At 45.9% G+C, this 70,501-nt stretch overlaps 2 protein-coding genes and 3 long non-coding RNA genes across 12 annotated transcripts in view; 3 read left to right on the forward strand and 2 right to left on the reverse strand.

The window, feature by feature from the left end:
• Window positions 1-6,767: 6,767 nt before the first annotated feature.
• LOC118935929 (arylsulfatase D-like) lies at window positions 6,768-24,873 on the reverse strand. 5 transcript variants are annotated; one of them, XM_036932578.2, is made up of 10 exons: window positions 24,737-24,873; window positions 23,285-23,434; window positions 18,583-18,704; window positions 16,394-16,516; window positions 13,414-13,837; window positions 13,056-13,192; window positions 11,941-12,075; window positions 11,130-11,292; window positions 9,502-9,623; window positions 6,768-7,448 (listed from the first exon to the last, which is right to left on the reverse strand). In XM_036932578.2, the coding sequence occupies exons 1-10, from the start codon at window positions 24,778-24,780 to the stop codon at window positions 7,084-7,086; spliced, it is 1,785 nt and encodes a 594-aa protein (XP_036788473.2). In that variant the 5' UTR covers window positions 24,781-24,873; the 3' UTR covers window positions 6,768-7,083. The 5 variants fall into 5 exon arrangements, with proteins under 5 accessions (XP_036788473.2, XP_057351176.1, XP_036788475.2 ...); XM_057495191.1 differs by having other exon boundaries at window positions 7,068-7,448; window positions 9,516-9,623; window positions 16,274-16,516; XM_057495193.1 differs by lacking the exons at window positions 18,583-18,704; window positions 24,737-24,873 and having other exon boundaries at window positions 16,274-16,516; window positions 23,285-23,418.
• On the forward strand, window positions 23,441-48,636 carry LOC118935931 (uncharacterized). 3 transcript variants are annotated; one of them, XR_008994989.1, is made up of 4 exons: window positions 23,441-23,935; window positions 46,504-46,608; window positions 46,788-46,903; window positions 47,036-48,636. It is a non-coding gene; the product is annotated as an uncharacterized LOC118935931 (long non-coding RNA). The 3 variants fall into 3 exon arrangements; XR_005034049.2 differs by lacking the exon at window positions 46,504-46,608 and having other exon boundaries at window positions 46,742-46,903; window positions 47,036-48,635; XR_005034048.2 differs by lacking the exon at window positions 46,504-46,608 and having other exon boundaries at window positions 47,036-48,634.
• LOC130681727 (uncharacterized) lies at window positions 24,948-32,651 on the forward strand. The gene is made up of 6 exons (XR_008994990.1): window positions 24,948-25,074; window positions 25,381-25,494; window positions 25,745-25,792; window positions 29,800-30,221; window positions 30,870-30,927; window positions 32,364-32,651. It is a non-coding gene; the product is annotated as an uncharacterized LOC130681727 (long non-coding RNA).
• LOC130678804 (arylsulfatase L-like) lies at window positions 25,750-45,746 on the reverse strand. The gene is made up of 11 exons (XM_057495194.1): window positions 45,021-45,746; window positions 42,850-42,892; window positions 41,658-41,807; window positions 40,715-40,836; window positions 38,723-38,845; window positions 37,276-37,699; window positions 35,869-36,005; window positions 34,240-34,374; window positions 32,610-32,772; window positions 30,310-30,431; window positions 25,750-26,804 (listed from the first exon to the last, which is right to left on the reverse strand). Exons 2-11 carry the CDS (start codon window positions 42,870-42,872, stop codon window positions 26,446-26,448), a joined length of 1,758 nt encoding a protein of 585 aa, XP_057351177.1. The 5' UTR covers window positions 42,873-42,892; window positions 45,021-45,746; the 3' UTR covers window positions 25,750-26,445.
• Window positions 48,637-62,517: 13,881 nt separating the features above from the next.
• Window positions 62,518-70,501, forward strand: part of LOC130681728 (uncharacterized) — an 11,108-nt gene continuing 3,124 nt past the window's right edge. Inside the window, exons 1-2 of one of the 2 annotated variants that reach the window (XR_008994992.1) lie at window positions 62,518-62,932; window positions 70,474-70,501. The exon at window positions 70,474-70,501 is cut by the window's right edge and continues 48 nt beyond it. This is a non-coding gene — a long non-coding RNA (uncharacterized LOC130681728). The remainder of the gene's footprint in view (window positions 62,933-70,473) is intronic. The other variant, XR_008994991.1, reaches the window with a different exon arrangement.

The following is a 70,501-nucleotide window of genomic DNA, read 5'->3' on the forward strand; positions in this document are numbered from 1 at the left end:
CCCCAACAGATGTGATTTGACTTAGATGATCAGTAATACACAGAAAAGAAGGATATATATTTTTTTTATTGTTCTAGAAATAATTATTTGGAGCAAGAAGAAATGGCATTTCCGATATATATATACTTGGCGGGATGGATAAAGGTGTGCAGGTCCAGAGACACAAAGTGTAGGATATTTGTTCCCCAAAGTCCACTGGTCAAGTCCTCCTGAGCACATTGTCTGGCACTCGAATGCATATGAACAGTCCCAGTGCTAATGTGTCTCCGTGACAAACAGCAAACCTGTGGACACAAAATGGGCTTCTTTCTGGCAAACCCTCCTGGATGAGGAAAAGCAGAGGAATTATATGATTATCTGTTCTGATTTCACAGACTGTAGAGTACAACACCGTTGGTGCGGACGAGCACACGGCCTTAGGGTTCGAACAAGTGTCTCCTATAACAGCCCCTTTTCATCTTCCTAAGAAAACAAAATTGGAGCATTTTCTCTTGGCACCAATGCCACCTGCTGAAACAGTGGGTGTAACTCCGATTTTACATAATATGTGAAATGTACATTGCAGATAAAACGTGTTTTAAGTTTGGTAGCAAAAAATTGTCGTAGGGGGCACTTTGCACATAGCATCCATGGCTAGCCGAGAAAATGAGCAGAGGGAATCGGGATGTTCAGAATAGCGACCAAATCCTCCAGGAAATAAATTCTAAGGAGAGTACCGGTCAGTGGGTCAGCCTGGTTGTAAGCCCCTCGTGTGGCTTTCAGAGATGTTTGGCCTTAAGACCTTGAGAATGTCCACTTTAGGACACTTAAGGTCACCCAGCACAGAACCTAAAATATTGGAGGACTTCCCAGTTTTGTAAGGGTGCATGACAGCTCATGTCTCCAGGGAACTTCAGAACCATCTTATCAGCAATGAGACATGATCTGACTGCCTGGTGGTTTCCCTTGATCTCTTTGTTGAAATCTTTCCTTCTTTGCTGCCTCCTGGCGTGATTCAACCCGTGTGACCTTGAATGTGCGTCCAAGGATGCGCACATGGAGTCTGCTTGGGAATTTTGCATTCAGTGGGTTTCCTCCCACTGAAATGGGTCAGTCGGGAATGAAAAGATGGAATCGTCCCCCAGATTTTATAGGAGAGCGTCTGCCAACCGTCTGAGGGAGCGAATCCTTTGGGCATGTGTGTTTTTTTTGGAAGCTGATGATTGGCAGCGGGTGAAGAGGCTGGCCTGGCAGGCATGGTGCCGTCAAGGAGGGCCATGTGGGATATGACAGAAGACAGCGTCCACTGTGAAAGGGATACTCTAGCAGTTGTGTGCTCACACACATCGCAGGTTGTGTGAGCAATAGCTATGCCCCTCTGTTGGCCCCACACTCACGTGGCCCTCAAATGCACGTGAAGAGACCCAGTGCTAATGTGTCTCCATCCTTCCCTGTGGCTGTCACCTGCAAGCCACCCCCACATCCATTCGGGTTCCCTCTTTGGGGGAAGTGTGTTTATCTGGAAATGTCCCGCGTGCACTGCCCTTTATCTGCATTTTTTGGGGGGTAAGCTTGCCTTGCATATATACGTAAATACTGGAACATTCATGATTGCATTGCTGTGAGAACCAGTTGCAGTGTGGAAGCAAGAGGTGCATGGGCTGAGCCCAGCTGGGTCTGCTCTGCAACTTCCCGTGGCTGTGGAGGCCGGAATCAATTGATCCGACATTTCCCAGGTCCTCTGTGGGGAAGACAGAGACCCAGCCCTCAGCTGCGCCGTTTGCAGAAGGATGGAGGACACCGCCCAGCATTTCTGCAGTGGACCTTCGGCAGTGGAGCAAGACTGTCCGTGAGAAGGCAGAGGCCATTCACGCCAAGTGCCCTGACCTCGTCCCCTGGGTTAGGGGTCAGCCAGGTACCCAGCTCTGCTGAGGACACAGGGCAGGTGACAGATGTGCACCGATGGGCTCTGCCAGGCTGCCAGAGGCGGGCACCCCCATGTGGCTTGCTGGGGAGCATTTCAGCTCTCTGGGTGACCCTATGTGTGGGTGGGTGTTTCTAGCACATGCATGTGGGAACCAGACACAGGGAGGCTGCAAGCATGGCCTCCCCGTGGTGCCAGGAGGCGGAGTGAAGGACTCGGAGCACCAAGCAGCTGACCACTGAGGGAAGGGAGGGTTCCCAGCCAGGCTGCAGGCGTGGCCTTCTAGGGGTCCCCAGGGAGCGAGTTCCCCTGGCAGGGGCACAGACCCTCCTGGGCATGGCGGTCCATGATCCTGTCTGGGACCACGTGGGCATCTGGAAATATGTCTTCAGAGCCCACCACCCTGGAGAGGAACCAGCCCAGGCGTCCCTGCGGGTCTGGCAGGATGCAGGTTTTCATGCCATGGGGCCTGGGGCTCTGCACTTCAGAGCAGCTCCCTGGGCGCAAACCACTGTTAGAGGTAACGCAGGACTAGCTGTGGTCTCCGCAACCGAGGGGGCCAGTGCCTGCACGGTGCCCTCTCCTGTCCCACCCCGGGGTCCCGCGGCCTCTTGTGAGCAGCTCCGGTGTGACATCGAGTAGCAGGCACAGAATCCCGACACCCGTGGACCACGCACAGTGTGTTTCCCCTCTCATTTCTGACAAGTCAGCTACTTTCTGGTGTCCCTTGAAACCAGATCATTTTGAAAGGGTGAGTGACGTTCCCAAACACGCACATGTGTCTTGCGAGCCCGTCTCTGGGTCCACGTGACCCCTGTGTCCTGTGAGGACGGGCTCTCTTCTGGGAGGGCTGATTCTCTGCCTCCGGGAGCCCTTCTTTCCCTGCACGCAGCCAGTGTGCACAGCCACGACCCTGTCTGGGGCAGCCCCCGTTGGGGCCTGGTTCTAACAGCCATCCCCACGCCACGGCCACAGCGGGCGGTGGCTCAGGTTTGCTGATTAAGTTCTGGTTAAATGTAACCTCTCCGTGGTCTGCAATCCAGCTCCCAGGACCCCAATTTATCCAATATATTCCAAGACGTACTAAAAGAAATCGGATCTCCGTGCGTAGCCGGTGGGAAGCGTGCACTAGAAATGAGAGTGAACCGTGGGGTGTTGTGAGAACAAACCACTAACAGAGACAAAGGTCTGGTGTCATCTGGATGTGCGAACAGCCCTGGGGGTGCGGACAGGTATCCGAAACCAGGCCAAGGTTTGGAAACTTATGAAAAGGTTGATTTGCCTGAAATACAAAACAAAAGCCAATCTATGTAAAGGCAAATAGCCGGCGCATGCACACGAGCACAAAATTAAAAAGCACCCTCAACCAGTTGTAAGAATGAGTCAGTTATGAATTCATACAAGAACCATTTTTGATCACTTAGTATTCCAGGAACCTCGGGCCTCTCCATAAGAGATCTGAAAAAATATATTGATGCCAACTTGAGATACGATGGTGGAAAAACATGTTAGGAAGAAACCTTGTACAGTTCTTTTCTAGAGCAATCCACTCTGACAGGGGTCCATGTGAGAGATAGAAGAGGAGACACATGGATGCAGAGGAGAAGCCACGTGGAGACAGAGGCAGAGGTGGGAGAGATGTGGCCACAGGCCTGGGCCTGCCTGGAGCCCTCAGAAGCTGGAAGAGGCAGGAAGGAGCCTCCCCTGGAGCCTGGGGAGGGAGCACAGCCCTGCCGTGCCCCTCCTGGACCTCAGAGCTCCTCGTGGGTCTCAGAGGTCTGGTCTTAGAGCTGGGGGAGGGGGGGGTGATTCCTGTGGTTTTAAGCTTATCCAAGGTGTGGTGACGCAGGACATGACCTGGGGCCCCATGGAGGCTGCAGCTGGAAGCAGACTGAACCAGCATGTGGCAGGGGAGGCAGGCTTTGTACCCACAAAAGCGTGGGGTGGCCCCCCGGTTTCCGTGGGAGGTTGTGGTCGGGTGTTGGAGTAATTCCACGGGCTGGCAGGTAACAAACGGAAGCCAGCGATGCAGGGTGAGCGGGCACTGTGCCAGGCCCGTGTAAAAAAGGCTGTTTCACTCGGGGCACCTTACCCACAGGAGTGGGGTGGGGAGGGACCGGCAGCCTCTCTGGGGCCAAGGCCTGTCTTACCCCTTCCTTTTCCTAAGGGGGGCTGTTTGGAGCAAAAGCTTTCAAATTTGATCAACTAATCAATCACATTTTCTTTCATACATCAGGCTTGGTGACTTATCTAAAAAAATCTCTCCCCAACCCAGGATGACAAAGATTTTCTCCTAAGTTTTTTTTATTTTCCTAAAGGTTTCATAGATTTATGGCCTCTGAACAGGTTTCTGTGTTGGATCTTGAGTTCGTTTTTGTGTGTGGTGTTCCTTTTGCAAGGGGGACCCTTCTGGTGTGCCGGCGCCATGTGTCCTGCACAGCTGTGTCCAGAGAAAGCTCCCTATTTGGATATTCGAGCGGATTCACAGACCCCACAGAGCATGTGCACACTCACGTGTGGAGCTCTTGTGAAAAGGCGAGGAGGGCAGGCCGGCTGCAGAGGGTCACAAACAGACGTGCAGAGCTCCCCATCTGGTCTGCACCAAGGGCTGTTGGAGAGACCTCGGTGCCCCAGGCGGGCTGCCTGCACACACACGGCAGGAGAGCGGACACCATGTCATGCTTCTGCGGTCACTTAGCAAAGCCAGCCTGCCTCACCGGGGAGGCAGAGCCTCGGCAAAGGAACAGAGCTGGGGGTCACTGCCTGGCCCCCCTGCCCTTATCTTGGCCAAGAGTCAAGGGCCAGATTTGCACGCATCCAGGAGATAAAGAGAGAGGCAGGCGCGCGGGACACAAAGGGACCCTGTCAGTCAGCCCAGCTGTGGATCAATCCTTTCTTGACCCCTGGCTGGCCCCAGGTCCTTAAAAGGTAGGGGAAGGGTGGGAGGGGGTGGGTGGGGATGCAGAGCGTGCATGCACACGCACACCACACATACACACACACCCCAAACTATTGGGAAGTCCACCATGTCAGATTTAGTCACTGCTCCTCCCAGAGCTTAGACACTCACAGCTTTTGAAAACTTCCACAGCAAACCGCATCTGCAGCAGTCGGAGGGCCAGGCGGGGCTCCCGCGGACGCTCACTTACTGGCACCGAGCAGCGGCTTGCATTCCGGTTGATTCACACTTTTTTTACGTCCCCTTGTAAGATCCATAACTGAGAGGAAAATGTCAAAGGCAGCAAAGCTTTATGCCGGCGCTAAGGGACCCGGTGAGCGGTACCTGAATCCTGCTTTTCAAATGGAGCTTTGGGAAACCCATGCTGATCTTGGTTTTCATGGACTGTCAGGGCTGCGGTCCTGTGGGATGATTCACAGGTTGCGTGGTCGGGTCCCCCTCCCCAGATTCCTGCACGGTAGCCCTCACCCCTGGGACCTCAGGCTGTGGCTGCATTTGGAGATGGGGTTCCCTTCAGGAGCAAGAGAATGGACACCGGCTGCCTGCTTGGCAGGCCTGTGTGTCTTCTCCCCAAGATCCCCACCCCTGAGATTTCCCTTCCACATTTCGAAAGGCTCTGAGCCTCACAGTGGCGGTGGGGTCCTGCGTCCCTTCTGGTCTGTGGAACACAACCCATGTCTGGTTCCTGGTGGCACTGCAGTGTGTCTTTGAGCATCCTGTTGACTTCCAGCTGGGACCTCAGTGGATGTAGGAGGACAGAGCAAGGTCCCCCCATTGTGGGACGTGTGGGTGGGCAGCCTCACTGCAGGCACCCCAGTGTGTGAGTTACTGCCACACCACCTTCGTCATGTATACGAAGGGGGCCAAGCTGCCTTCCGTACATTTCTCTGCCCCGTGTGGGGTCAAAACTTCCCTCCAGACATCTCGGTGGTCATTTGCTAAATAAATTTGTTTAATCTGGCAGGGAAATGATGCATTAAAAACCTTGATCAGCGCTGTAAAGGTTCTCCCACCTTCATGCTGAGGACAGTAACCCTGAATGTATTTGGGGCCGGTATGTGCCCACCAGATAGAGTGCATTTCTCGACTTCCAGGAATTTCTAAGGATGGCGGTTGGAAGCAGGTGTCCTGGGTTGGGACTTGTGGATAATCTCCTTCATGGGGACTCACTCAGCCCTTGTGCTCTTCTTATTTTGCTGCCTGGAATGTCGGAATGTCAGCGTGCTGCCTGGAGCTCCAGCAGATATCTTGAGACCATGAGGCAAAGTCCACGTGCTGAGGATGGAAGAGCAGGAAGGTGGAGCTCTGAGCTGCTCCCCTCTGGGCCTCACATTAGCTGAGAGGACACACCCCCTCTCCTGTGTATGGCATTTTTATCACCAGTGTCTGTTACTAGAACCCTTAAAGCAATTTCTAACTCATAAAATGAGGACCCACGGGCAGTGATGGTCACGTGTGGGGTGGAATCAACCATTTCAGATCAGCAGTTCCTCAAGAGTTGACATGGAGCTGTTTTACCTTCCCCCTTTTGCCCACAAAAGTAGGCATGACTACTTCTGTCTGCTATTCTGTGAAGCCATTCACAGGGGCAATGAGTTCCCAAATATGCTTTCAGATGGATAGGTAAAAAAAAAAAAAAAAAAAAAAAATCAGATATCAGCACTACCATAACCCCAAGGAAGAGCAGGATGGGGTACCCACTGTTCCTGTCCGACCTCACAGTGAGCAATCAGAGACCCGCTCCCTCCCTACACCATGCTTCTCACAAACAGGACACCTAGGCTGCAGCCACACCAAACATTTTACATCCCGGCCAGTCTCTCCTGGGTCATATCTCACAGCCCAGGCCTTTGGGCGAAGCTGCCCATGTCCTTCTAAAAAAATGATTCTCCAGCTTCATTGAGGTATAATTGACAAATAAAACTGCATTTATTTCAGGTGTGCGACATGAGGATTGGATAGACGTACACATCAAGAAAGAATGGTCACAATCAAGTGAATGGACACGTGCATCCATCCCAAGTGCTGAGAACTTGCGATCCACTCTCTTGGCCACTGTCCAACCTGTTCACCACCACCACCACCATGCTGTACACGAGACCCAGAACTTATTGGTCCTGTAAGGGAATTTACAGTCCCACCAAACAGTGCGTGAGGGGTCCCTTTGCTTCACAGTCTCGTGAACACCTGCTTGAGGACCCCCATCCTGGAATGAGTGAGGTCACGTCGCGCTGTGGTGTCCATCCTGGCTGCACGAGCAAAAGGGGAAAGTCCCACAGCACGGCTGCAGCCACGGTTTCCACACGATGTTGCTCAGGGAAAACTGGGGGGGCACAGCAGTCAGGGTCCTCCTGTGCTCCTCCACAGCCTCGCCCACCCTCACCACCACTGCGTAGAACAGGGGCTCGGAGCCGGGGGACAGGGGCTGTGCCTCGGAGGGGTCCCTGGAGAGGTCAAACAGCAAGGGCGGGTGGTGCTGGATCACGCCGTCCCCAGAGCAGGGGCACACGCCTCGGCCGTGGCAGGCCCCTGCTCCCTCGGGCTGGAAGCGCGGTGTCACATAATGGACCTTCCACAGTCTTCCGCCTGAATGAATACAGGGAGGGTGTCAGGACAGGAGAAACCTACTCAACTGCAAACAATGAACCTAGGTACTAAAAGAATCCTGGATCTTTTAGAAGAATACTGGGGAGTGGCCATCACTATCCCATTGCAATAAAAAGAAGAGAGAACAGCAGAAGGGAGCTTGCACACCTAGCTTGGACACGTGTTTATCAAATCTGCATCTGGGCGGGGTAGTGGCGTGAGCACCTACGTGTCTTTATGGTGCGCTTGGGGCAGAGAGGCACAGGGCTTATCCCAAAGGGCTCAGGGAGTCAGCCGCAGGGCTTAGGGCCAACCATGCTGTGGCTAATTCCTTCTCCTTTGTTCCCCTATATTTTAATTGTTCAACGTCTCCGCATTACCTCTAGAAACAGAAGCACCCGATGTATCAAGAGCATCGTTGGCGAAGCGTTTGCTACATCTTCAGGGGATTCATTTGGATACTTGGCCGGTAATAAAGCCAATCAGAGGAAACATTCAGGAGTGCCGGCCAGTCACCTCTCCAGAAATGTGTCCAAGCACTGGCCGCTGCCCTCTTTGAGACACACTGACTGATGCTTCTTAGCTTGTAAGAAAGAGATTCGTTCTCTGATGGTGAATTTCATGTGTCCACGTGGCCAGATATATGGTCAAATGCTGGTCTAGGTGTCGTCGTGAAGGTGTTTTTAAAAATGGGATTCACATTTAAGTTAGTAGACTTGGAGTAAAGGAGGTGCCTTGCCGTGCTGTGGGAGGGCCTCATCCAATCAGCGGAAAGACTTAAGGGACAAAGGGTGGGGTCCCCCAAAGAGGAAGGAGGTCTGTCTGCAGACCGCAGCACAGAAATCCTGCCTGGGTTTTCTGACTTTGGACTCAAGATGATAGACTCAGTTCCTTCCAGGCTGTCAGCCTGCCCTGCTGAGCCCCACAACCAGGTGAGCCACTTCTTTAAAATCTCAGATCTTTCTGTCTCCATCCATCTATACATCTATATCCATCTTCATCTTTGACTTGTCTGTCTCTCTAATCCATTTGTCTGTCATCTGTATCTATCATCTATTTATCCATCCATCCAACCATATCTGTGAATTAGCTAGCCATCTATATCTATGAATTATCTATCTATATCTATCTGTTTATCATCTATCCATTCATCCATCTATACCTATGAATTATCTATGTCTATGAATTATCCATCCATTTATATCTGTGAATTATCTATCTATATCTGTTTATCATTTATCCATCTGTACCTATGAATTATCCATGTCTCTGAATTATCTATCCATCTATATCTATGAGTTACCCATCCATCTATATCTGTGAATTATCTATCCATCTGTGTCTATGATTTATCTACCCATCCATATCTATGAATTATCTATCCATCTATATCTATGAATTATCTATGTCTGTTTATCATTTATCTATTCACCCATCTATACCTATGAATTATCCATGTCTATGAATTATCTATCCATCTATATCTATGAGTTATCCATCCACCTATATCTGTGAATTATCTATCCATCTGTGTCTATGAATTATATACCCATCTATGTCTATGATTTATCTACCCATCCATATCTATGAATTATCTACCCATCTATATCTATGAATTATCTATCTATATCTATCTGTTTATCATCTATCCATTCACCCATTTATACCTATGAATTACCTATGTCTATCAATTAGCCATCCATCCATATCTATGAATTATCTATCTATATCTGTTTATCATTTATCTATTCACCCATCTATACCTATGAATTATCCAGGTTTCTGAATTATCTATCCATCTATATCTATGAGTTACCCAGCCACCTATACCTGTGGATTATCTATCCATCTGTGTCTATGAATTATCTACCCATCTATGTCTATGATTTACCTACCCATCCATATCTATGAATTATCTACCCATCTATATCTATGCATTATCTACCTGCACCTCTCTGTCTATTGTCCATCTGTCCATCCATCCACCCACACCCCCTCTTGGCTCCGCTTCTCTGAAGAGCCCCCACCTCACTGGGGGGTGGCATGTACTCACTGTCCTTGTCATACCAGCGTGCTGCGTGGAGATGCTTCCCACAGTAATGAAATAGGAACTCGTGTGCCGAGGGCTCAGCAGCTCCCTGCAGCAGGGGCACCAGGCTGCGGCCGTCGATCACCCTGATTCAGTGAGGACACCACAAGAAGCAATCAGACCAAGGCCACACGGGCTGTGTTCTGCACCCGGGGTATAAAACTCCAAGTCTGCAAGGACCCAAGCGGGTGGTGCATGGTGTACCCCAGTGGGTGGTGCATGGAGAATGGTGCAGCTGCAGGCTGCTGAGCAACATACCTACTGCTTTTTCAATACACAGAATTACCATGTTTTGGGGGTTGTTACACAGCACACAACATGCGCGCATACACACACACACACACAACCCATTCTGACCTTGGATATCAACACAAAGTCTTTTTAAATTCCAGTTGGACTGCCCATGACCCTAGCTGAGTGTTAGGGCCACGAACGTCTTTTTAAATCCGAAGAGATTCCAAGACATATATTGTGTATACAGGAGCTGGACCAGAGAAGCCAGAGATGGGTATATGGGATCCTGGATCCCCTTCCGTAGGAAAAAAAATGAGTATTTTTTAAGTGTTTAATCTGAATTTAATGTAGGAGTGTATAGCTTACTTATAATGGTGAAGCAGTTTCAGCAGTTTATTTTTAAAGGTAAATTTTTTATTTTGAACACCCTAATTGTGATGGTACAATTGCCATGTGTTTAGACCCAGCCAGGCTTGGGTGAAACATCACTCTAGGTATTGCTGTGAAGGCATTTCTGAGATGTCCTTAACCCGACAGTCAGTAGACATTATGTAAAGCAGGTGACCCTTGATAACGACAGTGGGCCTTGTCTTATCAGTCGAAGCGAGTCACTAGCACAGTCTGAGGTTTCCCAGAAAAGGTGGAATTTTGCCTCAAGACTATAACAAAAATTCTGTCTGAGCCTACAGCCTGCTGACCTGATGTGTAAGGATTGCAATTTGTCAGCCTCCACAATTGCATGGGCCAATTTCTTAAAATGTCTTGTTTTCTACACACACATACACATATCCACATATATATATAACCTGATGATACACAAATTAATAAATGAATAAAATGCTTTTTTGCAATGAGAAGTTGGGGATAATGGACCTCACATTATTATCCATTACACAGGAGTTTTTATTTGTTCACTGAAATGCAGTGACATCAAATCAAAGTATTTACTTTTACTTTTTCTGTCTTGTATTAGGGTGACTCTTTGGCAATGTCCTCATACGAAGGTGACAATCATGCTGAAACCATATGGTCACGGCGTCATGAATATACAGGTGAGGTTGTGCTTCAGGAGATAGCAAGGAGATATTGCCGAATGCATCAATTTCTAATGCTTTGATTCCCCATTGTTATGCCAAGTATGAAGTTTTACCAAAACTGCAAAAAGCGTCACTTGCCCCAGTATTTTACGTCAGCCTATGTTTTACTGAGAATGGTTATTTTCTCTTGGGCTGTCCCGTCCACTCGAGGCTGTGAGGATTGCTAAATATTCTCCTATAGTCGATTTTTCCTGCTAAATCTGAGGGGGTGGCAGCTCTCAGGGAACAAGAAGTGGGCAAGGTCATCGCACATGCGTGTACCTGTCCTGGGGCACCTCGCCGCCCCCCAGCTGGACCACGGTGGGGAACACGTCCATCAGGCTGGTGGGCTCCTGGATCACTCGGCCAGCCTGCAGCACCCCGGACCAGCGGACTATCCCCGGGACCCGGATGCCGCCTTCCCAGCCACCCATGCCTTTACCACCTGTGAGTAAATGACATCATCAGAATTCTCTGGGTGGAAGTCCCACCTGCACACAGCTGGGGGCACCTGTCTCCATATCTGTATGTACATTTTTATTCACAGATACGGACTCCATGAATCATGCAGATGGATGATTCAAGAATGAGACTTTAAAAACTGCAATGTAAAGGGTATGATTCCCTTAGTCTGACGTGATATCCTGGGACACAGTGGGGCATATATACCTGGGGGTATGGTCACTACGCTACCTTTTATTGAGAATGATATTTGCACTCATTTTATCTTGATCATTTATTTGTATATTTCTCTTTCTAACTAGGATGTAAACCCTTTAAAGGAGGGGTGTGTGTCCTTCCCTCCATCTTGCTATCTAGATAGTAGGTGGTCTATAGCAGATGCTCAAGAAACCCCCTTAGAAAGAGCATACTTGTTCACCTCTGCATGTCCTACAAACTTCCTGAGTGGGAGTCACTGGCTACTGACATTGCCTTTCAATGCCAGTGTCTACCGGCTCACTGTATCTGTATTTACCTGACTTTTGACCCTTATGTTTTTGCACCCATCTTTGAACCCGTATGTCCATGGTCCTGTCTTTGGACCCCTGTGCCCATGGACCCAGCATGTGAGCCCCAGGTCCACTGATCTTACCTCTGTATATTCCATTCCATCCCCCAAGTTGGCCATGCTCATCTCTTGCCTCCAAATGTCCTCCATGATCAGAGGTAAAATAGGTGAATGTCGTGTTTTTCAAATTGTTTTCTTCGATGGCCTTCAGAATTTCACCTTTACGAAAAAAAAGGGACACATCAGGCCAAAGTAAATAAAACAGCATCTGCTCACTGAACACAATGCCTCCTCTCTGTGTACATCACCGCTCGCTAGAATGTCATAAAAGGACAGTGGCCACCAGGAGACCACGGGTATGGACGTCATAGCGAAGGATGAACGTGAGTCTAATTTTTCTGGTACTGCAGGATTCAGAATCTTGCTTATAAAGATATCGCCCACAGGGGAAACAGGATAAATACCAAAAGCCAGGATGTCCCCAGTGGAGTGTTTTAAGCATCCTATGTTTGCATGTGTGCATATGTCCATAATCAGTGCATGGAGGTGAGAAACGGTGATTTGGAGGTTCCAGCTCATATAAGAGGAAGGCAGGGTGGTGAGCAACACCGGGGGGCAACTGGGATGTGGGGGCCAAGACTCAGGAATGCAAAGCCATCTGCAAACCGAGCCATCACCAGGGAGACCACATGGACACCCAAAACCATGAATATAAATATCTGAATCCACAAGGGCTCACGGAGTACAGAAAACACAGGTTTCTAAAACACCTCCCATTTTGGGGGTTCTTCACCCCTTTTCCCTGACCCACCACATCATTCGATTTGCCTCAAGACACGCAACCATACACTGCAAGGATTTCAAGGTCTACCTTCTTTCAAGAGTCTACAAGTCATTGGTCCTCAAGGCCACAGAAGGAAAGTGATTTTGGTCCAACATCCTGAATGACAGCTATTAGCGCTTCACTTTCTGTAATGTCTCCTGATGTCTTTACATAATAGACTTGGTGATTTTGTGCAAAACTGGGCTAAGAATTCAGAAATGCTGCAAGAGCCCATGACTATGTGGGACATGCGAAGGTTTTTCCCTGTTGTTTGGCGTGTATTCCTTATAGCGACCCGGGTCATGCGGAAATGCCCCATCTGTTACTATATGTTAACGGGGAGCAGAGAGTCAGGCTCGGGGGTGCTTCGACTTACCTACGAGCCAATCCATCTCCTCCACGTTGTCTCCGTATAAGCCATGTCGGCTTTTCCCAAGAAACTGTTTTGTGGTGACAAGGGGGATGTGCACGTGTAGCAAGGAGATGAAGAGCAGGAAAGGGCCGTGCTTATTTCTGAAAGAAGAAAAACACCCCTCCGGTAGAATGACATCCGTTTCCACACACTTGAATCCAACCCATTCCTTCAAAGTAAAGGCGTGAGTTTTTGGACACTAAACCACAGGAAAAGGTTGAGTTCTTCAAGCCCGTGTGCTCATAGGGTCTGTGTACGACATCCCACAGAGGACACGTGCTTTGAGAAGTCATCTCCTTTTTAACACAGGACGTTCTATTACCTTTCGATGTAGGAAACGGCTTCCTGTAACATAAGACTCGCTGTTCTTTCCAAAACCATGGGCTGCTCGGCGACGCGATGGTTTCTCATTAGGATGCAATTCCAGCGACGGACGAAACCGAAGCTGGCGTACCAGGAGGCGAAGAACAGGAAGACGAAGCTGGCCGCGCCGATGACCGCCTTCCAGGGAATGGAGATTAACCGGCAGGCTTTGCCAACAGCAAAGGTCAGTAGCCCCAGGGCCATCATCTGGGTGTAATGCCAGAGCTGGGCTCTCGTGTGGGCATCCACTTCTGGGGGTCTGCCGGGTTGACAGTCATTCACGAGCGTGAAAGGCATGCCGTAAAAATAGTCGAATCCGTGGCTCAGTGGGTGATGGCAGTGGTCTGTGCGGGATTCACAGTTCACGCCCTGGTGCCATTTTCCTGAAATTAGCAGCAAAAATGTTTACAAAAACATACACCTGTAAAGTACTCTGCCTGAGACGAATCTCCTTCCCAGAATAATCTGAATGTTCTGCTGAGAAGGAATTTCTACAAATACCAACATTTGAAGGAGAAAAGGAATATAGCAGAAAGGACTATCATAAAAATTTTAAATGGAAAAGAGTAAAATGGGTTTCTTTGATACTGATGTTTAAATGAATGCATTATGCTCCATGGATACTAACAAATGGCTAAATGTGATGATGGTTATCAAGGGATTCAAGGTTTAAGATTTCCTGGGGGCATTTGGCATTAGAAGCTTGCACCTAGACCGTTCTGTTATTAAATAACTCCCAAAATAGCATTTACTTAAGGATATTTTTTACTTAAGATAATGGGAGCTGGCTGTTGAATAATCTCATGACACAGTAGAATTGGCTTCATCCACTGACCAGAATCAAGAAACACTTATGGATTATTCCCCCCAAGACAATGTCATTATAAGATGGAAAATGAGAAACCCCCATTTCAATTTCCTGGAGGGTGTCTGAAAATTGGGTTGTCTGTGTGTACTTTCTGTCTCTTTCATGGTCCCCAGACCCTCAGCCAGTCTAGATTTAGGTTCAAAACAGGATAAAAAAGGGTGCAATGTACCAGTGGCCATAACTTCCAAGTTACGAAGTTAAAACAGGTTCCTCTCCCACTTCTGCCTCCTGCCAATCGCAAACTGTCTCCAGAACCCTGCAGAAATCTGTCCTAGATCCAGACCCAGGGAACCTACCTTTATTTCCCTGGTTCCATTTAAGGAAACAAAAATACTGGAACAGGGTGGGGACTGTGGAGGAGAAACCTTACAGGGTGGTCTCCACCTCAAAATCTGTCTATCATTTGGGGCAGGAAGAAGAGCCTTCCCCCAGTACAGATTGAGGGTGTGGACCAGAAAATACAGATTCACAGAAGGAACAGGTACACAGGTCTGCCATTCTGAACAACACGAATATAAATGCACTTAGCCACGTCTAAAAGAAATCCTACCCACGGAGCAGGAGACACGCACAAGGCAAGGGATCGGGTACACTGTCCCAATGATGGTATTGCTAATGGAACGCTCTGGTTGATTCAGGCAGCTAAGAAGCCTTGTTCTTGTTCTTAGAAGTTGAAGACAGAGTGTGTAGATGTGGAAAAAGTTCCCAAACATGCCCTCGGGCATGAGATATGCTGTAGAGGCAATGTTTGCATCCCCCTAAAATTCATGTATTGAAATCGGACCCCACAAGGTGATGGCCTTTGCAGGTGCATCTTTGGGAGGTGCTCAGGTCATGAGGGTGGGGCCTCATGAATAGGATTAGTGCCCTTAGAAAGACCCCAGAGAGTGCCCAGGCCCCTCCTCCACGTGAGGACACAGGGAGGAGATGCCACCCGTGAACCCAGAAGAGGTTTCTCATCTGACGCTCAACTGGCCAGCCCCTGGATTTGGTTAAATGACTAGCCCGCCCTTGGCCAGGGGGCTGGAGCAGACCATCTCCTCCTCTGGTCTGATCACACCCATTTCCTGAAGTGTCAGATAAGGATGCTAGTTCTAGACCCACAAAGCTGAGCAAGGAATGAAAGCAGTGCTAAGCACCTGGTCCACGGAAAGTGGGCAGGAAACGCCCCCAACATTCCTTTCTCTGGGGAGGACCAGAAACCTAGCAGGTCTGAGACCACCATCCCTAGATGGGGCATCTTGGGAGGTTGGCGCCTAGCTCATGCCTGGGCACTGGGTTTGCAGAGGGCTCATGCCATTCCCTAAATGATACACGTGGTTGTCTGGATCTGGAACCCATCTGCACAGTGTGGCTTGCTGGACACTTGCTTCTCTTGTGGGAGGATGGTCTGGCTGGGTGCTAGGCAGTGGTGCCTATGTGACCAGCCCCCAGTAAAAGCCCTGGGTGCTGAGTCTCTAAAGGAGCCTCCCTGGTGACACCATTTGGCACATGTGGTCACAACTCCTCGCTGGAGGAATTAGGAGCACCCTGGGTGACTACAGAAGCTTGTGCCTGGCAGCCCCCAGACTCTACCCCAGGCTCCTTTCCTGTTTCCTGATTTTGCTCTGCTTCCTTCTGGTGTATAAAATCGTGGCTACGAGCACAACCCTATGCCCGGTCCCGTGGGTCATCCTAGTGAATGCCGAGCCTACCGGTGGTCTTGGGGCCCCCTCACGCCCTCCTTTATAACCAGGGAGCTTCTAACCCTCCCTGCATTTGCTAGGAAGTCACCAATGATCAACTCTGAGGGTTTCAGCATGGACATTTATGGAGAAACAATCTCCAGAGATGTTTCTTGATAAATCAGGAGAGGAAACTGATATGTCCAGGGAGGGAAAGAGGCCAATACCCAAAGATTTTGAACTAAAATTTTTGGTTGACAAAATTTAAACACTGTGACCACTGAGACCTCGGATGGATGGGGCACCAAACTGTGGTTCTGACATGTGACTGTCTCCCCCCTGTAGGAAAACAGATTCTTCAGATCCTTGATCTTCCTGATGGCCGAAGAGTCTATGAGTATGAGCACCTATGAGGCCGGTTGCATAGCCTTGCTGCTGCAGGATGCTGGCAAACGTGGTTTCATTCTTGGGGAGTCCGCCTGAGCCCCCGTTCCACTGCAGGGCCCGGTATCCATCGCTGGCGTCCATGCCTGTGGAGCAGAGAGGAGGCATTTACTGACCCCTGGGGGTTCTCGCCGGGAGATGGCTGGCCCCACCAGGGGGCACTGTGCAATGCTGGGAATTGTTTTCGGGTGTCACAATGGGAGAAGGGGTGCCACTAGCATCTGGTGAGTGGAAACACCCTAGAATGACCAGGACAGCCCCCACCCTGCAGAACCATACAGCCTTAGGTGCCAATGGTGCTGAGGCTGAGAAGCCCGGGGCCTTTGCATGACAGGCCCTGTCTGTCTGTGTCTATCTACCTACCTACCTATTCATCACCTATCTGTATCAATCTATTTATGTATCTATCTACCTCTCATCTATATCTATCTAGATATCTATTTATTATCTATCTATCTATCTATCTATCTATCTATCTATCTATCTATCATCTATCTATCTATCTATCTATCATCTTTCTCTATATCTATATCACCTATCTACCTACCTACCTACCTACCTATCTAGGATAGTGGTTCTCATCCAAAGGTGATTCTGACCCCCAGGGGTGCCTGGCAATACCTGGAGGCATTTTTGGTCATCAAAACTTCGAAGGAAAAGTGGTTGCTACTAGCATCTAGCAGGTGGAGACCTCAGAATGGGGCTGTGTTTGGAATCAGGGTCCTTAAAGAGGGGATTAAGGTAAAATGAGGCCGTAGGTGGACCCCGATCCCATAGGACTGGTGTTCTTGTAAGAAGAGATGAGGACACACACACACGCACAGAGGGACGACCCCGTGAGGACACAGGGAGAAGATGCATCTATACACCCAGGAGGAGCAGCCCTGCCTACACCTGGACCTCGGGGTCCAGCCTCCAGGGGCAGGGACATAATGTGTGTTGTTGAACCCTGTGGGATTCTCTTATGGCGGCCCAAAGAGACTAACATAATAATATTCCAATATGTAAATAATCCATTTTTCTGTTGATGGATTGTTTCTGTACCTGGGTCTCTCCCGGTGCTGCTGTGAATATTTGCATGCCTGTATTTTGTACAACATACATGTGTGCACATGTTGGGCACGTCCTTAGGCATTGCTGGCTCATGGGTAAGCATGCACTGGGCTTCAGCAGACACCGACAGAGCGATGCGCACAGAGGTTATACAGGAGTGCACCTCCGCCTGCAGCGTCCGAGGCATCCCTCTCCCCCTTCCTGGCCACACTTTGGACGACTACTCCTTTCCAAGCCAGCCACTCGGCTGGGTGTGTGTTGGTATAATTTTGTTTTTTCTTTAAATTCTATTTGGAACATTGTCTCACTATCTTGGCCACTCCACATCTGGCGCATGTGGAACAGGACCATTTTCCATACACCCAAAGGTTTAGCACGGCTCTTGGTATGAGTTTTCTTATTCCTGCTGTGACAAACCGCTGTAAGTTTGGTGTCCTAAAACAGCACAAAGCTGCTTGGTGGCATTCCTGGAGCCCGGCAGCGTCAGGTCAAGTTGGCAGGGCTGCATCCTTGGAGAGGAGGACCACATTCCCTGGCTGGCTGCCCCTTCAAGGCACAAAACGCGGAGGTCTTACCCCAGCCCCACATCTCCTTCTGTTCCTATGACACCCCTGCCTCCCTCTTAAAAGGACCTTTTGATTATATTGGGAGCAGTTGGACCACCCAGAATAATGTCCCCATTTAAAGACCTGTAACTGAATCACATCTGCAAAATCCTCTTTACCATATAAGGGAATATTCACCGGGTCTGGGAATTAGGATGTGGGACCTTTGGGGACTGTGAGCCAGCACCCCCCACAGTCACCTGACACCTGTCTGAAATCATGACTTTGCATCCTTTAAACGAATAAACACGATGTCAAACATAATCTGCTACCATTCAAGAGTTTTGGCCTCTGAATTTCCAGTTATCACCGATTCATTTTTTTTCTGCACGCCCCCATGGCATACAGTATCGTTTAGGTAATGCCAAGAGGTTGCAAGGGAAGACTACATTTTCACCATTTTCCCTGCCTCTCAACCATGGCTGGCGATTGGTAGTGGCGATCAGTGAGTGGCCCGGACCTGCCCCTTTCTTAGCTGTGCCCACAACACCCACCTGACCTGATGGAGTGCCTCCCAGTGAGGAATGCGGCTCTGCTCGGGGTGCAAAGAGGGGCGGCCGCCAGGTGCTGCGTGAACCTCACACCTTCCTCTGCCAGCCGGTCGATATTTGGCGTCCTGCACAAACCACACAGATGTCATTGGGAGGAAGGGGATGCGCATGGACCTTAAGCAGGTCCCCACATTGAAAGGCTCAGGGATGGATCCGTATTCCTGCAGGGACTTCACGGGGTTTTAGAATTATTCAAGGGTAGGGAACCTCCTGGCATCCAGTGGCCAGGCTGCTGCTGAATGCCCTACAATACACGGGATCCCCTACAATACAGTGCACCGGACAGTCCTGAGGACAAAGAACCCCAAAGGCAGCTGTGCTGGGGTGGAGAAGCCCTTCACCAGAGTGACATGGAAGGAACGGTCCTGGTGGAAAGAATCTGGCGTGGTGTCACTGAGCTCATGGAACAAAATGAGGCTCTGAGCCTGGGCTGCCCCCTTGTAGCCAGGCACGTAGGCGGTTCAGTGGGTTGAGGTGACCACGGTGTGGCTCACACACATGTGCTCAGCCCCCAGGGCCATGAATACCTCGAGTCCCACCTGCTACAATAGGCATCGGGGTCCTCAGGCACAGCCCAACCCGGCCATGCATGGCCACCATCTGTGCCCACCACATCCCCTGTAGGACGTGGGGGCCACAATGAGCCTTCCAGCCGGTCTAGCCTGAGGCTCTCACTGTGTGATGGAGCTGACAGCTGTAGGCTGTGTCGCTCTGACCTAGGGAGTCTCCCCACCTGCTTCCATTCCCTGGGAAGCGGTGGCCATGCCAAGCTGTTTGCTTGCATAGCTGCGTCCCTTAGTCTTGCTATTCTTTGCTCCTCTGCGAGCAAGTCCTATTTCACACACTGGCGAATGGTCTTCAAGTGGGATGGACAAAGAGCTCACCCTTTCCTGCCCGCGCTGCTAAGGTTCCCTGCGGACGGGTTGCACAGCAGAGGTACTGGAGTGAAGACAGACAGAAAGATGTGGAGGCGGAGGCCACTGGCCAGAATACTTAAATTGTCTGGAGTAGAATGTGCAAGACAGCTATGGCCCAAAACTTCTGTAGAGGGCAGGGGGAACAAAGGCACATGGTCCCAGGATAAAAGGGGTGCCTGCAGGGCAGTTAGGGGTGTGGATGGGGGAAATTTCTGGCTGGGATCCTGGGTGTTGTTAAAGGGTTTCAGGAAGTTAATGGTGGTTCATGACCCTTATCTACTGAGAAGAGGCCCTTAGTGTCTGTGTCCTCCTGACACTGTAGGGAGAGGATGGACACTTGACCTGGGGCTTTGCTGAGCAGGTGGGCAACCTCAGGCTAAGGGTCACCATGCCGGCGATACTATTTTCTTTTACGTGAGCCACTTTCTAAGTCCTGTGGTCAAGGCCGAAGTCCAAGGTTGGGTTTTAGCATCAAGACCTTGGGAGGCATAAATGCTACAAATTCAGCCCGACCATCTTCCGAACGCATCAAGGTGTACCTTTCTTTCTAACTCCGACGGTTTTGCAAATGTCAAAGAATACATCTCTCATTTTGTTTTTCTTAAGATGGCAAATGTTGCCTTAAAAAGAAAAATAACTCAGTGTTTTCTTCAAAATCCTCAAAGCTAGTGAAGTTCAGCTAGAAATGTTCAAGACGGAACTTGAAAGAGATGGTCGTTATCCATGCATAGGATTCACTCTTCTGAGATTATTAAAGAGAAAAGCTGCATGAAAGACTTTTGGGCCCCCTCGTGTTATGCTTACAACAATAGAGCCCCAAAGATTCTTAGCCAGGGGAGGATCCCAATTTGTAAGCAAAGTTTGAAGGTTCAGCTATAGCGAGAAAGTGCCAACTCGGGATAATGCCAAGTCTGTGCAACTGGAAATGCACTGATGGTGACCTTCGGGGGCTTCTGGCTGCTGCGTGTCAGACATCAGGGTTACAGTGGCATTCATGACAGACTTCCCGCTGGTTGCCGTGCATCAGCCCCGTTTCTGCCCGCTGCACGTTGCTCTTGTCATATTGAAAGACAGGCAGAGAGTCCTCATGGACGGGTTTCCAAAGCTGTTATCAACGCTGTTTGCCTGTGGCTTGCAGACCCTTGGAAAACACAGCAGAGGTTGCCCGCATTTCAGACACCTGCTTCTCAGGGCAGGTGAGGACCCCTGGCGAGCCGTTGTTTTCAAAGAATAGTTGTGCTGGTTCGTATTATTCTGGCAGTTTTTCTTATCTGTGGCTCCTGTTTGAAGTGTGACCAACCGAAACATAAAGGCTGTTATTATGAATCACCAGTTCTTTTTGGCTTGTTTTAGTAACCCAAAGGTAGGAATTAACATTTTGCTTGTCCTAGTACATGATATACACAGGCTTATAGGATTATATGAAGTATAGTTATGATATTAGTTCTGACCCATCTTTGCCAGTTTTTAAAAAGTTGTATCTCTAGTCTGATATCCAAGAGTCTGTCTACCCATCTATTTATCATCTATCCATCCACCCAACCATCCATCCATCCATCTACCCACCCTCTACCTATCATCTATCCATCTATTTATCTAACTATCAAGTTTTTATCTCTTATAGCTGTCTTCATGATTATCTACAGAGTAGAATGTGATGAAAAACAACTGAGTTTTCAACCTCCATGTAGGACTTGTTCCCCGCAGAATCTTTTTCTCCCACTTTCTACAAGGTATCTTAAAACAAGAAAAAAAGAAGCTCCTTTAATACATATGAATGTAATTTTAAGTTCTGTGCTTCTCAGTTTATGCCATTCCATTTTTTCCCCTTGCCAAGTAGATTTGCAAATCCAGTCCTTTAAAAATATTACTCTCAAGTGCCTCTCATTTCTTTATGCATTTTTAAAAAAATAGCATTCTGGGCTATGGAATCATAGTCATGTTTATTTAAAAAAAACAAAGTATCAAAGTTTTTGAGGGTGGTAGAAATATCTTCTGGTCTCTCAGGAAGGAGGTGTGTGGTGCGCCCTAAGTGAGGCTTTTCTGAGATGGGAGATCTCTTCTTCCTCTTCTGTTAATAAAATGAACAGGGTGCACGTTTATTTAGACTCACTGCTCCGTCTTTTACCACATGGCTGGTGTGACTTTGCTGTTAGAACACTGGGGTGTCACATTCCTTATTTTGCATCATGGAGCAGAAAGAAATGTGGAGATGATGCAAGGCTTCATATTACCAAGGGGATTTTATTCAGTCAGTTCTGTGTTTCGGAAGACATTTATCTTTTAAAAACATTTATGCTTCATTATTCTGTGTATAGGAAAGATACTGTGTCTCACAAAGCCCTAGATTGCTACGTAAACCATTCTTATACGGACTTCCAGAAAGGAAATACTGCTGTCAGTTACACCAGGAATGCTATGAACTGCAAAAAGCAACTTAAATTTGGTGATAGGAAGATGAGAAAATTGAGCAAAAACTTGAAACATGAAAAGAAATCACCGGTAGCTGGCAGAATTCTTAAGCAGGGTGTGCCCTGCTTAAACAGCAGACATTCTTGTCCCCAGTCCTGGAGGATGGACTCCACGGTCCAGGTGTGGGCAGGGCTGCTCGTCCTGGGTGTATAGATGCATCTTCTCCCTATGTCCTCACAGGGTCGTCCCGCTGTGCGTGTCTGTGTTCTCATGTCCTCTTCCTATAAGGACACCTGTCCTATGGGCTCAGGGTCCACCTCATGACCTCATTTTACCTTAATCCTCTATAGACTCATCTCCAAATACTGTCCTATCTGAGGTCCTGGGGTGAGGGCTGCAACATAGGGATTTTGGGGGCCACAATTAAGCCCCTTGCAAGGAGGTGAGGCTCAGAGCATGCAAGGGGTTCTTTTGGGGTCTGACAATATTCTAAAATGCTTCGTGGCAGCAGATGCACAGCTCTGTCAAGATACGAGAGGCCAATGACCTGCACACTCTAAGTGGGTGGGGGTGGTCTGTGCTATGAATTGCAACCGGGTCTGCCCACCAGGGAGGAGAGAAGCAAGCATCATTCAGTTTCTTATTTGGCAGGGGATAGCCTGGAGGGCTGTAAAGTGTGCACCAAGCTTACAGCAGGCAGCTGGTTGACTAGCAGCCCCAGAATGGATCTGCTCATGTGCTGGCCCCCAGAACCTGGGAATAGGACCCCACTTGGAAATGGTCTTTGCAGATGTACCTAGTGCAGGATCGGAGGTGAGGTTGTCTTGGATTGGGGCAGCCTTAAATGTAGCTACAGGTATCCTCAAAAGAGACAGAGGAGGAGACACAAGCACAGAGGAGAAGCCATGTGGAGATGGAGACAGAGACAGGAGGGACGTGCCAACATGCCCAGGGCTTCCTGGAGCCCCCAGAAGCTGGCAGAGGCAGGAAGGAACCTCCCCTGGGGCCGGTGGAGGGAGCTCAGCCCCGTCCCACTTGGGACCTCAGATTCTGGTCTCCAGAGCTGGGAGGAGATGGTTCCTGTTGTCCTTTGTGGTCATTTGTTAAGGCAGCCCTAGGAAGTGCATACACCCACCCACCAAAGTTCCACATTGTTCGAAAGGTTACGACCTCCTTTTCCAGAGCCAACATTTTTTTTTTTTTGGTGTTGAGATACCATGCACTAAGCAATTCCCCACTTCTTACAGGTATATTTTAAATGCATCTTTCAGCCAAATACACATGTGCACATCCACACCGCACCAGCGCACTTGTACCTCAGTGTATTGTTCCCATAGCAACCGAGGTCCCCGATGCCAAGGTCATCTGCCATTATCAGCAGAATGTTAGGTTTAAAGGCGTTTGATGCCTTTACTTCCCAAGTCGTCAGTAGCGAGCATACTGCGAGTAGAACCGGCAAACAGTTCCTGGAGGGAGAAACATGGCCAGGGGTGAACGTCTGCAGGCTGGAAGGAGAAGTCGTCATTTGGAAGCCGCTGGCTGGTAAGGTACGTGCATTTCCACTCAATTAGGATTTAAGGAGGGGTTGCATCTAGATGTGGGTTCCTTTTGTCCCAATTTGCTTGCCTCGTAACACGCACGGCACAAAACTTGGGCAGGAAAAGGCTGTTTTTGTTTTGAAAGTGTAGGTCTGCCCAAGTTGGGTTCTTTCAAAAATCCTCCTTCCCGCTGCCTTGCAAAGCGGCCCTTTGGGCTCCTGCCTCGGGAAGGACAGGCCGCAGGGTGAGCGTGGCCTGCAGGCCGGCACCTCCCCTTCCGGGCGCCTGGCCGCGTCCCCGCCCCCGCCCAGTGTCCCCGGAGCGTCGTGCACCGCGAGGGAGGCGGGTCTGAGCCCGGAGCCTTGAATTACACGGGACGGAGGCGGGATTCCAAGCCCTCCGACCCCGCGCAGCTGCTGTAACCCGGAGGTGAGGCACGGCCCCCCGTGCGTCCGGAGAGCCGGGGCTCTGCCCGCCCTTCCACCGGACCCGTCCCGGGCTGGAGGGGCTGCTCTGTCCCGCGTCCCCGCCAGGCCGTACGCCCCCCCGCATTGCGCCCCGGTGCACCGGACGCTGGGGGCCGCCCCCGCCGCGCTCCGGGGGCGCCGGGACTGGGGAGGCGCGCGGAGGGGGCACGGGGAGGAGCCGGCGAGCCGAGGCGGGGCCGGCGGGGGTCGCTCAGCCGCGCTTCGGGGCGGGGCTCCGAGTCGGGGTGCGGGAACGCGCCGCGCTCCTTGGGGCCGGAGGCGGGGCCCCGGGGGCGGGACTGGGCGCGTCGTGCGCTGGGGGCGCGGCCACGCCGGGGGAGGCGACAGGGGGCGACAGGGCGTCCCCGAGCAATTCTGATTTGGGGTGCCGGCCGCGCTCCAAGGGAGAGGCCACGGGGGAAAGGGGCGTGTCTTAGGGAGCTGGCGGGGGGGGAGGCGCCGGGCCGGGGGCGTGTCCTAGGCGGGAGGGGCGTGGCCTGCGAGGACCCCGGGGGCCATCCTTCCCTTGGGGGCCCCTCGCTTCGCTCCCCCCACCCCCGACCCCTGCTCCTTGTCCCGCGTCGCTGCTGGGCCGAGCGCTGGCCTCCAGCTGGGCTTTGCGGACTCCCAGGCGCCCGCACGCGCGCCCTCCCCGGAGGCCCCTCTCGCCCGGGGGGCGCCCCTCCCCCTCCCCGCCCCCCCATCTTCCCGTCTCGCCTTCCGCCCCAGGCCCGCGTGGGGGCGCGTCCGGGATCCCGCGCACCTGGCGGCCGGCGCGGCGCGTCCGCTCTCCGCCGCGGGTCCCATGGCCGACAGGACCTTGCCCGCTGCGCCCCGCGCCGGGACCCGCCCACGGACCTGCGCCCTGTGGGGTGTGGGGCCGCCTCCCGCCCTAATCCGCTTAATCTCCCGGCGGAGCGTTGATTCTACAAACCGGTTTAACGGGGTCCCCGCCGCCTCGGGGCCCGGAGGAGCTGGGATCCCGGCTGGCGCGCCCCCTTTCTGCAGGTGTCTAAGGTCTCAGCCGTCAGGCCGCCAGGATGCCTTCGAATTCACCTTCCCGAGGGTCCAGGAAGCCAGACTTTTCTATCTGCGGCCAAGGTTGGCGGGCGTGGTTGCAGTGTGAGCTCTGCTGGTTGGACCCCCACCCAGCGGGCTTTTATACGGGGGTCTGCCTGGCGCTCATGACCAGGGCCTGGACCCCATTAGCTGCCCCGGACCACCTGTGTGTCTGTCTGCCTTTCCCAATCAAGTCTGCAGTGGTGCCGAATGGCAATTGGGAGTCTGTTAACCCCAGAGCCTGCCCCGAGTCCTGTGGGGGTGGACACTCGGTTGAATCTCCAGAAATGGACCTGGAGCCTGTGTTTGAGAAAAACTGGCAAATTGAGCACCTTTGTGTTTCCCCAGGCAGAGTCTGTGTTAGGGGCTGAGTTGCATCCTCCTAAAATTCATGAAGCCCTTACCCCAGGACCTCAGAATGAGGCTGTATTTGGAGATGGGGTGTTTAAAGAAGGGTTCACGGTAAGTGAGGTCGTAGGGCAGACCCTGATCCCTTATAGGACTGGTGTCCTTATAAGAGGAGATGAGGACACAGACATGCACAGAGGGACGACCCCGTGAGGACGCAGGGAGAGGACGGTGTCCACATGCCCAGGAGGGAGGCTCAGGAGGCCCAGCCCTGCCCACACCTGGACCTTGGGGTCCAGCCTGTGGGACGGGGGACATAAATAGGTGTTGTGTGACACCCCCCGTTCTGTGGTCCTTTTTACAGCAGCTGAGCTGACTCACTCCGTCTGGGACTGGGCATGTGCGTGCACACGTGAGTGTATGAATGGGCAGACAAGATGGGGTAGGGAGGGGTCTGGAGGAAAATGCCCTTCATGCTGGTGTCCTGTCTGGGGCAGGTCCCGTCCCGCAGTGACGTCCAGACGCAGCCCAGGGAATCCGCCTCTGAGCCGCCACATCCTGGCTTTTCCCAGGATCACAGGGACTTTGCTTGACCAGGAGTAAATCCCCTGGAAATAGGTCCCGTTTGAACACAACTGGTCCTCAAGGATGTTGAAAACGGCAGAGCCGTGCTCGCGTGTGCTGACATGCGCCCAGGCTCACGTCTGGCATCAGCCAGTAAGGATCACCCAGCTCTCATTCCTTTGCACAGCTGCTTGCTTGACACAGACGCCCCTCTGTTGGGACTTCAGCTCCCCGGGGCTGGGGTCTTCGACAGGAAGCCCCCTCGGTGGGGGGAAGTCAGCCTTCACCCCCTCTGTGTGGCCTGAGCAGCCGAGCAATCGTGCGTACTTGTCCGGCTGGGATGGTGGGTCATTTTATTTAGTGGTGCTTGGACAAGACACGATGCACTGTCTTCCTCGACCCGTTCCCCTTTGGATTCGACGCCCCAGGAGCGGATGAGAGACCCTCCCACGGGCGTTGTTCTCGGCGCCCCCCCACCCCTCCCGGGCTGCACTGCTGGGCTCAGGGCTGGCCGTTTTCCCGGTCACACCAGCACAGAGGGAAGGGGCCACAGCACGGCTGCAGCCACGGCCTCCAGACGTTGTCCGCCGTGGCCAGTGGCCGTGGAACTGGGCCGAGCATCTGGCGGTGCTGGTGCACGGCCTGTGCCACCCTCTCCATCACCTGGTAGAACAAGGGCTCCGTGTCCGGCGTGAGGGCGTGGATCTCGGAAGGATCTCTGGAGAGGTTGAAGAGCAGAGGCGGGTTGTGGTGGGCCACCTGCTCCCCGGAGCATGGGCAGACCGCTCTCCCGTAGCAGGCACCGGCGCTGTCGGGCTGGAACACGGGGGTCTCATAGTGCACTTTCCACACTGTTCCTCCTGTGATTGGATGAGAGTGGCAGAGGGTGAAGGAAGAATGGGGGCCTCGTGGGGAGCAGCCTCATTTATTCCCAATGGCCGGGAGAGGGAGTAGCCCAGTGTCCAGGGAAGAGTGGGTAGGTAGGCAGAGGGTGCTTCATGCACGGGAAGGAATACTACTCAGCCCTGAAGAGGAGAGGAGCCCACAGTGTGGATGGACCTGAACCCACAGTGCTCAGGGAGAGACGCAGACACCCAGGGACACACGGGGTGGGGATCCATTCACAGGGAATGCCCAGAGCAGGCAGGGGCACACACACAATGTGGATTCATGGCTGTCAGGGGCTGGGAGGGCTGGGGAGGCCTGCTCACGGGGATGGGTCCTCTGGGGGAATGTTCTGGAACCAGAGTGGGGTGGTGCATGTGCTTAATGCCACAGGGTTGCACACTTTAAAATGGTGACTTTTACGCTATGTGGATGTTACAGGGGGCATGTGTGTGCCCCGTCCCCCAAGCCCGTGTGTGGCAGCCCTGGCTCCCAAGGGGATGGTATTAAGGGGGGGGGCCTTTGGGAGGGGATAGGATTGAGATGAGGTTGTGAGGGAGCCCCCGCGACAGGATCAGGGTCCTTCCAAGTGTCAGGAGGGCTTGCTTTCCCTGTACTCCGTGCCCCACGTGAGGACACAGGGCGAGAAGGGGCCGTCTGCCAGCAGAGGAGGTTCCCTGCTAGAACCCAGCCCTACAGCTAGCTTGGCCTCGGACTTCCAGTCCCCGGAACTGTGTGACACCGTGTCTGCTGTCCATACGCCCCCCCCCCCCCCCAGTCTGTGGTATTTCCTTCTGGCAGCTTAAGACGGGGGGGGGGGGGATCCCTTCGTTAGTAGGTTTCATAACAGATGCTCAGAGGTTTAAAGCCACAATAGCTGTTCTCAGGCTGTGCCAGGCTGCTCCCTAGCTGGGAGGGACCCAAGAAGATAGCAGGGAGGCGGGAGGGGGCAGCCCGCAGTCAGGGACCACGTCCAGGGTCGGAAGGCTGGCGCCAGACCCCCGCTGAGGATCAGGAAGGGACTCAGACTGAAGGGGAGGGGCTGCATCCGCCTCCTGGGGCATCCAGAGGGCTAACCTCGGCTCTTGGGGGAGGCCCCAAGCCCCGTCCCCATCCTTTGCACCCCTGCAGGGCAGCGGGTCTGGAGAAGCCCCCTGTGCCACCAGAGAGCAGGGCGTGGTGGCCGTGCTTCCTGCAGGGGCAGGTGTGAGGGTGCCCGGGAGCCGCGAGGGAGATGAAGCAGGGTCTGGCTGCCCCTGGGATCTGGGGAGGAGGTCCCCAGGCGCCTGGCAAGTGTGTGCAGCCCAGAGGGGGGGGGGGGCTCAGCGGGCATGCCTCCTGTCTGTGCAACAGCCACCTGTGTCCTGCTTCCGGGGCTGGCACCACTGGGGGTTGGTGTTTATAGACCTGCACCCTGTGATAAAAAAACTCTGGCCTCTCTCTGCCTCTGAACACTGTGGTGACATGTCCAACAGCTTGGCTTTCCCGCCTGCCCAGTCGGGACAATCACGTCCACCTGCCCTTGTTTCCAGGGAAAAATGAGCTGCAAGCTCACCTGGCTTGTGGTCAGTTTCTCTGCCCTAATGCAGCAAACAGACTGAGTTGCAGAGAGGGCAGAAAAGGTCTTGGTGGGAGGAGGCTGGCCTGACGGTGCTTAACACACAGAAGTAAGAACATTGCAGAGGGCTAATGCCTGGACCAACTCAAAGCTGGTCAGGTGGTGGAACGTGGCATGGAGGGCTGTGTGTGTGTGTGTGTGTGTGTGTGTGTGTGTACGTGGGGGCTTGTTTCTGAGATCCAGTGCCCGAAGCGTGTTCCGGGTGGCGTTACAGCTCGTGCTGTGGCCCTGAGGCAGGACTGCCTGCTCTGGAACGACAGGGCACACAGCTCAGCTGGAGACTGGTGCTTGCGGGGAGGCGGGGAGGAGCTGGCTCATGTCTCAGCAGGGCTCCGGGCTTGTTCTGGCCCGTGTGCATGCGTGCGGTGGGGGGTCTTGGGCAGGGGGCTCCGTGTCCTCAGGACTGTGGGATGAAGGGTGGCCCCTGGGATGCCGTGGAAGAGGCAGAGCTCCAGAATATTCCACATAGACCTACCTCGAAATACAATGGAAACATCCTCTCAGTGACTAAGACATGGGGGGCCGTCATGGGGTAGCCAGGATGCAGGAGAAGAGAGGGTGAATGTGGACTCCGTTATCCACGCGGCCAGGCACCCATGGTGGCAGAAAGGGCCATGCGACTGGATGGCTGTTTTTTTTTAAAAAAAAAACCTTCAAAGGGGGAATCCTTAACATGGAATCTGTGCACCCCAAAGATGTGCCAATAAAAATCAACCCAGGTGATGATAATCCTGAAAAGGATGGTGGTAAAGGAGGGAGATTTAAACAAACAGAATGTGCAATAACTGCCTCAAATAAGGGGGATTCCAAGTGTGGTGGATTCAGACAGCTGGAGAATGTTTTTGTGGAATGGCGAAATGAGAGTGAGTGAGACCGCAGGGACTAGATAGGGCTTCCCAGACCCTGGAGGAAGAAAAGAAGATAAAAAAAAAACGGAGTAATAGGTAAATGGAAATGAAGAAAGGTGGAGCTTTGGAATCAAAGACACAAAACAGAGACCCGTATCATCTATAACATTTACAAATAGAGTTCTTGGGAGAATCCAAGAGTGGGACTTTTGCAAGTGATTCCTAAAAACGGAAAACCTCTGCTAACTCCAGTCAGATGGAGTCATACATAGGGAGACAGTTAAAATAGTTAAATTATTTGCCAAGGGATGAAAGCCTTGGATGAAAGGCATACTTTCTACATGAGAATACGTGTAGAAATACCCGATACCTAATGTGTTTGACGCTTACATTTGATTTTGTAAAGACACCAACTTTCCCCCACGTTAGTTTGTACACTGAATGCAATGCTAAGGCATACTCCACTGGGCTTTCAAGAAAATATACTTGTGCTTGATTTTGCAGTTTTCTTTTGGAAAGACAGTTGGGCCAAAATAGCCCCAGACATTTTTGAAACGTGAGTTATTCAGTACGCATATAGCTGCTGCTATGACAGAGCGAGGCCTGCTACGGGGGAGGAATCGTGTCAAGCTGGTCGAGACACATGGAAGCCGATGGATATTAAGAAAACCTACGTGAAAGGTTAGCGACAGACTGGATCATGGGTATGTGTGCACGTGAGAGTGTGAGTCGGGATGTGAGCATGAACGAGTTGCACTTGCGGGATGACAAACGCCTCACTTCACGTCATGGACAGAAGCAGGGAAGCCAGGGAAAATCCCGTGGACAACGCCTAGGATGCAGGGAACCTTCCCTCCCGGATGATGCTGTGATGGACAGCTGGGACGAGGTAGCAGGTTGCTGAGTGATGGGACGACACTGCCAAGGTAAGAAGAGTGCAAAAATAAAAGCCACAGGCAAGCAGAGGAATGAATGGCAGCAGAGCCATGCCGGGTGCCTCGCCCAGCTACTCACTGTCGCGCTGGTACCACCGGGCTGCGTGCAGGAAATTCTCACAGTAGTGGAACAGGAACTCGTGGTCCGAGTGCTGCACCGTCCCCAGGAGCAGGGGCAGCAGGTCCCGGCCGTCCACCACCCTGCAGGAGGGGCACAGGGTGTCAGGGATGGTGCCAGGACAGCCTCAGCAAGCTTCCATGGGTGGGCGCCAGGGAGGCCACCCGCTGCATTCGTGGACACACATCAGTTTGGCCGCAAGACCGTGGAGGACCCGGCTTGCTCTGCTGAGGTTACTGTCCCCAGCCTTGTCAGGGATGCAAAAATAAGAGGTGATGAGACGTCTCCCTGGTTTTCTGTCGGGCCTTCCGCCGGTACAGATTACCTCGTATTGGTCAAGACCTGAAACCATTCCTGTCTTGCACCGGGGTCCCTCCCGGCTTACGAGAAAAGCCAGATCTGCTTTTGATTTGCAGGGATGGCTGGGTGCATTCATCGCATTTATGGGGCTGCCGGGTGCATTATTCCGGGAGGGGAAACATGCCTGTGTTTCTTTGTTATTTGCCCACTACTTCCTACAGGGTGAACTTGTGCTGAGAAATACATGTTCATGGACATGGACCGTAACTGCACAGAGAGGTCAGTGCAGCTTTGTGGGGAACTCAGGGGCTCCCGTGTATTTTTCTTCTATCTTTAGAAAAGGTTCTCAGGATCTAGTGTCTCTGATTTTAATCATAAATATCGATGGCAGATTTTTGCAGATGCCTTGGACTTAGAGTGGCTGTAAAGTGCAGATCTTAACTCTCTGACTTGACGAATGTTGTCCATCGAAGTAGCAAATTGAGACCTCCAAGGTTTTACTTGGTCAGTTACCATGAAAAAATAACATGTATATATATATATATGTGCTGTGTGTACACGCGTATTATTTCACTTCCAAATATGTGTACTCATACAGACATAAGAACATGCTATGGGTTTCTGTGTATATACATTTGGAAGTGAAATATGTATGTGAGTTGTATATACATATATATTATTTCACCTTTATATACATAGGCACATGAACACATATTTATATGTTTATGTGTATATATATGTATACACACATATTAATACATATATATATACACACATGTATTTGTATTAATAAAATGAACTAACTAGCAATACATGGCTGAATTTATTTTGCCTTCTAGTAACACACATCTGCAAAGATGCACATGACATGCAAAATTTTACTCTTTAAAACAAATGATATAGTCTAAATTAATTTGAAAAATTAGCCACCAATTAAGAAAAAAATATGAACCAGAGAGATGATAGTCAATGTAAGCAAAGAGAAAACAGATTATAAAATAAAGATATGAAATATCTAACTTTTAGTGATGAAACAATGAAATTTAAAACATGTATGTATATGTGTGTGCACATATGTAATTTATATATATGGATAATATATAAATTACATAAATATAATTTAAACTTATTTTCATTTTATTTTTCAAATCGCTGATAGCAATTCCTAGGGAACAATTTGACAAAATTTATTAAGAGATCCCCTATAAACAGCCGTGCTCTTTGACCCGCAATTCAATTTCTAAGGGGTCTTTACTAAGGAGGTAATTGTGACAGGAGGTAGGCTGACACGACAGTATTTGTTTTAAATGTGAAGTGAGTGCCTACCTAGAAGGAATGGTTGAAAGAAATACTGTAAAACCATTAAAATTTTTGTCTATGTACAAAGATTTCTAAATATATATATGTGCATAAATATACATAACATATTTAAAATATGTCCTGATGAGATAGCTCTCTCTATATCACCTATATAGATATGATTTATATGTAAAATATATGTAGAAGCTATAGATCTATAGCTGTACACCTAGATCATATAGATGAATACGTCATGCAATTTATGATTATATAATCATACATATATGATTTTATGATCATATAATAATTATGATTATATACATCATTATGTCTTCATGTCTAGACTGACAAAATTATGAAATAATTTTTATTCTCTTTCTATTTTCCCCCAAATTATCTATAATTTTTAACTCAAGAAAAATCAGAATCATGTGATACATCACCACACTGCATGGAAAGGAATTTCTTGTTAGAATTTTTTTCAATGCCAATCATTGTAAAATGGGTTTTACTTAAGAATCAGAAGGGAGATAGTCCTCTGTGTGTGAAACAAAGCAGGCCATCTAGGCATTTTCCCAGATTTTGTGGACGCAAAGTGACAGTGGCCTTTCACAGAGCCGTCTCCGTGCAGAGCTGAGTTGTTCTCCCTGGCTGTTCTGTACCTGTCCTGGGGCACCTCGCCGCCCCCCAGCTGGACCACGGTGGGGAACACGTCCATCAGGCTGGTGGGCTCGCGGATCACTCGTCCAGCCTGCAGCACCCCGGGCCAGCGGACTATCCCTGGGACCCGGATGCCGCCTTCCCAGCCGCCCATGCCTTTACCACCTGCATTTAAACGTGAACAGAAAAGAACATGGTTAAAAATCATAAATGGTGGCTTGCCCTGATGATTCCACCTACCTCCTTGTTTTAAAATTCTCTCTCTCCTGTCTGTCTGTTTTAACCATGTGCCAATATTTAGTTCCTCCCTGGCTTGGATTTTATAGCTTTGATTGACCTGGCTGTAGGTCTTCCAGTCGCTGAGGGACCGACCCCAGGGCATTGCAATTTCCCCCAATGGTCTGAATCATCAGACAGATTTCCTAGGGAGAAGAAATTGTGCTGATCGTAGTGTCTTCTCTCACTCCTGTTCTCGCCATGGCATTGGTGTGTTCCAGAGCATAACCTTACATGGGATGCACCTGTGCATCTTGGGTTCTGTGCTACTAAGCTCGTCATCCCCCCATTACCACAAGCCTCCACTTAGTTCACTCTCCCTCCCCATGTCACTGAAATGCCTTCCTTCGGAGCCCATCCTGTATTGCTCTTGACGCTTCTCCTTTAAGGGTTGTTTGAACTGGGGTTGAATTGTTCCCCACCCCCCAAAAACTGACGGGGTTGTAACCTCTAGGACCTCAAATTTGGAAAGAGGATCATTTCCTTTGGAAATAGGAAATTATAGAGTCAGACCCTTCCCCTGCCAATGTGGAGAAGCTTAGGAAGGCTTTCATGTATTTAATTTACACATGTATATTCTCTTTTATGTATGTAACAGACTGATGCATGTTAATCATTATACCAATGTCAGTCTAAATGAATTTTTCACTCAATAAAAAAACTAAGCTTTAAGTGAAAAAAAAGGTGTGCCACATATATTTTTTCTTGGCAGCATGTTTTAGAAACTTTGTGGTCCACGCATAATGATGTGTCTGTGATCAATAGATCCTAGTGTGAATATAATGTGGATAGTGTGGGTGCTCAGTCCCCTTGAATCCATTGTCTGGATGTAAGATTCAAACTTGAGTCTATCAGCAGATGAATGGATACATGGAATATTATGTGGTCCTAAAAAAGGAACAAAGGGCAGATACATGCTACAGCATGGATGAACCTGGAAAACATTATGCTGAGTCAAAAAATCCAGGTGCAAAGGACCAGATATTGCACGATCCCATTTGAAATGTTTGGAATTAGGGAAATACAGACAGATAGAACTACGTTAGCGGTTGCCAGAGGATGGGAGTAAGGGGGGAATGGAAAATGATAGCAAATAGGTACTGAGTTTCTTGTTGAGGTGATGAAAATGTTCTAGAATTAATAGTGGTGATCGTTATGCCAGAAACCACTGAACTGTGCAGAAAAATTCAAATCTGAGCATGACAAATTGTAATTCCTGAATAGAAGAGCAAAACCCTTGTTCAGAAGTGTTTGCAGTTTCCCTTGAGGTGAATGGTCCCATTCCAGGGTTGGGGCTGGGAATTATAGGGAAGAGAGAAAACCTGTAGATAAGGATCTGGAATCTGTCAGCCTTACCTTTATAGATCCCATTCCAGCCCCCATACTGGTTGTTTCCCATTTGAGCCTCTAAAGATCCCCCGTGATCTGACGTGAAATAAACGAGGGTGCTGTTGGTCAAACCTTCCATGTCCAGCGTATCAAGGATCTGACCTGCAAAGAAGAGATGCGTTTGAGCCGCTCAAAAGAGAACATTATGTTAAAGCAACGTATTCAGGCTGTGCTGTAGCATCTTGGAACTCTCCATGAGAATGAATTCTTTAGCGTGAATGCATCACGGACTGAATAACAGTGTCATTGTGCTGGCCTGAGCAACATGGACCTCAGGTTGACATGGGTCTTTATATAGGTCCTCATTCTGCTTCCAAAAAGTTAAAGGCAAGCTACCAGGGTGCATACTGCATTGGACAAAATTGCAAAAATGTACAAGCAAGGCAAAAGAAGGTTATTGAGAAAACAGGATAGGGACCAAGAGGGTCCAGGGGGAAGGCTGAAAATGTACATGGGTGGACAACAGTTTCCAGGGGTGCGTCCAAGCTATTAACGAAAGGAAAGTCCTATTGTTGCAATTCCCAATGTCTGTGATTTTCTTTTAATTGGTTAAGAAGAATGATATTGTTCTATTTCTCACAATAGACAAGAGTTTCTCCCGACCTGCTTCTGGATGAGACCTGTGTGTGCCATGAATGCAACTATGACCCTAGATACATCCTTTTATTGAATGCCTTTTACTTTTAATCCAACTATGTCTGTATATTTAAAGTGTATTCTTGCAGGTTGGGTCTCCTGTTTTTATTTAGTCTGACAGTCTCTGCACTTTAATTGCTATTGCAGAGTATTTACATTTAAGGCAACAGTGCACACCGTTAGCTCTACGTCAACCATATTGCTCTCTGATTTTCCTCTTTGTTCTGTCTGTTCATTGCCATTTTTTTCTTTATACTTTCTTCTAGATAAGGATTTTTAAATGTGTGGTCCTATTGCCTTTTCTGTTTTACTAAAAATAAATAAATAAATGACCAGTTACATTGTATTTATTCTTATTTCCCCCAAAACTTCTTCATTCGCATCATGCATTTTACTCCAAGATGATGTTTTCAAAAGATTTTTTTAAAAGTGCATTTCCCCCTAAAATCTCTTGACTACGATTATTCTGCAGGGTCTGGCCCTCTGGGCTCACCATTATATAAAGCCGAGGGTGCCCTTATCCTTGTTTGAGAGGCAGGGAAGTGAGGGTGTCCATATCTATGCGTTTCCTTGAACACTGAGTCACTCAAGAAATGTTCCTGTCTGGCATGGCAGGTGCTGTCCTAAGCCCAGGGGAGAACAAGGCAATCTTCTCCCCCAGGGAGGCTTTGGGAGAGATAAAAAATCACACCATGTAAAACAGCATTAGGGAGAGAAACAGAGGAAACAGGGTGATGGATACTATAAACCTCGTGGCCCCTAACAGTCAATAACAGTGCAATACACTGACCCAACCTTGTCTACTTTTCCCTTAATGAAGCTCATCTTCTGGTTATTTATCTCCTTTTCTCCTCCAGTTTCTGAATAAAGAAATGCCATTTTCCTGAAAGGCAATAAGTGCATTGATGTGGCCACAGGCTGACATTCCATTGCACGTTTTCCCCTGGAAGAATCACTTACCCACCATCCAGTCCATCTCCTGTACATTGTCCCCGTATAGACCGTGCAGACTGTTCCCCAGAAACTTCCCCGTAGTAACGAGAGGAGTGTGGACGTGCAGGAAAGAGACAAAGAGGAGGAAGGGTCCTTGCTTATTCCTAAGAATAAATACAATGTAACTGGTCATTTATTTATTTATTTTTGGTAAAACAGGGATTGAGGTCCCAGAGATGCAAAATACAGAGATAGACCATTGCATCATTACGCAAGAATCTCTGCTGGCCTGCCCTGCACGATCAGATGCATGAAACTCCTGTTCATTTCTTGGGTTTGAGAATTATTAAAGGGTTAACTTCTCCCTTCCAAAGTCTATTGAAAAACGAACACTGCTTTTATACATCTTTTTTCTTGCATATTATCATTTTATAACTCTTTATACTTCTCTAACAACTGCATCTAACAGAACGCCAGTCAGCCATCTGACCTGACAATTATTCCTATCAATTATTTCAGTATATCTTCCCGACTCAAACCTTAACTCATGGACTAAGGGGTATTACACCCCTGGTTTCCTTTATATTTGCTGTCAAGCAATGAAGATCAGGACATGAAATTGTTACAAACAAACACATTTAAAATATGATGTGTATCAGGTTATTAATTTCAATTTGAGATCCTCTATCTAGGCAATGTCTCACCTTCTCCCTCTCAACATCCACCCTTATGGTCTAATCTACAGACACAAAGTACAGAAACAAAGGTTTTAGACTTATTTGGGGACATATGAGGCATACCCATTGTAATTTTTTAATTTGAAAGCTAATCACCAGCGTCATACCTGACCGCTATTAAGCAATCCCATGAAAAACCCTCCAAGAATGTTGTGCAACAGGATCAGAACCTCATCCCCACCAGCTTAGTTGGGGTGTGAGGGTGTCCTCCTTTCCCTGGAACACCCAGTGGGGAGCATGGAGCTGCCTGTTTTGTGTAGCTTTTTATCATTGTCCCCTTGGTGTTGATGTAGTAAGATCCTTCGTCACTCACATTTACATCTGGCATAAAGTTATCAGTAAGACATAATAGTCCTGGTGATAGAGCTTTAAAAAGACTTAGCCTTTATTATAAAGGCTGTTCATGTGATTCAGGCTGTTACGCTGGTTACACAGAGTCCGTGGTCAGCAGGAGGTGCTTATTGAAAAGGACTGGCCCCAAAGTAGAAGGGGGCAGTGGTCGATTTCCAATGACCTGTCCCTTGTTTCAATGGACTTGGTCAAGATGGGCTCAACTGAGTGCCATCCATGCCCCATTTTACCGAAAAATGTCTTCCCGGGTCAGGGTCATTTCACCGTTCATTCAAATCCCCGTTACAGAATAAGACTTTCCCAAAGAAGCAGAAGGCTAGGGTGAAGCTGACCCTTCAAAGCTCACCTTTGGACAAAGGAGGAGACCTCTTTGAGAATAAGAGACGTGGTCCTGTCAAAGCGCATGGGTTGCTCGGTGATGGTGTGATTTCTCATGAGAAAGCAGTCCGCATGGACGATCAGGACACCCACAAAATACGAAGCCATAAAGAGTAAGATAGCCACAATGGTCAACCAGATGACCGGTGTCCATGACCATGAGGCCAGGCGGGCGAGTTTCCCGGCCGTGAGCGTCAGGGCTGCAAAGGCCATGATTTGGAAGTAGAACTTGACTTTGTGCTCCAGGGCTACCCGCTTCTCTGACATTTCCCAGTGGACACAATCTCCCATCATGGAAAATGGCATTCCGTAGAAGTGGTCGAATCCGTGGCTGAGTGGATGGTGGCAATGATCGCTGGAGGACTCGCAGTTGAGACCCAGATGCCATTTTCCTGAAAGGCAAGAAATGCGTAGACGGGACACCTGGCTGACCATCACTTGGGAAGTAGTCATCGCGTGCTTGCCATGTTCCCAGCACCCAGCAGGTGTGGATGTAGAGGGTCTGGGGATGAGGTGGGTGGGGAGTATTGGCTGTTATTTGCCCTACGACCTGGACTTCTTGTTTCAGGGCCATGAGGAACCTGCATGGCCGCATTGTAGGGTGCATGATTTCCTGTGCCGCTGTCACAAATGACCGTAGACATAGTTCCTCAAAACAATAAGATTTCATGCTTTTCCAGCTCTGGAGACCTGATGTCTGAGGTCCAGGTGGGCCAGGCTCCAGGGAAGGTCCCTTCCTGCCTCTTCCAGATAATAGTGGCTTCATAGAGCATGACTTCCAAGTTCAATGAATGAAAGATGCTTTCCTACCCTGCACTCATGGTTGGGGTATTGATAGAGACCCTGTGTGTGTCCCCACCACCCAAATACTGTCTGTCATCTAGAAAACCTCACCTGGTTTCCAAGGATATTCCACAAGGATAGAGTCTCTTGTCTTGAAAAATGATAATGACCCTGCTGGATTTCAAGATCAGGGTACCAGCTAGTCTTGCTCTAAGTGATCAATCAATGATACTGTTAATAAAAGTTATTCCTCTATCATGATAATGATAGGGACAGCATGGCCTCTGTCAAGAAACTGTCATCCTTAACTTTTATTTCATTCTATACATGGTGTGGTTTGTTGACATACAGAAAGATGCACATGCAATGTATGGCAGCACAGAGGGAAGTACTGGAAATGGTTACTTAGTGCATCAGCAAATTATATGAAATGCCAAATATTTCGTGGCGCTGATATTTCCTGAGCATCTTTGCACCAAGCAATGTGGGTGTCATAACATCATTCCTGCATGCGTGGAGCTCTCTGTCTACTGGGAAATCGGGCTCCCTCACAACGTTTCATTTCCAAACTTTTTAGTGGCATATATGCTCCATGCAAAGGTAATGTGCTTAATACTTAAAAATATACATACCGATGAGTCCTGTGGCATAGCCTTTCTCTTTTAATATTTTTGCAAAAGTTGTTTCATTTGTTGGAAGGCCACCAGACACTCCAGTCCACTGAAGAACACGATAGCCATTACTGGAAACCATGCCTGTGATGAATGATGTTTAAAGAAGGGTTAACATCACACACCAACGTTTATCACTTTCATTATTTTTAAATTTAGAATATGTGCTGAAAAAATCCGTTATTCAAAACTGAATCGAAAATTTACTTCCAAAATGGCTTTGTCTCATGGGTTGCATTTTTAGCAGCAGAGGAAATGATTAATTAATTGAAAAAGATTATGTAAAGATTTATTGTCTTGTCATACACAAAAACATTTATGGTTAGTTATTTTAAAATTTACTGAGATTTATTTCCCTGGGAAGGATACACACACACAAAAAAAGAGAATTACATAAAAAGAGGACAGTTAAAAATGGTTTTATGATTTCACCAAACTCTCGATGTAATCAGGTGGTTCTCAAAATTGTCTGACCATTGGGATCACTTGGGGAACAGCTTCAAGATATTCTGACACCTGGTTATCACCCCAGAGGTGGTGATCTTAGTTGGTTTGGGGTGGAATTTGGGTTTGGAATGTTTGAAAGGTGATTTGAATGTGCTGCACAAGGTTGGGAACCATGGATATAATTTATCCTGACCCTGATACACCCAGGGCCTCTACCCAAGTGTTTAAAAATGTAGGTTTGATATTTTTCTAAAGCTCTGCACTGTAGTTGAGAACCACTGGCTTAGAGGATGCTGTAAGCCTCCTACACCATGTTGATGAATGCAGCTCAGTTTTACTGGAGACGATTCCAGAGACGATACAGAAAGTGAATATAGTGCTCAAGGATCGTCATTTGAGAATTTAGGAGATTCTTTGAGATTTTTTCCAAAACTTAAAAATGCTTCTGGTTCCATAAAGATGAGTAGAAGCTAAAGTTGTGTTAACAAAGAAAAGCTGAAGTTGGCCAGTATTTTTCTTCTCTAGGTCATGAGAAGGTGTCAGACACCCATAGATATATATGAGGGTCTGTGAGGGTCAGTTTGATTGTCAACATGGCCAGGCTACAGTCTCTTGTTTTTCAAACACTAATCCTCTAGTCTAGGCATCGCTATGAAGGTCTTTTGTAGATGTGGTTAACATTTACAGTCAGTTGAATTTAGCTTAAAGAGATGACCCTTGATAAGGTGGGTGGGCCTCATCCAATCGGTTGAACGTCCAAAGATACAGAAGGGTATTCTGCCTCAAGACTGTAGTATCACCATTCTTCTTGGGTTTCCAGAATCCTGCCAGATTCCGGACTTGCTGGCTCCCAGAATCACAGGAGCCAATCTCTTAAGATAAATCTCTTAGGTGATAGATGCTTGATAGAAAGATGATGGATGGATAGGTAGGTAGGTAGGTAGGTACATAGACCTTATTGTGTTTCTTTCTTTGGAGAATGCTACTATGGGGTCTGAAGCATCCCTCCTCCTTCTCCACCACCCAGGAGACAGCTTCCTCAGCCTCAGGGTAAAAAAAGGTAGAAGGACGTTAAACAGTAATGTTATGACATTAAAATTTCAGTGTTCACAAATAAAGTTTTATTGGAACACAAATGCTCACTGTTGTGTGATGCCATATAGATGTTATCCAACTACAAGAACAAAGTTGTGTAGCTGCAGCAAATTGTATAGCCTGCACAGCTGAAATTATTTAATATCTTCCCCCTTTACAGAAAATGTTGGCCAACTCCTGCCTTATATGGTTATCGACGTTACAGTGCAATGAGGCAATCCCTTCCACGTCACCTTGTCACCTATGGGGCTCTCTCCTCTTACTGACTCCAATCTGATGGTAAAATATGGGGGAATTAGACCATTCTGTGCTCATTGGGCTGCAGGACCCACACTTTGACACCTGTGTTAGAGGAGTTAAGGGGGGCATGTTCGTCTCCAGGTCTGGAGTTAGATATGACGAAGGACAAACCGGATCGGAGAGGGTATCTGCCCGTTAGGAAAGCGGCTCGGCTTGGGGTACACACGGACGCGGCAGCGATGTGCTGGGTGAGCCTGATGCCGTCCTCTGCCAGGCGGTTGATATTTGGAGTCCTACAGAAGAAAACATTAAGAGTTTTGTTCCTTAAACACACACAAAGGCTTTTCCAGAAGCATAGGTACAGGAAACCTGCCCATCAGTGCTGAATACAACAGTCAAGGTGTTCTTAGGCTTGAGTAAAAGGCAATGGCCAGAACTTCAAATAGCTTCTGAAACACCGTGGAAATGTTAACTCGATTCTACATTATTTATAGTTTCCCCAACACACTATTGGAACGAGATGGACTTCGTGGAATATCTGGAGAGGGTGTTTCAGAGGTGCCTTCTACCTTGAGACTCACGGTTTTGATTGGAAGATCCAACCTCATGGCAAGCAATACATTGTAGGGAGGATTCAGACTAAGTTTCATGGTGGCACCTCATGAGCAGCAGGTCTCCTAGGGTTATTATGAGCAAGGTAATGGGGTAAGCTCCTAAGATAACCGGACTGGTAGTGACACATGCCATGGCATATGTGGGCGAGGAGGAGGCGGACTTCTCTGAAGCAGTTTTTCCGTCATACCTGAGCGGGTTGGCTTGGCTTGAGGGGCGGAGATGGGAATGGGCGGTGAGCTCAGAGGGAACAGCAGTGATGTGTAAAACCCTGTGCATGATGGACTGTGCTGATGGAAATCACATTTAGGAGAAAAACGATTCGTCATATGTAGCATGAATTTGAGCTGGAGTTGGTGCTGGTGTGGAAAGAAGGAAGGGCTGATTGGTGTATAAAGAACGAGAATTCTGCCAATGTTTGGATTGCCTGTATCAAAGGCTGGACACATCGTCCGTGGGATCTGCACCGGGGGCACCAGGTGAGGCATTGTGTGCTCCTTGCCTTAAAGTGGTGTTGCCATAGCAGCCGAGGTCTCCGATGCCAAGATCATCTGCCATCAGGAGAAGGATGTTTGGACGGGAAACAGGTAAATCCCTGCAGGCTGAGGGCTTCAAACCGAGAAGCACACCCATCATCGCAGCCAGCCAGGCCCTGCAAGACACACTTCCAAAAATGCTTAACGCGGCTTTGCATGTCAAGGGCATTAATTCTGCAAGTGAGAAGTTAGAGTCCCTATTTTCGTGGACTTTGACTCTGTCATCCCACCGCAGAAGAGGTTCAGCACCTCTCTCAGGTATTTGACTTTTTTTGGTTAAAAACAACGTACATTCTCGGCAGTGTATTTGAACTTCAACATGTTTTTTTTTTTTGGTGGTGGGGGAATGCTCTGGAATCTGTGTTAGGTGATGATTCATGGAAAAGCCTTCTTTGTAGTTTCTTATTATGTATGGATGACGTCCCCAGAACAGGTGCAGCCCTTTGTCCTTTGCCTCTTCCTCTTGCTTCTTCCTTAAAGAAGTAAATGGTGTTGAACGGGGACATGTGTGGCACCTTCTCAGGATATGAACCAGTGAACAAGCACAGAGCCAGGTAGGGGCCGCCCAAAGCTGCCTGGTTATTCTGAGTCCATTAAAAGTCTCTGTATGTTTAGCGTGAATGTGAAGATACCTGAGGCTGATGCTTTAGATCCCTGATATCCTAAAAGAACTGGGTCTTTCGAGGTGATGGAGCGCAGAGCAGAAACCCCTGGCGGTGACAAATCAGGAGGAACGGCCACAGAGGTTGGCGGCTCCCCCATCGGCCACCACCCTCACCCCTGGAACGGTGGCTTCAGGACAGACCCTCTTTACGGATGCCGACATGGGCCTGGGCATGAACAGCAGGATGAAAGCATTCCTCATCCTGAGTGTCTTGAAATAAAGATGGGATCTGAGTCTCCAAAGACGGTTTTTGGGGCTCCCCAGAAAACCAGAGATCATGGTTTGGGAAGAGGGATACAGCATTCGTTCCAAGGGGTTCTGGTCAGGGGTCATGGAACGGTGTGTTAACCGGGGGTCCCATGCTCTGTCTCCCAGATTTAGAATCACTTTCCAACTGAGCAACTACCCTTTGCTGTCAATATGTTCAGAGAACGTGACAGGAATCAGAGGCAGAGACAGAAACAGATAAATGATAGCACGTAATCTTATCTTACCAAGAATGTTCCGGATGTAACATGTCCTCTTTCCTTTAATGTCCTGTAAGAAATACAGGGGTCCGTAATAACTGCAGAAAAGTAGCTACTTCAATAACTAAATAAAATACTATGAGACAAAGGGGAAAGTTGGACCCTCTCAGATGCTATGAGTAAAAACCTAACACAACGATTAAAAGCTCAAAAAAGAATGTTCTTCCCACCAAAAAAGCTTTCAAAATGTTGAACCATGCATTAAGAAGGTAGAGTACATGTCTGTCCGAGGCCAGATGATAAATATTTCCGGCTTTTCAGTCCATATGGGACTGGCTGCTCTTACTTCACTCGGCTGCTGCAGCAAGCAGTCACCTTATCGAATATTGCCATTTTCCAGAAAAACAACAAAACAGACGGGCTTTACTCATGGGCCTCAGCTTCTTGGACCTTGATGTAGAAGGCGAAAGTGAAAAGAAAAGAGAATGCAAAAAAGAAATAGTATGTTTATTGATAAGAATGATCTCTAATATATATTTTTTAGTTGGGGTAAATGCATATAACAAAATTTACCATCTTCACCATTTTTTTAAGTGCACAGCGCTGGGGCACTGCACATGTTCACATGTTCGGTATCCTCCCCTCTTTCCATCTCCAGAATTCTGCATCTCCCCAAACTGAAACTCTGTCCCCATGAAACACTAGAATCTCACCCCCTCCCCAGCCCCTGGTCCCACCATCTATTTTCCGTCTCTGTGAATTGGATGTTTCAAGGGACCTCCTATACATGGAACTTCAGTGTTTCTCCTTTGTCCAGCTTATGTCCCTTAGAATAATGTCTTTAAGGTTCATCCATTTGTAGCAGGTGTCAGGACTCCCTTCCTTTTTAGGGCTGCATAATATTCCATTGTATGCATGGGCCATGTTTTGTTTCTATCCAATATATTTTCATGAAAAAGTAAGACATTGTTTGGTCTGCTCCCATCTGTGTAAAGCAATCACAGGAGATGGAGAAATAAATATATTGGCTCGTCTATGCAATGATCTGACGGCATGAACTGCTTTCTAGGAACAAGTGGAAACCCGCCATGTGAGAATCTGACCCTGGGTCAACGTTCCAGCTCTGTTTTCCTAGAAATCACTGGGCTTCTTCTCACTTTTCCGGTGAATGTGGCTGATCATTGTTATACCCGACAAGTTATACTTGACTCTCTTATATCTGACTTCTAATCACCAGTAAAAAATCATATGAGGTGTCGTTTTACTAAATCTTCAGCCTCCTTCTGACATGATAGGCTCTCTCTTGTTTAGCTACACAAAAGGAGACTGTTTTTCTATTCAACTCAGCACGCTGTCCCTTAGAAAGCTGCATACTTTGCTTCACATGGACTCAAGAGCGGTGGCTGCCAGGGGCTGGGGCTGGGGCAATGGGGCAGATATTGCTTAAGGGTGCAAACTCACAATAAGGTCTGGGGATGCAATGCATAACCCAGCGATGGTCACCAACGATACTGAATCATAAAGCCCCGAGTTGCTAAGAGACTATGTCTCAATTGTTCTCCACACAGGAAAATAAATGGCAATTGCGTGACGTGATGAAGGTGTTAGGTCAGGCCGACTGTAGGAATGCTATTGCAATATGTGAACACATTAACTCCACAGGCTGTTGGATCAACCTTACACCATGTCACCTGGGAATTATACCTCAATTAAAAAAAAAAGATAGAGAACAAGAGAAAGAAAAGCCCCTCCATGAAGTATATAAGCCAGAATCTAGCCTCCGATTTTCTTCAGGGGACAGGGAATGAGAATCCACACTTCCTGGCTGTCCTCTGACCCCAGGCAGCAAGCCTGCCTTTGTCACTATGTTTCGGTTCTGTCCCCAAACCCGGTGTGGCTCTTACCCCAGGCGCCTCTTCAACATCCCGTCCACCTGCTCTGAGATGGCCAAGAATCTCTTGGGGTGACATTTCCCACTCTGTATCCTTTTTTAAAAAATTTAATCTGACTGTGCATCCCTCCCCCACGGGGATCTGTCCTTGAGATGTTGTTTTTTTCATCTTTTAAGAAATTTGCTTCTAAAGTGTTGCCAGACAGTTTCAAAAGGCTCAGAGGGCCCAGAGAAGGCGTGCTGCAAGGGGGACAGCCCTGGCCGGAGGACGGCGCCTGGCTAGTGCCAGGCGGGGAGAGGCACGTACCTCGGTGCGGCCCGTCGGCTGGTTCTCGGGGGACCGGCTCCCTGTGCCGGGGGACCGTGCACGCCGGCTCTGAGTCGCAGGCCTCTCCAGCCTCTGCACGCATGTGCACAGCTCCGTTTGCAAAGCCACAGCCAGGATTCCACAGAAGCCAAGCTCGGTTGTTTCAGGGGAGGGGCAGGACGTCTCAGGCTGCTGCCCACAGCCCTCTCTCCAGGTTCCACAGAGCGACTTCTGTTCTTATTTACAAAATGTAACCCTTGCGGAAGGATCCCAGACAGCAGGATTCAGACTAGCCCAAAACACGGACTCTTGCATTCCCAAGGAGGTGGGAGCCCTCCTGACCTTGGGTCATCCCAAGGTGGGAAAAGAGTTGTTTTAAAAAATGCCTGTTTAACAGTCCTTAAATTTCATAGTTGTTTTATTTTCTCCCTCTACAATCTCAGAAAATTCTAGGGAGAAATTTTTCTTTAGCCACAACTACCAGTACATGCAAATAGCTGCTCAACTCCCTAACTAACAAGTAGATCTGCAAACTCCTTTTGGGCTTTATGTTACATTTTTTCCCCCCTTTTCTATTTTCTAGAGAGCACATTCTTGCCTATGGTAACGGAACATATATTTCAGACCATGGCAGCAGTATAAAGTAGAGATGATTTTCTTTTTTTTTTCAAAGAATTTTCCAAGTAAGAACTGTCTGCATTGATCCGAGCTAAATCCTATGAAAACATCCATCCTTGAAGGCCTTCATGCACATTTACTCAGCGGCCTGAACATTGTGTGGTTTTGATTTGAAACTCGTGTTTGCCAATAACCATCTTATCAGTACAGAGCTATGCAAATCCTTTATGCATCCTGCCAAAGACCGGAAGGCAGCCTGGGAGCCGGTTACGTGGGGTCACCTACTGCTCCAGGCCAGGTCTCCTAAGTGACATTGCTGGTCAGGAAAGGCTGCCAAAACCTGTTTTGTTCTCTTCTGCACGACTTCATTCAACAAGAGACACATTTCCCGGATGCAAATCAGACAGACGGCCAGTTGGCCTGAACTGAGCACGTTTCTCTGCTCTGTGTTCTCCGCCACAGCCCTGCCAACTTTGGCTAATTCTCCGTGGGGTGTCTCACGCCCTGGAGGGTGTTGAGCCCCATCTTTGTTCTGCTCCCACCAGATGCCAGGAACTGCCTCCCCAACCTTCTCCAGTTATGTTAGAGTTATCCTGGGCCGAGGGGGTAATGGTTTCCTGTTAGGGTTTGCAAAGGGAGTAACTCCCTGTGGGCAAGAATTCACTTTCTGCAGCCGCCCCCCGCCTGTTCCGTTTCCCTGTTACCGGCCCCCCTGGAAAGTTTCCAGGATGCTAAGAGTAGGGCACTTGGCTGCCCCACAAGAAGACGATTTGAAATCCAAGCCCCTGGAGTGGGTACTTCAGTTTGGATGTTAGCAAGTGGAGAAAAGTAAGCATCAGGATAAAATGGATGTTTTGTTTTACAGGACAAAATGTCTTATATGGTGCCATTTTTTTAAAAAAAATCTATGGAAAGCTGTTTTTCATTACAACGATCCTCAACTCTTTGGAACGGAGCCCAACACATCTTGGTAAAAATGTTGCCCTAAGTGTTATTTCTCATAATTAGCAAACCTTCTCATCTTTCTGGGATGTGAATCCCTCATCCATTTCTGAAGCTGTGTGAATCAGTATCTTGTAAAAGTGTTTGCTTCTGGTTTTCAGTAACTACAGGTTTCTTGGACTGATAATGTATATCTTAAATCTTAAGAGAAAGTCCTTAAAACCTACCAGTGGCAACTTCAAAAAGCGGAGGAAAAGGTCCCATCAGAGGAATGAAGTGACCCGTGTTCTTTTAATGGAACGGTGTCAGTCACACACTGGAGTGTAAACCAGCTAGGGCCCCCTTCTCATCTTTAACAAAGTGGGGGATTGGGAAGAGAAAAGTCCCCTAAGGCAGCTTTGTTAGAAAACAGAAAATAAACCTCATAGAGTTAATTTTGCACTGTATCCATGCAGTGGAGTATTACTCAGCCCTGAAGAGGAGGGGAGCCCTTACACACACACAGTGTGGATGGACCTGAATGCACGGTGCTCAAGAAGAGACGCAGACACGCAGGGACACACGGGGTGGGATCCGTTCACAGGAAATGCCCAGAACAGGCAGATCTACAGACAGAACATGGATTCATGGTTATCAGGGACTGGGAGAGGTGGAGAGGGGGTCTCCTTTGGGGGGGTGGGGTGGAATGTTCTGGAACCAGACAGAGGAGATGGTTGTATAACACGAGTGTGCTAAGTGATACTGAATTGTACACTTTAACATCATTCCAGTGGTAACTTTTGTGTTGTATATATTTTACTATAACAACAAAATGAAACAAAGAACGTGGGGATAAAAATGTATGCTTGAGATCAGATAAAATGGAATTTGCAACCCACCTTCAATCCTGTTTCTGGGAAGTGGCTTGAATCCTGACAGAGGTGGACCCAAGCATGGCTACTTAGCACCCCTGCCACGTGGACTGCCCAGAATCTGGGAGGCTGGATTTAACCCCCTCCTTGAACAAATGCATCAGGTCATCCTCTGGCTGGAGTCATAATGCCGTCCATTTAGTCTTCCCAAAACAACACCTTTTCTCCCCATGTTGCAGACCCAGCTGTCCACCTGGACACACCCTCCCAGTTGGAGATGCACTGTTTATTCTCTTGCAGGCTGGGAGCCTTGCAAATGATAAAAACGGGTGAATCTTTCCCACGACTGGTGCATTTTGAATCTGTGATGGACAGAAACCAAGCAACAGGACCGTTGCCCTCCGAGAATCACTGTAGGCATTTCCTACAGAGCCCTTAAAATAGCAATTGGCCCTTGGCCCCTTTACGTAGCCCATCCCAAGAAACATAATTTTCTTTTGTGCCCAAACCAGATGATTGTGTGTTTTGCTTTTGAGTCCTTTTGGGCTCTGAGATTATATGTAACTGTGTGTACATGGAACTTTCACAGATTCCTTGCAGGATGAACTCTGATTTGGACTCGATCTCCCTCACGGACCCCTGCTCCTGGCTTCCACCACTTTGGGTTTCCAAACAGCAGAGAGACAACAGAACCGGTTTAGAAGCAAAACTTGCTGCCCCAGGAGAAAGGTCTGTTTGCTGGGAATACCTACATTGTGACAATGTGGAGGAGCCCAGGATTGGAATGCCCTGGAAATATGACCTTGTTTCAGAGCCAACTCCGGGCTTCTAGCTGCAGAAATGGCACAGGTTTGCCTGGAGTTGTCCTCGTTCTTGATTATAGGTCTGTTTTTCGTGGTCATTCTTGTATGAGCATCCCTTCTTGTTCTGGCCTCTCCGTGCCCACAGCTACTGTCTACATAGTAATAAGACACTAATAATGGGTGGAATTAGGTGATAAAAAGTCCTGGGATACAAGCATCTCTTGCAGGCTGTGTAGATGAATCTTGCTCGAAGAGTGTCTTGGGGTCATGGCAATCCCACCTGTAATGTAGCCAAGGATGCTTCTCCACCTCAGGGGCTTGTGCTGAGGTGCTGCAGGGCAGGCTTTATAGGATGCATTTAGATGTAAGATGGAAATCCTCTTGCAAGTAGGCAATTGTTTGTAAGATTCTGAAATCTACCTGGTCGTACCACCTAGTGGTGAAGCTCTAGTCCTGACTTACGTTCAAGTTCTGTGGAGTAGATTTATTCCACTAGATCCTGTCTGTCCCAGAGTTGATCTATCCTTTCATCTGTGGGTGGACACGTGGGGTGTCAAATCCTTACTTATGGAGTGAATTTTATGTGTGTGAGAGGATTGGTACCCTTCTCAGCTGCCTTTGAGAAACGCCACACAGAATTATATGGCTTTACCATCAAAGAGACCCCATGAGTGTATCCTCTTTTTTTTATTTATTTTTTTTATTTTAAATAATTATTTTTTATTGAAGGGTAGTTGACACACAGTATTACATTACATTAGTTTCAAGTGTACAACACAGTGGTAGAACATTTATATACATAATTCGAGGTTCCAGCTATCACCCTACCAGGCTGTTACAATATCTTGACTATATTCCTTATGCTATACATTACATCCCGGTTACTAATTTATTTTACCATTGGAAGTCTGTCCTTTTTTTTTTTTTTTTTTTTGTGAGGGCATCTCTCATATTTATTGATCAAATGGTTGTTAACGACAATAAAATTCTGTATAGGGGAGTCAATGCTCAATGCACAATCATTAATCCACCCCAAGCCTAATTTTTGTCAGTCTCCAATCTTCTGAGGCATAACAAACAAGTTCTTACATGGAGAACAAATTCTTACATAATGAATAAGTTACATAGTGAACAGTACAAGGGCAGTCATCACAGAAACTTTCGGTTTTGCTCATGCATTATGAACTATAAACAGTCAGTTCAAATATGAATACTCATTTGGTTTTTATACTTGATTTATATGTGGATACCACATTTCTCTCTTTATTATTATTATTTTTAATAAAATGCTGAAGTGGTAGGTAGATACAAGATAAAGGTAGAAAACATAGTTTAGTGTTGTAAGAGAGCAAATGTAGATGATCAGGTGTGTGCCTGTAGACTATGTGTTAATCCAAGCTAGACAAGGGCAATAAAACATCCACGTATGCAGAAGATTTCTCTCAGAACAGGGGGGGTGAGGTTCTAAGCCTCATCTCTGTTGATCCCCAGTTTCTCACCTGATGGCCCCCTTGCGACTGTGCCTGTCTTAGGTTGTTCCTCCCTTGAGGAATCTTACCCGTCTCTGGCTAACCAGTCATCTTCCGGGGCCATACAGGGAAATGTGAAGTTGGTAAGTGAGAGAGAAGCCTTATTGTTTGAAAAGGTTAGCTTTTTACATCTTTGCATATTTATGCCCTGTGGCTTCTATGCCCAGCATTTGTCTTGAGGTATCTTTACCACTTGGAAGAATTATGATACTCGGTAAATTTGATACGAGGCACGAATTCTATTTAAGGGTTGTAATTAGGAAGGAAGAAGAAAAGCTATAGAAGTAGCAGGCGGAAGAAAACATGGGAAGATTGATTATTTCTTTGACAAATCTTCTTGTAGAGTAACTTCAGCATATATAGGTTTTAAGCTACTACTTAAATTGCGCACACACATTAACATAATAGGAGTATAGTTACATAACCAAAGCATACCTGTAATTACCAGCCATCTCCAGTGAAACCAAGAAAACCAATTAGGCACCTTAGGCATTTGTGAAAACTTATCTATGACATGGTGGATATTGTCCAACTGAACTTGAACAGTCTGAGAGAAATCAGACAAATTAAAACAACCCATTCCTGGGGACTGTTCACATGCCATATGTTCTTTTAACAGTAAATAGTCTGTAGTTGTAAGACTTTGGAGCGCTACAATTTGCACTTCTCCAAATTCTTGGTTGAGTTCCAACAGTATAGATCCAGTCAAATTTGCTGTTTTACTGTATGCACAGGCCAGCTTAGATATCTCCTTCCTCATTCCCATGGCAAGTCCAGGAACGGGTGGGATGAGTGCATCTACAGCTGTAGCAGTGCGTGGATCTTTGTTGGGGTTTTTTGATGATCATCTTCTGGCATGAGTCTTCCCGAGAGTGCTGATGTTGGAAGTTCTCTTTCATATCGTTTCTTAGTTCATTTTCGGGGTAGCCAAATTAGGCTTTGATCCTCTGTATAAACACAAACAGACCCTTTGCCTACAATTTTATATGCCCTTTATACCCTTGTGTAGAACTCGTTGGAGGTTACCACACAGGAACTGCCCTTTTTTTCTTTTTTTTCTTTGTTTTTGGTATCACTAATCTACACTTACATGACGAATATTATGCTTACTAGGCTCTCCCCTATACCAGGTCTCCCCTATAAACCCCTTTACAGTCATTGTCCATCAGCATAGCAAAATGTTGTAGAATCACTACTTGCCTCCTCTGTGTTGTACAGCCCTCCCTTTTCTCCTACCCCCCCATGCATGTTAATCTTAATACCCCCCTACTTCTCCCCCCTTATCCCTCCCTACCCACCCATCCTCCCCAGTCCCTTTCCCTTTGGTACCTGTTAGTCCATTGTTGAGTTCTGTGATTCTGGTGCTGTTTTGTTCCTTCAGTTTTTCCTTTGTTCTTATATTCCACAGATAAGTGAAATCATTTGGTATTTCTCTTTCTCCGCTTGGCTTGTTTCACTGAGCATAATACCCTCCAGCTCCATCCATGTTGCTGCAAATGATTGGATTTGCCCTTTTCTTATGGCTGAGTAGTATTCCATTGTGTATATGTACCACATCTTCTTTATCCATTCATCTATTGATGGACATTTAGGTTGCTTCCAATTCTTGGCTATTGTAAATAGTGCTGCAATAAACATAGGGGTGCATCTGTCTTTCTCAAACTTGATTGCTGCGTTCTTAGGGTAAATTCCTAGGAGTGCAATTCCTGGGTCAAATGGTAAGTCTGTTTTGAGCATTTTGATGTACCTCCATACTGCTTTCCACAATGGTTGAACTAACTTACATTCCCACCAGCAGTGTAGGAGGGTTCCCCTTTCTCCACAGCCTCGCCAACATTTGTTGTTGTTTGTCTTTTGGATGGCAGCCATCCTTACTGGTGTGAGGTGATACCTCATTGTAGTTTTAATTTGCATTTCTCTGATAATTAGCGATGTGGAGCATCTTTTCATGTGTCTGTTGGCCATCTGTATTTCTTTTTTGGAGAACTGTCTGTTCAGTTCCTCTGCCCATTTTTTAATTGGGTTATTTGTTTTTTGTTTGTTGAGGCGTGTGAGCTCCTTATATATTCTGGACGTCAAGCCTTTATCAGATGTGTCATTTTCAAATATATTCTCCCATACTGTAGGGATCCTTCTTGTTCTATTGATGGTGTCTTTTGCTGTACAGAAGCTTTTCAGCTTAATATAGTCCCACTTACTCATTTTTGCTGTTGTTTTCCTTGCCCGGGGAGATATGTTCAAGAAGAGGTCACTCATGTTTATGTCTAAGAGGTTTTTGCCTATGTTTTCTTCCAAGAGTTTAATGGTTTCATGGCTTACATTCAGGTCTTTGATCCATTTTGAGTTTACTTTTGTATATGGGGTTAGACAATGGTCCAGTTTCATTCTCCTACATGTAGCTGTCCAGTTTTGCCAGCACCACCTGTTGAAGAGACTGTCATTTCGCCATTGTATGTCCATGGCTCCTTTATCAAATATTAATTGACCATATATGTCTGGGTTAATGTCTGGATTCTCTAGTCTGTTCCATTGGTCTGTGGCTCTGCTCTTGTGCCAGTACCAAATTGTCTTGATTACTATGGCTTTATAGTAGAGCTTGAAGTTGGGGAGTGAGATCCCCCCTACTTTATTCTTCTTTCTCAGGATTGCTTTGGCTATTCGGGGTCTTTTGTGTTTCCATATGAATTTTTGAATTATTTGTTCCAGTTCATTGAAGAATGTTGCTGGTAGTTTCATAGGGATTGCATCAAATCTGTATATTGCTTTGGGCAGGATGGCCATTTTGACGATATTAATTCTTCCTAGCCACGAGCATGGGATGAGTTTCCATCTGTTAGTGTCCCCTTTAATTTCTCTTAAGAGTGACTTGTAGTTTTCAGAGTATAAGTCTTTCACTTCTTTGGTTAGGTTTATTCCTAGGTATTTTATTTTTTTGGATGCAATTGTGAATGGAGTTGTTTTCCTGATTTCTCTTTCTGTTGGTTCATTGTTAGTATACAGGAAAGCCACAGATTTCTGTGTGTTGATTTTGTATCCTGCAACTTTGCTGTATTCCGATATCAGTTCTAGTAGTTTTGGGGTGGAGTCTTTAGGGTTTTTTATGTACAGTATCATGTCATCTGCAAATAGTGACAGTTTAACTTCTTCTTTACCAATCTGGATTCCTTGTATTTCTTTATTTTGTCTGATTGCCATGGCTAGGACCTCCAGTACTATGTTAAATAACAGTGGAGAGAGTGGGCATCCCTGTCTAGTTCCCGATCTCAGAGGAAATGCTTTCAGCTTCTCGCTGTTCAATATAATGTTGGCTGTGGGTTTATCATAGATGGCCTTTATTATGTTGAGGTACTTGCCCTCTATTCCCATTTTGCTGAGAGTTTTTAACATGAATGGATGTTGAACTTTGTCAAATGCTTTTTCAGCATCTATGGAGATGATCATGTGGTTTTTGTCTTTCTTTTTGTTGATGTGGTGGATGATGTTGATGGACTTTCGAATGTTGTACCATCCTTGCATCCCTGGGATGAATCCCACTTGGTCATGGTGTATGATCCTTTTGATGTATTTTTGAATTCGGTTTGCTAATATTTTGTTGAGTATTTTTGCATCTACGTTCATCAGGGATATTGGTCTGTAGTTTTCTTTTTTGGTGGGGTCTTTGCCTGGTTTTGGTATTAGGGTGATGTTAGCTTCATAGAATGAGTTTGGGAGTATCCCCTCCTCCTCTATTTTTTGGAAAACTCTAAGGAGAATGGGTATTATGTCTTCCCTGTATGTCTGATAAAATTCCGAGGTAAATCCATCTGGCCCGGGAGTTTTGTTCTTTGGTAGTTTTTTGATTACCGCTTCAATTTCGTTGCTGGTAATTGGTCTGTTTAGATTTTCTGTTTCTTCCTGGGTCAATCTTGGAAGGTTATATTTTTCTAGGAAGTTGTCCATTTCTCCTAGGTTTCCCAGCTTGTTAGCATATAGGTTTTCATAGTATTCTCCAATAATTCTTTGCATTTCCGTGGGGTCCGTCGTGATTTTTCCTTTCTCGTTTCTGATACTGTTGATTTGTGTTGACTCTCTTTTCTTCTTAATAAGTCTGGCTAGAGGCTTATCTATTTTGTTTATTTTCTCAAAGAACCAGCTCTTGGTTTCATTGATTTTTGCTATTGTTTTATTCTTCTCAATTTTATTTATTTCTTCTCTGATCTTTATTATGTCCCTCCTTCTGCTGACCTTAGGTCTCCTCTGTTCTTCTTTTTCCAATTTCGATAATTGTGACATTAGACCATTCATTTGGGATTGCTCTTCCTTTTTTAAATATGCTTGGATTGCTATATACTTTCCTCTTAAGACTGCTTTTGCTGCGTCCCACAGAAGTTGGGGCTTAGTGTTGTTGTTGTCATTTGTTTCCATATATTGCTGGATCTCCATTTTGATTTGGTCATTGATCCATTGATTATTTAGGAGCGTGTTGTTAAGCCTCCATGTGTTTGTGAGCCTCTTTGCTTTCTTTGTACAGTTTATTTCTAGTTTTATGCCTTTGTGGTCTGAAAGTTGGTTGGTAGGATTTCAATCTTTTGGAATTTTCTGAGGTTCTTTTTGTGGCCTAGTATGTGGTCTATTCTGGAGAATGTTCCATGTGCACTTGAGAAGAATGTGTATCCTGTTGCTTTTGGATGTAGAGTTCTATAGATGTCTATTAGGTCCATCTGCTCTACTGTGTTGTTCAGTGCTTCTGTGTCCTTACTTATTTTCTGCCCAGTGGATCTATCCTTTGGGGTGAGTGGTGTGTTGAAGTCTCCTAGAATGAATGCATTGCAGTCTATATCCCCCTTTAGTTCTGTTAGTATTTGTTTCACATATGCTGGTGCTCCTGTGTTGGGTGCATATATATTTAGAATGGTTATATCCTCTTGTTTGACTGAGCCCTTTATCATTATGTAGTGTCCTTCTTTATCTCTTGTTACTTTCTTTGTTTTGAAGTCTATTTTGTCTGATATTAGTACTGCAACCCCTGCTTTCTTCTCACTGTTGTTTGCTTGAAATATGTTTTTCCATCCCTTGACTTTTAGTCTGTACATGTCTTTGGGTTTGAGGTGAGTTTCTTGTAAGCAGCATATAGATGGGTCTTGCTTTTTTATCCATTCTGTTACTCTGTGTCTTTTGATTGGTGCATTCAACCCATTAACATTTAGGGTGACTATTGAAAGATATGTACTTATTGCCATTGCAGGCTTTAAATTCGTGGTTACCAAAGGTTCAAGGTTAGCCTCTTTAGTATCTTACTGCCTAACTTAGCTCGCTTATTGAGCTGTTATATACACTGTCTGGAGATCCTTTTCTTCTCTCCCTTCTTGTTCCTCCTCCTCGATTCTTCATATGTTGGGTGTTTTGTGCTGTGCTCTTTCTAGGAGTGCTCCCATCTAGAGCAGTCCCTGTAAGATGTTCTGTAGAGGTGGTTTGTGGAAAGCAAATTCCCTCAGCTTTTGTTTTTCTGGGAATTGTTTAATCCCACCGTCATATTTGAATGATAGTCGTGCTGGATACAGTATCCTTGGTTCAAGGCCCTTCTGTTTCATTGTATTAAATATATCATGCCATTCTCTTCTGGCCTGTAGGGTTTCTGTTGAGAAATCTGACGGTAGCCTGATGGGTTTCCCTTTATAGGTGACCTTTTTCTCTCTAGCTGCCTTTAACACTCTTTCCTTGTCCTTGATCTTTGCCATTTTAATTATTATGTGTCTTGGTGTTGTCCTTCTTGGATCCTTTCTGTTGGGGGTTCTGTGTATTTCCGTGGTCTGTTCGATTACTTCCTCCCCCAGTTTGGGGAAGTTTTCAGCAATTATTTCTTCTAAGATACTTTCCATCTCTTTTCCTCTCTCTTCTTCTTCTGGGACCCCTATAATACGGATATTGTTCCTTTTGGATTGGTCACACAGTTCTCTTAACATTGTTTCATTCCTGGAGATCCTTTTGTCTCTCTCTATGTCAGCTTCTATGCGTTCCTGTTCTCTGGTTTCAATTCCATCAATGGCCTCTTGCATTCTATCCATTCTGCTTATAAACCCTTCCAGAGTTTGTTTCATTTCTGCGATCTCCTTTCTGGCATCTGTGATCTCCTTCCGGACGTCATCCCATTTTTCTTGCGTATTTCTCTGCATCTCTGTCAGCATGTTTATGATTCTTATTTTGAATTCTTTGTCAGGAAGACTGGTTAGGTCTGTCTCCTTCTCTGGTGTTGTCTCTGTGATCTTTGTCTGCCTGTAGCTTTGCCTTTTCATGGTGATAGGAATAGTCTGCAGAGCTGGGACGAGTGACGGTGGAAGGACTTCCTTTCTTGTTGGTTTGTGGCCCTCCTCTCCTGGGAGAACAGCGGCCTCTAGTGGCTTGTGCTGCGCAGCTGCGCGCAGACAGGGCTTCTGCTTCCTGCCCGGCTGCTATGGAGTTAATCTCCGCTGTTGCTGTGGGCGTGGCCTGGCTCGGGCAGCTACTCCAAAATGGTGGAGTCGCGTTGGAGCAGGAGCTGCTGGGAGGCTATTTATCTCCGTAAGGGGCCTCCCTGCTCCCTGCAGCCCAGGGGTTAGGGTGCCCAGAGATCCCGGATTCCCTACCTCTGGATTAAGTGTCCCGCCCTGCCCCTTTAAGACTTCCAAAAAGCACCCGCCAAAACAAAACAACGACCACAAAAAAAAAATAAGAAAAAAAAATTTTTTAATTAAAAAAAAAAAAAAGTTTTTAATAAAAAAAAAAAAAAAGTTTTTAATTAAAAAAAAAGGTGGTCGTTCGTTTTTCTTTATTCTCCGGTGCCAGCCTCAGGCCTCTGCTCACCGGTCTTTCTGCCCTGTTTCCCTAATATTGGGGTCCCTGTCCCTTTAAGACTTCCAAAAAGCGCTCGCCAAAACAAAAGAGCAAAAAAGCAAAAAAAAAAAAAATGGTCGCGCGCTTTTCTTATGTCCTCTGTCGCCCAGCCTCCAGTGCCTGCTCACTGTTCTTGCTGCCCTGTTTTCCCAGTATCGAGGGCCCTGCACTCTGGCCCGGATGGCTGGGGCTGGGTGCTCGGCAGCCCTGGGCTCCGTCTCCCTCCCGCTCTGCCTGCTCTTCTCCCGCCGGGAGCTGGGGGGAGGGGCGCTCGGCTCCCGCGGGGCCGGGGCTTGTATCTTACCCCCTTCGCGAGGCGCTGGGTTCTCGCAGGTGCGGATGTGGTCTGGCTGTTGTCCTGTGTCCTCTGGTCTTTATTCTAGGAAGAGTTGTCTTTGTTATATTTTCATAGATATATGTGGTTTTGGGAGGAGATTTCCGCTGCTCTACTCACGCCGCCATCTTCCGCCCCTCCCTATCCTCTTTTTTTTAAAGGCAATATCATAGAATGCTGTCCTAGGATTATATCCCAACTTCTGCAGCCATTCCTCTTCAGAATGGACGTTTCATTGGCTTCAAGTTGAATCTGCTGCAACATTGCAGCAATTTTGCAATGAACACAGTTGGTCTTGCCTTTGGGGGGGCCTTAGCTCAGGGTTTCTCCAGGGTGAGACATAGCTTAGGATTATTTCAAAATATTTTAATATTTAGTGGCAGCCTGTCCTCGCAAAAGCATTCACCAGCGGTGTGAAGGTAACTTTCTTAAAACTGCATACTATTGAAAAATCATTAGTATTTTGATTGTGAGACACACTCTCTTATGATATTTAAAATTTCCTGGTTGCTGAGGAGGCTATGTGTATGCTTATGGGCTTACGGATTTTTAGTGAATGTATGAATTATGTGTTGACATCCTGTCTGATTTTACTGTTGCAATTTTGACCATTTTCTAATGTACTTATAGAAATTATGGCAAATGTTTTCTCCTCCTCTGAACATGTCCTGTTTGCTTGGCTCATTCTATTTCTTGGCGTGTAGAAGATTTTGTTTTTTTCTTCTCTCAATTGCTTTTATTTGTTTCCTGTGGTGACTGTAACAAATGACCACAAGATTGGGGTTAAAACAACAGGAATTTACCTTCTTCCAGGTCTGAGACCAGACCCCCTAGATCCAGGTGGGGCTCTGAGGTCCAGGCGGGGCAGGGCCTGCTCCCTCCACAGGCCCCAGGGGAGGCTCCTTCCTGCCTCTTCCGGCATCTGGGGGCTCCAGGCGGCCCTGGGCCTGTGGTCACATCCCTCCCGTCTCTGCCTCCATCTCTACATGGCTTCTCCTCTGTGTCTGTGTCTCTCCTCTTCTGTCTCTTATAAGGACACCTGTCATTGCATTTAGGGCCACCCTCATCCAGGACGACCTCATCTCAGATCCTTTACTTAATAACATGTGCAAAGGCCCTGTTTCCAAACAAGTTCACACACACACACACACACACACACACACACACACACACAGTATATATATGTGTGTGTGTGTGTATATATGTATACATATATACACACACACACACATACTTCCTATAAGTATCAGATAATCCTTCTCTCTAAGGTGTCCATGCCTAATCATCTTTGCTATTTCTGGACCACTGGGTGTTAACTTCTAAAAGCAAAAATACTACAACCTGGAAAAGTTTAAAACATTTTTCTCAGCTTTATGGAGACGGAATTGACATAATGTGTAAGTCTGAGCTGTCCAGTGTGATGAGTTGATATGTGTATATATTGCAAAGTGATTACCAGAAATGGGTTGGTTAACACATCCATCCTCTCACACAGTTATGTTTTCCCGTCATCTTGAAGGTCCGCTCCACTGTCCAAGGACATCATTTTCCAGTTCTCACTCTTTGAGGGAATATAGTACAAGGATATCGACCTTCCTGTGTATCTTCACCCATTTGGGGCTGCGATTCTTATATTGGCTCATGTGTTCTTGGTCTTTCTCATATGCAAATTATTAATAACACAGTCTTCATTCATAGTTTTTTGAGGGGCGCTTGATGATTAAGTAATTTTGAACACCTCTTTAAAGATGGCTAGCAGACAAAAGCAATTTGTAAAGCTGCCCTGGCATATGCCAGTTTCACACGCCTGCACATCACCAGAAGTCCAGGCTTGCCTTGCCAGTTTGCCCATCTTTGATAAAATCTTATGTTAAAAATTGGAAAAGTAAACAGGAAAGTAGGGATTGGGGTGCAGGTAGAGATAGAAGAACTTCCTGGATACTGACAGTCTTCGTCATAGTGACTCTTACCAATCTTGGGTTGGAGAGATGTGTACTTATGAAATTAGGCTGAAAACAGCTATGATTGCTAAATTTAAAAAATGCCATTCTTGCTTCCACCAGCCCTGGGAAAACTCTCGACTTGTTCAGTGTGCATTTGGTCGAATGCTGTGTAATGTGCCAGGCCGTGGGGTTGGAGACAGGAAAAATAGGGTACGAATTTTCAGGAGGTCACAATGGAAGCAAATCTAATTCAGAAGCATTGATTAGGGGGTGCAGGGCCCAGGAAAGGAGACACCACCCAGAGTTTGGGAACTGGGCTTCACCCAACACCCCAGGGGAGTCAACTTCTAGAAACACCATGCCTGAGAGCTTTCTGGAGACCTAAGGTGAAGATATGACCTCGGAAATGGACTGACACACACACTTGAGGGTCAGAGATGTCATACTGAATCCAGGTCATCAATTTACCAGCCTTGTAAACCTTCTGATCCTCAATTCTATCTCCCATAAAACAGGAGACCTGTTATCAACCCTTTGAGGCAAGCAAGGGGGGATATTTAGAGACTCCAATAGGAACGTGTGTGGAGGTGACTTGGGGATAAGAAAGCCCTATAAAGTATAAGGTGGTGTTATTCATATTTATGATATGTCATTTGTCTCATGGGCTGGCTTCTCAGCCCACACCATCTCACTGACCTGGGGTAGTTTGAGGGTCCAGTCACTACCACTCAGTGGCCACTCATAACAGGCTGATAATCTGCCCTCCTGTGCCAAGTGGGTTTGGAGACCATGGTCCATGTTATTTGTCATTGTACTTTTAAAGATGCACAGCATTGAAAACCTGTCCTATGTAGAAAAATGTTCTTTCTAGCAGAATACCATACACATAGCACGTTTCACACAGTTATTGAATGCATGCTTGTTCATTGATGACTTTTGCTTTAGCAGCTCTGGAAAGAAGTTTCTAGTTGCTGGATCAACATAATTTGTTGATGTCTGCTGGTAGAAGAGCTCTGAGGTGCATGGATCATGCATGTTCTCTGTTGACAAACGCCCCTTGTGTGAAATTAAGCATAAAGCATTTAGTGGGTCACCACGAATCAGGCTCATTAGCCTGTGGGCCATGAACTATCTTGCTATGAGAAGCCCGTGTGCTTGCACATGTTGTTAGCTGATTCTTTTCTTCCACAGATAGCAGAGAAGCCATGAAACTGCCATTGTAGGACCGGTAAGTGGATGAATTCAGAGGCTTTTGCGATTCTCCACATCTAGAGAGAAGCGTGCTTTGCTCAAATCTTCTCCTCTCTGGCTGAGGTTTGGTCTCTTTAACGTACCTGAGATGTGAGAAGGCTAATGAGGGCTATGGATTGATGCAGTTGTGCAGAAGTGAGTTTTCTTAGAAAGTAATGCTCATCTTGAGAACGATGGCATGTGTGGGAATTCTTGGGGTAGAAGAAAGGATGTTCCAGCAATGGCCGCTGTATGAGGGGTGGTCATGGATCACAGTAGGGATTTTAAGGAGGTCCATGGATGGGCCAACAGGTTGGGGATAGTAGGAAAAGAACATTGTCATTGGGGAGGCTTGTCCATCGAGTTGGGGTCCAGTATTTTAACACAAAGAGGACTGGGAAGCCGCTGAACTTCTTTAGGGAGTGTCATAAGATTTGTGTACGTATAGGGCCACTCTGATTGTCTGCATTTTGTGGGGGGGTGGCCAGGTGGCAAAGACAGGAATGGCCAGGCCGGTTAGGAGGGATTTGAAGTATTGAAGTAAGAGGTGCCTTGAGTGTCTTGGGGGTACAGTGACAGGCTGAAGATGGACGTTCACAAATGGATTTAAGGTGTGGATTTTTTTGTGACGTATTACTAACTGGAGTTGGAGTTGATTGGGTGGGGACCCAGTTTCCTGCAGGAGAGGATGGGACCCACCTTGTAGGGCTCACATCCAGGCAAGGGGTGCTGTCCCTTCTCAGCATATCATAGCATTTGGCAATTATGTAGGGTTGACCCTACAACCGAAACTTTCATTGAATATATAAATATGTTAAACTTCCTCCTTCATATGTTATAAGAATTCCCATTGTTTTTCAAATATGTATTTTTAATAAATTAAAAAATGCAACTAAATAATACATGTGATACTAATATATAAAATAAATATAATAATAAAGAAAATGATACATGAGCAGCTGGCTATTAGCCTTTGATTGATTCTCCAGTGTTTACATTTTTATGCAAAGACATCAAATTATTAGACCTTACACTCGACTTTAACTACTATTACGTTTTTCTTGAAGGGTCTCACAATAGTTGAAATGGCTTGAGACGTTATGGGCATTTAATGCCACAATGCATGTGAAATGAATTTGTAAATCATACTACATGAACATAAAGTATGACTTAAAAAAAAATTCTGTTTGGGGTTAAGCCAGGTCACGCACGTTGCACAAGGAATTCTATTGACTTGATTGGAATTGATAAGGAATGTTTTAAGTTGCCTAAAATGCAGATGTGAATGGATAGTTTCTGATTTTTTTTTTCTCTCCAAATACTTTCAGGAACTGCTGGCTGGCCGTGACACCGTGGTACCCGTGTGGGAGCCTTCACGGAACATTCTTGATGAGGAATGCCAGGCCCAATATTTTCCTGCTGATGGTGGACGACCTTGGGGTGGGAGATTTGTGCAGCTAAAGCAATAACACAATGAGGTAAAGAAGCCACCACACCGTGGACGGGAGAGCCCTTGAGAGGGCGGCCCCCGGGGAGCAGTTATCCCTAAGGACAGCAGAGGTCGCCCTGGGACAGCTGCAAAGGACAGCTGGACCCCGAGGTCCAGGTGTGGGCAGGGTGGGTCCTCCTGAGCCTTCCTCCTGGGCATGTGGAAACCATCTTCTCCCTGTGTCCTCACGGGGTCGTCCCTCTTTGTGTGTCTGTGTCATCTCCTCTTCTTAAAATATTAGATAAACAAAATAGGCAGTAAATAAAACTCCAAATAAATAAAGTAATAAATAAAATAGGCAGTAAATAAAACTCCAAATAAATAAAGTAAATAAAACTCCAGTAAATAAAGAGACCCCAAAACACGGAATTCACCTTCTTAATCATTTAAAGCACACAGTTCAGAGGCATTTAGTCCATCCACAACGTTGTGCAATCATCACCTCTGTCTAGTTCCACAACGTTTCATCCCCCCAAAAGGAAACCGCATCAGCATAAGCAGCCATTCCCCACCCTGTCCCCCAGCCCCTGGCATCAGTCATCCGCTTTCTGTCTCTGTCGATCTGCCTGTTACGGACAGTGCATATAAATGCAGTCATATAATGTATTAGTGTGCGAGGTGGCATAATAATGCATCACAGGCAGGGCAGCTTACACAGCAGTATTTCTCTCCCCTCTATCCTGAAAGCTGGACCCCGAGGTCCAGGTGTGGGCAGGGTGGGTCCTCCTGAGCCTTCCTCCTGGGCATGTGGAAACCATCTTCTCCTTGTGTCCTCATGGGGTCGTCTCTCTTTGTGTGTCTGTGTCATCTCTTCTTAAAATATTAGATAAACAAAATAGGCAGTAAATAAAACTCCAAAATATCCCAGTTTGGTTATTTAAAAAAGATAGATTTTAGTATAAGAAATACATTGTGATTTTACTTAACCTAAGTTACCCATTCATTTTAAGAGTACGGTATGATGAAATTGACCAACTTTTCCATTGAAATGCATATTAACTTAGACTGGCAATACTTTAATTCTACATGGTGATCCATGCTAATTTGTCATCATTTTGCCTAAACATATAATGTTTTACACTCTGCTTCCATTTCCTCTAAACATGGATGCATTTAAGTAGGTAGACAAATTGATGTTCAAAACAGTATGTGTTACTGGAAAGAGAATCATCTCAACCAAAAACAGGAAGACTTTGCATTTTGGTAATTTTCTTGAGAATCAGAAAACTTATACCTGAACTCTCTTTCTGTCTGCAGCACCTCTAATATTGACTGCCTGGCAAGTGAGGTGGTGAGGCACATCTAGAACCTAGCAGCTGCCTTCGTATGTACCCCAACTTGGGCTGCTTTCCTGACTGGCTGGTACCCCATAAGATCAGATGGGGCACAGGAAGTCAATAGCATTTTTTCTCATAACAATGCTTTATTATAATTTATTCTTGCATTTCTTCATAAAAACCCTCAACACATTGCTCAAAATATTAAGAATCAAATTCACCTGGGAGGAGTCTTGCTATGTTTTGACAGCTTAAACTGACTTGTCTGTTGACATGTGCCACCAAAATTGCTCACCTGTTTGGGCCTCTTGAAATGATTCCTACTTATGTGTAGTATTTCCAGATACTTGAAATGATATCCCTCAAAATTCTCCACATCTCTTACAGCTGTGCAATGCTCTTAAGTTACAATTCTAAAAAAGTGGGTCTGTACAGCCTCTAGAGATGAGGTTGGAAGAGATGTGACTAAAAAAATGGAGAGGAAATGAGAATTGTACATATTCACACATACATGCACTCATGTACAATCTCAGCATTTAGACTTACCTAGTTGAGTGTAGCAACCATGAGTTAATATTTTCCTTGTTAGTTTAGCTTAGACTCAACATTACGAGTACCAATTTTTATACCCAGCTAAACAGTGATGCCTCTGACATCTATTGAGGTATTGAGGGGCTCATTGCTCCAGACTACTGTCTAAGTCTAATGTCTACTTTGTTGCAATTTTAATATTATCCACCCTTGCAGCGAATTTTCTCTTTGAGTTTTTCTCCTTTCTTTTTACCTTCCCTTCTACCATGAGAAGGGGTAGCGCCTCATCTGATTAGCTCTAGGGAATGAACTAATCAGGTTAATTTGAATTACGTGAACATGAAGAGTGAATAAACACGGAAATTTCTTGTCCCATGAACATTGATGTATTGCTATCTATTTTTGTCACTCAAAGGAATTTTTTTTCATAATTCAGTGTTCTCAATTTTGTTCGAAATTGTTTGGTTGCCATGTAAGTTTTCTCTAAACAATGAATTCTTGTGTGTGAATGGGGGTAAAGATGCATAACTGTATGAGTTTCAAAGAAATCAATGACATTTATCATTTCAGGAGATTCTAAATATTGACTAAGTGGAAAAAATGCATTTAGTGAATATAAAAAAAACAGCTAAGTGGTTGAAGTATTCCTCAGTCAATTCATTGCCATTGTTTTTTTTTTTATTTAGCAAAATCATTCAACTTAATTCTTCCTACGGCCAAAAGAGATTCGATACCAAGAAAATATTCTAATATTTGCTTTAAATAAACAGGTTCTCTTCTCAATCAGGGACATTACCTTATCCAACTTGTTCCTCTTCTAGGCTAGGACTCTTGAAACGACCACTTAATACTTACATCCCTTGCTTGTGGGTTCCACGTGAGTTGAATTTCCTGCCAATTTCAAGCCCTCAAAAAGCAAAGAAGCATATGTTGCTCACTCTTTTTTCATAAAAGCTGGAATTCCTATATTCCAATCCATATTGCTTCAATGTGGATTACTACCTAAATTGATTCAACGTGTGGGACTGGTCTTGATCTTGCTTTGTCTCAGTGACAGCCCAAAAATACTTCTCTGTCCATGAACGATTGGGAAGTGAATCTATTTATAGATATCTGGTTTTACATTTTATGTGCTTAACACAAGCCATGCTGACATGAGTGTAGATAGAGCTCATCTTGGCACACCAGCTCCCTTGCAGGTTACCAACTAGAAGCAGAATGAATGGTGGTGTGGATGTTTGTTGACCTCCTTTCTCTGCTCTCTTAGTTGGGGGTGCAGGAGAGTTGACAACAGATGGTACAGTATGACTCCATGGGCTTAATGAGTACATAATGGGACCTTGTTCACTCTGCTTGCGTAACTGTCACATCCATTCTTCGCTCTAACACAGTGATCAACGGTGATATAATCTCTCAGGTCTGTTCATCCTACCTGTCATTCCTTCCTACCTTGGGTTTTGCTTGTCTTTGAGGGAGCATACCCAATCTCAGTTCCCATCCTCGTCATAATGCCAGTTGTAAAAGTGCATGGAGGAGTAAGTTTAGGATGACTGCATGTTACATTAAAGTGAGGAACACAAAAATTCAGATGTACAGGAGAGCAACTTATTTCTCTCTTGTTATTAGCCCTTTAGGTCTTATTTTGCTACAATTCCATGCAAACAGCCTCATGGCCCCAAAGTTAATGCCAAAGCTCCAGCCATCAAGCTTATGTTTCAGGCAGCACAAAGGATGAGGAGGAAGGAATGAAGAGCATTTTCTGCAGAGGCCATGCTATCTTTGTCTCCTCCAGTAAGAGTTATTCACATGGACCCTCTTAGAGATCAAGGAATCTGCATTCTGGGCAACCATTTAAGTGTTCATGTTCAATGTCAGGTCTGTGTTCCTGAGGGGCACAGGGAAGTGGAGAGTCAGGAGCGGCTGAAACCTGAGGGCAGTACATCTGTGTGCTTTGGATATGATTCTTCCACACCCATGTCTGAGAGGGCATTCTCAGGCAATAGATGGGGGACAGTCCACATGGGATTTTTATTCCTTCCTTCATTTAACAAAGATTAAGATTTATGAAGCTGCTATTTTATGTCAGATGCTAAACTGGAGGCAAGAGATGGAAAGCCAGATGACACTTGGTATTTCCTGCTAATACCCCTCGTCCCTCGCCTCTGTTCCTCCTCACATCCTTTCCCCCAAGTCTTGCTGTGGTATTGATTACTCTCCTGAGCAGTATTGGTAACTTAAGTATGTAGAAAGCCCCCATCAGCCACAATGAGGTCTTTCAATTAATGCAGAATCACATCCAAGTGTAGAAACTGTTTTTATTTACGAAGATAACTAGACTAGCCTTCTACCCCTCGGGTATGAATGTGGATTCTTCCTCTTTGTTTTCTTTCTACATGTCCACACGCCACCCGTCACCAGAGAGAAGTTGGTTGGGCACCGTGAATATGGATTATATGGGGATGATGAAGAAGAAATGGATTGGATGGTGGGTAAGTCCTCAGGAGAACAGCTTTATGTATCTGGTTCAAATGCTAGAGAAAACAAGACTGTATGAATTGCCTCAAATAACGTAAAGCCCCTTGTTCTCTTGGGCAGCTGATAAATATTTGTTTTACTGAATGGAATTAAAAGCTCCCTCTGGGTTCGGCCAAGTCAGTGACTCTTCCCTGAGAAAACAGTCACGATTTATGAACACAGTGTTTCTCATCTTTAAAATCAAAATAATGGTGACATCCCCCCAAAATTCTTTAGCAAGATAATGAAGTTGTACAGTAAAGACTACTGTCATTCCTCATCCTCTTGATGGATTTAAAAGGAAGCATGTTGTTCTCATTAGTTTTGTAAGCAATGCTTAGAAAGGTCTCGTCAAAACTGAAATCTTTTATTTCGAAGTCATAATGGTCACTAGAGAAAATAATACCCAGGGTAATAAATTAGAAGGGGGTCTAGCTGATGTGCAGTCAGGTGGGAGGGGTCACTACACGCACACCAAAACAATAAATAACTATTCTATTAAAGTAGCATTGTCCCTCACTTCACACAGGACAGAGAATTCCTTCATCTCCACAAGGGGGTTTTGCTTTGAGACACAATAAGCAGAATACATTTCTTTCCTTTTTTTTCTCCTTCTAGGGAAGGCTTCTGAAGAGTGGGCTACACAGAGCCACCTAAATGCATATTCATAATTAAAACATTCTAATTATAATATTATTATTTTCAATCTATTTTAAAATGTATTAAATATACATGCATACATACTCCACAGTAGAGATTTATATAAACACACTTTCAACTAATTCAGAACCTTACCCAAGTGGAGAAAAGGCCTTTATTCATGAAGATAACTTTATATATACACACACGCAGTGTAAGTCAATATTTATATAGTTTTTAATCCTCCAGCAGATACACACAAGCACTGAGAGTTATGTAAACGTGTGACAGTAAACACAGCTGTAACACTGTAACGAGTATAATTTTAAATTGTAACTCCAGTGTGATTTAGGATTATGTTTTCTTTGCTGGGTGTGTATTATTGTCTAGGAAAATCTTTCCTTGTGTTTTTGAAGTGAGTCATTTTGCATTTGAATCATTAGTCACAGGGCAGTTCTCTGTAAGGGAGTTTCAGTCCAGGTCTCTACCTTTTGTCAGTCACTAACAGATCATTATGTTTACTCTATAATCTATGTGAATACAGGATGCAGGTGTGTTATAAAAGCGATTAATTGCATTCCATAAGGAGCTAAAATGCTTGACAATAGAGAAATGAAAAGTTGACATTTCTCTGCATAACATTTCCCCAATACGATTTTCCCCTTCATTTTTTATGAAAATCTTATCACAACCAGAGGCCGATGAAAAATCAGCGAGGCATCTCCTGTGTATGTTATTTTCCTACTTAAATTCTGATTGTAAAATTCAAGGTTGTTCAGTAAGTTGCTTGCCCGTCTCACTAATAAGCTGTAACTATGCCACTCTCAAAACGACATGCACAGTGAACTTACTGAAAGCTTAGAGTTTATTAACATTTAAATTTTGAACATTGTATTCAAGCATCTGCCTTTTAAAGCTATTTATAGCCACTTTTTATCTTTGACATCTTTCCTTGTATTTTGTCTGGCATTTTTTGTTTCCATATGCGTTTACCTCTGCACACATGCATGCGTAAAGATTTATATGTATGTATTTCAAAACCAAAATGGATTTGTATCTATTTTATTTCCTTGGTGTAAGTTACAAATCATCCCTATGTTTAATATGATATCCACCTCTAGTGAGAACTGATCATTTACATATAATTACTCTCTTACCAGGAAATCAGTATAATGTTTTTTTCTTAGAAAACATGGGCTGTACAAAAAAAAAACCTCACTTAAGTTCTAGTGGCAGCGTTTCTAATAAATGGCTTCTAAAACAAATTGCTTTTCAACAGTAATTAAACAGGGAGGTTAAGGAGTTTTCATTTAAGTGCAGAATCTTCTTGCAGCTAGTTACATGGACTTTGCATCGTTGAATGATAGAACATTGTGGTTGTGGTGGAGGGGTGACACTGGACCTAAGAAGCCTGGGATGGTGTTACCTCTTCGATGGGCACGTGTCAAGCAGGAATCAGAAGTAAGTCACCATAGTCTGGGACATGGTGAGGTCAGCCGTCTGCTTATTTTTTCAAATGTTATTTGTCCACTTAAAGGATTATAAGCACATACACACAAGGGTCCCTGAGTCTAGCAGAGTGTTAATTATCATCAGGTATTTGAACACAACCCCAACAGCAAGAATAACCTGGAATTGAAAGCAGACTTGAGAGCGTGACAGAGCTCCCTGCAGGCTGTCCTCCTGAAGCAAGTGTGGGCCTTTGCCTAGTTATTCCTGGGGATGCCATTTTAAAGCTGTTACTGCTTTTTATTAATGCACATGAGTTTATTTTCACTGCTGGACTTGACTCCCATTGGCTATTTGAATTGTTGTGGATGATGATAATGGTGTACATTACATATGACTACATACTTTGTAATATATGTGTGCATATGTAAAATATAATGTGTGTATTATTTCTTTATTTGTATACACATTATATAATTTATAGACTACAATATATTTTCTTATTTAAGGAAACCATAGTATTATATAATAAGATGCTATATTAAATGTTAAATAAAATTACATATTGCATAACAAAGTAAAATATATTAGAATAGTGTAATAATTTTATAATAGTATGATTACATAATATATAATTATTAATAATAATATGCATTATATTATAGACAATAGTTTATTATATATCATAAATTATATATTGATAAATTGTAAGTTTTACAGTTATAATTGTTATCATATTTTACATATTGTGTATTATGTATTTTATATAATGTAATATGTAATACTATTATAAAAACCAAATGATTATAATAAATATTTATATATAGTGTTTGTGATTATATTACAGTATATATTATATATTCCAATTATTATAATAAATATTTTACTATAATATAAACACCTTTTATATTTATAATATAATAATGAGTTCTACTTATGATAATGATAGATTACATATTTATTATATATTAATATTAAATACCTTTGTTAAATATAGTACATAACAGATGGTATGATATATAATATATACTATATCATAAATATATGATAATTATAGAAATATAAAGTTAAATATTATTGTATGTATTATGTAGCATATTGTACATAATATATATTGTGTATAAACAATATAATAAATATTTTATGTATTTTATGTATACTGTTACATACGGTATACCTGTATTAGAGTATCATATAATAGTGATTTATTATGTAATATAAAATAAAATGACATTTAACTGACTTCCACTGTGTAAATGTGTAACAATAAGCACACAATGGCATACGAGTTTGATTTTGTTTTTCAGAATTAGCTCTAAAAATATCATATCTTCATTCATTTATATATTACTTTTCAATGGGAAACAGAGATGAATTATTCCATGAGATTCTAAAAGTCATGCGTGCTTTGGAAAAACACCTTTAGCTATTGCACAGGGGTCTTTTTGTAGACATGGATTTTTAATTTCTTTTGGGTAAATGCCCAGGAGTGGGAAATCTGGGTCATATTATTGATATATGTTTAACTTTATGAGACATCATCAAGTTAATTTCCAAAGTGGGTGTACCATTTGGCATTCCCATCGGCAATCTGTGATACTTCCAGTTGTTCTACATCTTTGTCAGCACTTGGTATGGTCCATCATTTAAAATTTAGCCACTGTAATAACTGCACTAGAATCTCATTGTGATGATAATTTGTGTTTCCTTAGTGCTTAATGGTGTTAAACACCTCTCCACCTACTTATTTGCCATCCATATCTCTTCTTTGTGAAGTGTCTGTTCAAATCCTTTGCCCATTTTTCAATTGGGCATTTTATTTTTTTAATCATTGAATTGTGACAGTTCTTTATGTATTGAAAGAGTTCTATGTGTATTCTGGATACAAATTCTTTATGGGCTATGTGTTTTGCCCATGTATCTTCCATTCTCTGGCCTGTGCTTTCATTTTCTTACATGATCATTTGAAAAGCAGATGTATTCAATTTTGATAAGAGCCCATTTATTTTTTTTTAGGGATGGCAATTTTTAGGATATATCTAAAAAGCATTTTCTTATTCCGAAGTGGCAGAGATTTCCTCCTATTATTTCTTCTGGTAATCTTATAGTTTCCAGTTTTACATTTACCTTGTAGGTCCATATTGAGTGAATTTTTTATATAGTGTGAGGTATAGGTTGACATTTATTTTTCTTGCACATGGGCGTTCAGTTGTTCCACCACCATTCATTGAAAGGTTGTCCTGCGGAATTTCCTTGGCATTTGCTGAAAATCAATTGACAGCATATGCCGTGCATATTTCTCACTCTCCTGTTCCACTGAGCCACATGTCTACCCTTACGTCAACACCACACTGTCTTGAGGACTAGTGAATTTCGGAATCATGTAGTCTGAATGCTCAACTATTTCTCCTTTTTTCAAAATTATGTATGATATTTTAGGTTTTTGTTTTCCCAGGTGAATCTTACATTTCTCAATGTTTACA

This window comes from Manis pentadactyla, chromosome X (assembly GCF_030020395.1).
Source record: "Manis pentadactyla isolate mManPen7 chromosome X, mManPen7.hap1, whole genome shotgun sequence".
Classification (NCBI taxonomy): Eukaryota; Metazoa; Chordata; class Mammalia; order Pholidota; family Manidae; genus Manis; species Manis pentadactyla.

What these genes read in the sequence shown, in the direction of transcription:
- LOC130678804 (XM_057495194.1), bottom strand. Translation starts at nt 42,872, where the DNA reads ATGTTACATCCGGAACATTCTTG. An exon ending in TTACATCCGGAACATTCTTG is followed by an intron (nt 41,808 to 42,849) that starts GTAAGATAAGAT and finishes TGTGTCTTGCAG; the next exon opens with GGCCTGGCTGGCTGCGATGA. An exon ending in CAGATACCCTCTCCGATCCG is followed by an intron (nt 38,846 to 40,714) that starts GTTTGTCCTTCG and finishes CATTCATCACAG; the next exon opens with GCATGGTTTCCAGTAATGGC.
- LOC118935929 (XM_036932578.2), bottom strand. Translation starts at nt 24,780, where the DNA reads ATGGGACCCGCGGCGGAGAGCGGACGCGCCGCGCCGGCCGCCAG. An exon ending in CTATGCAACCGGCCTCATAG is followed by an intron (nt 13,838 to 16,393) that starts GTGCTCATACTC and finishes TGCTAATTTCAG; the next exon opens with GAAAATGGCACCAGGGCGTG. An exon ending in GGAGATGGATTGGCTCGTAG is followed by an intron (nt 12,076 to 13,055) that starts GTAAGTCGAAGC and finishes TTTTTCGTAAAG; the next exon opens with GTGAAATTCTGAAGGCCATC.